The sequence below is a fragment of the Saccopteryx bilineata genome, chromosome 11 (assembly GCF_036850765.1).
Source record: "Saccopteryx bilineata isolate mSacBil1 chromosome 11, mSacBil1_pri_phased_curated, whole genome shotgun sequence".
Classification (NCBI taxonomy): Eukaryota; Metazoa; Chordata; class Mammalia; order Chiroptera; family Emballonuridae; genus Saccopteryx; species Saccopteryx bilineata.
The window spans coordinates 60,562,634-60,623,581 of record NC_089500.1 but is presented as its reverse complement, the minus strand read 5'-3'; the positions used below and the strand labels follow the sequence as shown (position 1 = coordinate 60,623,581).

Sequence of the window (60,948 nt, the reverse complement as noted above, 5' to 3'; positions counted from 1 at the left end):
AGGACACACATTAAAAATAATCTACAGCAACATCTGACAGCTCATTATTTCTGCCACACTAAATACTAATAAAGACTTTTTAAATTTTTATTAAGTGAGAGGCAGAGAGGCAGGCAGACTTCCCCTCATGTGCCCTGACCAGGATACATCTGGCAAGCCCACTATAGGGCAATGCTCTGCCCATCTGGGGCCACTGTTCCATTACTCAGCAACCAAGCTATTTTAGCACCTGAGGTGAGGCCATGGAGCCATCTTCAACACCTGGTGTAAACTTGCTCCAACCTAGCTGCAGGAGGGGAAGAGAAAGAGCAAGAGAAAGAGAGAGAAAGGGGAGAGGTGGAGAAGCAGAAGGTTGCTTCTTCTGTGTGCCCTGACAAGGAATCGAACCTGGGACTTCCACATGCCAGGCCAATGCTCTACCACTGAGCCAACCAGCCAGGACCAATAAAGACTTAAAAGTGATTATTAGCAGAAGATTTATGGCTGAGTTTTGTCTCTATATAAAAGTTTTGTTTGTTATTTTGGAAGATGAAAGAGACACCAGGAAGTATTACACACATTAAAAGTAACTCTTGTGACTGGTTTATTTCAGGAGGTGAGGAACCAAAATGGCCTAATGCATGTGGGGTTGCTCCTTAGCCACCCAAGACATTCCTGCTCTTGCGTCCCTCCCTCCCCACGTGGGGCACTTGCACGTCTCCTCCCTCAGGGCATCCCGCTGCACAGCCAGTGCCACGTGCCATCAAGCCCCCTTCCTCTCACCTGGGTACCTCTCCTGAGCAGAACGAAGGACAGCCTACATGTGCAGGAGTATATAGGGCATCAGTGAACAGAAGCATCTTCAAAATTTGTCATTGAGAAGGGACCTACGGGTGAACGCGAGCCGAGCCGTTCTAAGTGCAACCCTATCCAATCGTGAATTTCTGCCTGCAGCGCAACCCAGGAGAAGTCTGCTCTTCGGTGTCACCCAGCACCTGGAGCATCTGCTTGCCTGTGTAGATGAGAAACTGTCCGGTCACCTGGGCAGCATGGGACAAAAACCGTAGCAGGCTTCTGCAAAACAAGAGAAAAGGACCCATGGAGTTCTGAGACAGTGAAGAGCAGATGGAATGGGAGTTTTTTTACAGCCCCCACCCGTCCCCCAAACACGTGCTCAGAGTAGGCGGAGCTCACACTTCCCACCCCTTCTGTGTTAACTGACATGCAGATGCTGACTTGGGCTGTCTGAGCACTTCTGGTGAGCTCCCAGGTGACACTGATGACACTGACCGTGCCACTTGCCAATGGCCACTTTCCAATGTGGCCTGTTGTTCAGTAACTAGAAAGACCCAAGTGGGCAGACTGTGATCCTCAGAGTACACACTATGTCCTGGCCTTTGGCCACCTGCTTATTCTGGTAGCCTTGGGTCTGTGGGGCTTGTTACTGAAATCAGTCAAGTCAGGTGTGAGTGAAAAAGGCTGAAGGAGAAGCTTATAAAAGTCACAATCGTGGTTCTATGGCCCAGTTTGCTTAGGGTGGCTGGGACATCCCAACCTGACCCTGTTGTGGCATCTAAGTCCTAAGGCTGAGCCTGGCATTCATGTTATTTCAAACTGAGCAGTAGCTCTAACTCAAGTTCTTATTCTCTACCAAGTTCAAAGCTAGAGGTTTCACTCCAGCTTTACAGCCTACCGCTTCACAAGGACAGCCAAACCCGGGGCTCAGCGCACTAGTCGGACAGCACCAGCTTCTGGTGTACCGTATGGGACGTCTGGCAGGTGATGCCCTCGGTTTGGGGGCCTGTGTGACTTCTGTGGCCGTCTGTGGGGTTATCGGATCTATCAGATGGTAAGAAGGAGTGACAAGGAGGCTGAATATTGGGTGAGGTGAGGTCTACTTTCTTTACTGCCCTAAGTTGTAACTCTCCTGTCTCACTCTAAAAGTCAAGCAATCACACGATTTTCTCCCATCTCAGCAAAAGAGGAAGCTCTCCTGGGAGTCAAGATTTCAATAGCAGGGCAGTAACAGTTGTCTAGGAGTTGGCCACTGATGGTTCTGAATGGGAACCAGAGGCCACGCAGAAGCCATCAGAGCTGACCTCGTGCCAGGCCCTGGAGACCTGCTAGAGTCTCATTTCCCCAGTGTCTGCCCCTGCGCTCTAGGAAGAGCAGAGCGGCCCTTGCAGGACCGTGGGGATCAGGGCCTGCGACCAGCAGGCAGCCGCCAGGGCTGTGCAGAGCGCACTGCGGTCAGCACTGACACCTTTTCTAGACCAGCTTCCAAGACCTGCACTCTCAGTGTCCCCCTCTGCCTGTCCTGCCACAGAGGACTAGTGCTGCAGAGTCAAGACAAGTTTACTACAGGGACAGATGTGGGTGTATTCAGGGCTTGGGCAACCATGAAGAACTTGGAAGTAACCTTGTTATTTTAAAGATGACAAAACAGAGGCTCAGAGAAATTAAGTAACCTGTTAAAGGTCACACAGATGGCTGCTCAGAGGTAAGGCTGAGACAAACTGCAGGTGTCTCTCTCAATCCAAGGCTCAGTGGCAGGGTGCCCATCTTGGTTACACCCCAGGAGTGTACCTGGTGAACACACAGAGCTTGTTCAAATCGGTCGGGGATGGGCCAGGGATCTGTCTTCTCTGGGATCCCCTGGGGTGCGGTCGGGGATGGGCCAGGGATCTGTCTTCTCTGGGATCCCCTGGGGTGCGGTCGGGGATGGACCAGGGATCTGTCTTCTCTGGGATCCCCTGGGGTGCGGTCGGGGATGGGCCAGGGATCTGTCTTCTCTGGGATCCCCTGGGGTGCGGTCGGGGATGGGCCAGGGACCTGTCTTCTCTAGGATCCCCTGGGGTGCGGTCGGGGATGGGCCAGGGACCTGTCTTCTCTGGGATCCCCTGGGGTGTGGTCGGGGATGGGCCAGGGATCTGTCTTCTCTGGGATCCCCTGGGGTGCGGTCGGGGATGGGCCAGGGACCTGTCTTCTCTGGGATCCCCTGGGGTGCGGTCGGGGATGGGCCAGGGACCTGTCTTCTCTGGGATCCCCTGGGGTGCGGTTGGGGATGGGCCAGGGACCTGTCTTCTCTGGGATCCCCTGGGGTGCGGTCGGGGATGGACCAGGGATCTGTCTTCTCTAGGATCCCCTGGGGTGCGGTCGGGGATGGCCAGGGACCTGTCTTCTCTAGGATCCCCTGGGGTGCGGTCGGGGATGGGCCAGGGACCTGTCTTCTCTAGGATCCCCTGGGGTGCGGTCGGGGATGGCCAGGGACCTGCCTTCTCTAGGATCCCCTGGGGTGCGGTCGGGGATGGGCCAGGGACCTGTCTTCTCTAGGATCCCCTGGGGTGCGGTCGGGGATGGGCCAGGGACCTGCCTTCTCTGGGATCCCCTGGGGTGCGGTCGGGGATGGGCCAGGGATCTGTCTTCTCTGGGATCCCCTGGGGTGCGGTCGGGGATGGACCAGGGATCTGTCTTCTCTGGGATCCCCTGGGGTGCGGTCGGGGATGGGCCAGGGACCTGTCTTCTCTGGGATCCCCTGGGGTGCGGTCGGGGATGGGCCAGGGACCTGTCTTCTCTGGGATCCCCTGGGGTGCGGTCGGGGATGGGCCAGGGATCTGTCTTCTCTGGGATCCCCTGGGGTGCGGTCGGGGATGGGCCAGGGATCTGTCTTCTCTAGGATCCCCTGGGGTGCACACACCCAGGCCTTCACACCCCTGGCTTCAAGTTAGCAGAAATACATGCAGCAGAGTCGTATCCAGCTTTGGGCTCTCTGGACAAACCAGGTCAGACTCTCCATGGCTCTGGTTTTAGCTGTCATTGCTTAGAATTAAGGTTTAAAAATGCACAGCTCTAGTTTTTAAAAATACATTTAGTTTTTCTTTACATTTTTAAATTTTTTGTTTCCATTAAGTATTGAATGGTCTTTGGAGAAAAAAGTATATTTTGGATTAAGCCTTTCTGTTTTCTGAGAGTTAGACTTCTGTATGACAATCTGAATTAGAGTGAATGTGAACCGGTCAGACTGGGGTCTCTGAGGGGCTAGGCCCCGGAGGCACAGAGGGGTGGGCTGGGGACGGCTGACTGGGGACACGCTGGGGGGGGGGAGCCACATTCAGTTTCCAGATCCTTCCGTTGACCCTGAAGTCTTTTACCTCAGCAGGGCCTTGAGCCCGGTACACCGGAAGTCGTAGGACACGGAGTACATCTCGTACATGGTGGCTTTCACATTGAGGCAGCCTATGACATCCTTGGGACTCAGCTTGTATAAGTCGAAGGTGACTCTTGCTATTCCTGATTTCTTTGGTTGCTGGCGAGCAACGACGTAGTTAGTGCCCTGGAACAGTAAGGGAGGAAGGGGTGTGAGGAGCGTCCTGCCGGTGACGTGACGTGCAGATCTTGTCATTCTGCTTTTTATTTTTACAGGGACAGAGAAGGGGTCAGAGAGAGGGATAGATAGGGACAGACAGGAACGGAGAGAGATGAGAAGCATCAATCATCAGTTTTTCATTGCCAACACCTTAGTTGTTCATTGATTGCTTTCTCATATGTGCCTTGACCACGGGCTTTCAACAGACCGAGTAACCCCTTGCTCGAGCCAGCGACTTTGGGTCCAAGCTGGTAAGCTTTTTTTTTTTTTTTTGTTCAAGCCAGATGAACCCACGCTCAAGTTGGCAACTTCGGGGTCTCGAACCTGGGTCCTTCTGCATCCCAGTCTGACACTATCCACTGCGCCACCGCCTGGTCAGGCGTCATTCTGTTTTTATGCGGCTTTGACTGTCGGTTTAGAATCTGTTTGTGACGAAGCTGCTAATTATTTGAGGAACATTTTTTTAGCAGAGCAATATGTTTATGCTGCTACCAGGTCCAAACCCATAAGAAAGTGTCCGTCCTTAACCTACTTTGAGGTTAGTGACTTCAGATGACTGTGACTCAGCTTTGGGACCTTGATTTCAGGACCCAGGGGTCAATGAATGGTTGTGCTGTTGACACATGGTATTGAGAGGCACTCACACTCGCCACTGAGGGTGACCATGGTCACTTGATTGATATGGATGCAGAGGTGGATTTAACTGTGGGCGCCCTGGGCCCCGACTTCTGAAGGGCCCCGCAAAACCCCAACTTGACACTTTTTTCTAATGACACCAAGTTTGGTTTCATATATGCATTTTTAACATTAATAGTACATAAGATTTTTTATTTATTTAAAAATATGATTAACATGTATTTTTATTTTCCCTCTTTTTTTTTAAGGGGCCCAATATTTTCTTCTGCGCCTAGGGCCTTAACCGACCTTAATTTGCTTCTGTATGGATGGCCTTATGACTATGACACAGTCTGCTTAAAGAGAAGCAAGCAGCATTATTTCCGTTTTGTAAGAGCTTTCTGGGCAGGAAGCTTCAGAATCACATGGCTACTGTGAGGGGCTGTGTAAGAACTTTCCTAGGGCATTCCCTATTTTCTAGTAACTGCCCTGGACAAGAGAGACTTCCTGGGAACGCCGAAAGCTGCCTGGCTGCAGCGTCTACTCCGTCTGCCTGAAGCATCCTAGACCCTTCTCGTCCCGGGCTGGGTGGAAAAAGTGTTTACAAACAGCACTGAGATATCATCTACCCCACCAAGAGCTTTGCAAAAACAAGAGGACAGAGATGTCCCAGGGTGCAAATGGCAGACTCAGGGCTACTCTCGCAATGGGTTTGCTCTAACATGGGTCTCGCAGTGTTTAGGGTTTAAATGTATACAATCCATAGAGTTGTGAAGTCTTATGATGCTCTTGGTTGGGAGTAGTTGAGGCCCTGAATGTCAAATTCGCGACAGTAATCTACCACACTGGGAGTTAAACCAGAGTCTTTTTTTTTTTTTTTTTTTTTTTTTTTGCATTTTTCTGAAACTGGAAACAGGGAGAGACAGTCAGACAGACTCCTGCATGCGCCCGACCGGGATCCACCCGGCACGCCCACCAGGGGCGACGCTCTGCCCACCAGGGGGCGATGCTCTGCCCATCCTGGGCGTCGCCATGTTGCGACCAGAGCCACTCTAGCGCCTGAGGCAGAGGCCACAGAGCCATCCCCAGCGCCCGGGCCATCTTTGCTCCAATGGAGCCTTGGCTGCGGGAGGGGAAGAGAGAGACAGAGAGGAAGGCGCGGCGGAGGGGTGGAGAAGCAAATGGGCACTTCTCCTGTGTGCCCTGGCTGGGAATCGAACCCGGGTCCTCTGCACGCTAGGCAGATGCTCTACCGCTGAGCCAACCGGCCAGGCTAAACCAGAGTCTTGTTCAAGCACTCAGCCCCTTGCCGGAGCCGTGCTGCTTTCTTCTCACGTAGAACACACACGAGAGAGTCTGGCTGCCGTCCGATGTTTACGGACAAGAGGTCCCACAGCCTCTTGACTTTAGGGGCTGCAAACTCTCCATCATTTAGGAAACATGAAAAAATCTGTAATCCGGCCACAGCTCTTTTTATTTGCCTCATGTTCCGTTCTGCTGTGTGAAAGTTTTTTTTATCTTTCTTTCCCTAAATGTCTTGAGTCTTGGTCTTAATCAAAATCAAGATATGCTCACAAAGCTAATCTACTTGTGACCTCAAACTGGGCATGTGCTCTGTCTGCTGACTCAGGAAGAAGGAAATGACTGTCTTCCCTTTTCCTGAAAGTGCTATAAGAAACTATATACTTCCTCACAGGCTTAAGATATTTAGACTGAAGAAGGGAGACCCCTGGTGGCTATTTCTGGGCTGGATGTTCTTGTTCAAGTCAAATAAAATTTGGTTTCATTGGTAAAAACACTTCCAAGTGGGGTAGGGTCTATAATAATCTGCGAGGTGCAAATTTCCTCCTTGAAAGAAGATGGTTGAAAAGTAGAAGTCAAGAGAAGACTCCGGCTCTGGCTGGTGGCTCAGTGGATAGAGCGTTGGACTGATGTGCAGACATCTGGTTCAATCCCTGGTCAGGGCACACATGAGAAGTAACCATCTGCTTCTCCTTCTCTCCCTCTCCCTCTTCCCCTCCCACTCCCCCCTTTCCAACTCTTTTCCTCCTGTAGCCAGTGGCTCCGTTGATCTGAGTGTCAGCCTCAGGCACTGAGGATAGCTGATCTGATTCTAGACTAGCATCAGCCCCAGATGGGGTTGCTGGGTGGATTCTGATGGCATATTTGGGAGTCTGTCTCTCTGTTTCCCCTCTTCTTATTTAAAAATAAAAAAGGAGAGCCTGACCGGGCTGTGGCGCAGTGGATAGAGTGTCGAATTGGGATGCGGAAGACCCAGGTTCGAGACCCCGAGGTCGCCAGCTTGAGGGAGGGCTCATCTGGTTTGAGCAAAAATGCTCACCAGCTTAAGCCCAAGGTCACTAGCTCGAGCAAGGGGTTATTCGGTCTGCTGAAGGCCCATGGTCAAGGCACATATGAGAAGGCAATCAATGAACAACTAAGGTGTTGCAACGTGCAACGAAAAACCAATGATTGATGCTTCTCATCTCTCCATTCCTGTCTGTCTGTCCCTGTCTATCCCTCTCTCTGACTCTTTCTCTGTCTCTGTAGAAAATAAGTAAATAAGTAAATAAATAAATAAATAAATAAAAGGAAAGAAGACTCCAACCCAAACTGATATGTTACCCAGGCCACTACTAGACTAAGGTGGCTTTATGCATCTCCTTGAACCATCATATTGCAAACTTATTTGTATCCAATACACCCCATTACCACCCTTTACCTTAGCTTGGCATCCTAGCACCCACCCACTCTGGGGGCTTCTGCATGTCACATGTAAACCAATTCCCTCTAGTAACTTAGTGATCCCATGATCTTCCAATTTCCTGGCATGATCAGCTGCTCTAAAGATACTTTATTTATTTATTTATTTGTTTGTTTGTTTGTTTTTAGAGAGAGAGAGAGAGAGGCAGAAAGATAGAGAGAGGGAGAAGAGAGTGAGAAGCATCAACTTGTAGCTGCTTCACTTTAGTTATTCATTGATTACTTTTTATAAGTGCCTTGACTGGGGGTAAGGGGATCTCAAGCTGAGTGACCTTGGGCTCAAGCCTGAGACCTTGGGCTTCAAGCCAGTGATCTCTGAGCTCAAGTCAGTGACCTTGGGATCATGTCAATGAACCCATGCACAAGCCAGTGACCCTGCGCTCAAGCCAGTAATCCCGTGCTCAAGCTAGAGACTTCAGGGTTTCAAACGAGGGACTTCAGTGTCCCGGGTTGACATTTTGTCCACTGTGCCAACACCAGTCAGGCTACTTTATTTTAAATTGCATCTTTTTCTATTTGGTCTGTAGTTTTCCTCTTTCACTTAGAAAAATTATGAAGTATTTGACATGTATAGGAGTGCACATACAATATATGTAGAAATAAAGAATAACAAGATGATAGGTGTATCCATTGTACATAAAACAAATGAACAAACAGAAAATAGCCTTCTCATCTGGATTAAAGTAAGTCTCTGAGTTACAAATATCCAACTTACGTACAACTCGTACCTATGAACGGGGCACCATAAGGGTCATTGGTAATCAACTGCAGTTGGACAACAGTGAAAATGAAATCATAGAGTTACTTGACTCCCATGGCAAAGAACTAACCAATGAAGACCTTTAAAAGTAGAGCAGCAGATGATAGTAATTAGGGAAGAAAACAGGGACCTAGACACTCCAGAACAGAAAAAGTTTTCTACAAAAGAGTTGGCTGATGTTTTTTTATTTTATTGAAGCAGGAATGGTAAAATTAGAGGAGCAAGGTCCTCATACACAGAGGTTCACCAAAGTTTGTCATACAGTTACCGGAGGCCTGAGATGCTACAGGGCCATTTATGATGAGAAAAAGGAAAGCTCTGTAAAAAACTCCCTGATGCTACTTCAAGAAACTGACTCCAGCAGAGAATCAGACCCTGACTCTCTAACACCAGTCCCATCCTCTCCAGAAAGTCCATCATCTTCTGCATCACCCAAGATTGTTTAGGGTTGTATTTGAAAATGTTTAAGTATGTATAAGCACAGAAAGGTAAAAATAAATACAGATATTGATCGACTTACGACCCATGCAACTTATGATCATTCAACTTTACGACCACGATCGCTAGTCATGACTGCTCCGCGTCTGGCAGCGCAAGTGTTGCCCAGCGGGGCGAACGACAGTGCGGACCAGCTTCCAGCAGCACTACCATCTCTGCGTGCACCATTTCAACTGTTATCCCAGACTCGGTACAGCAATTTGTGTTTTGTGTCTTAGATATTTTCCATCAAACCCCTCCCAAGATGTCTACCAAGAGGAAATTGTCTTTGTCTACACCTCAGCCTGCCAACAAGGAAAGAAGGCCATTGATCTCAACACGAAAATGAGCGCGGGCTCATTCGACTTGAGCATGGGTTCACCAGCTTGAGTGCAGGGGCGCTGGCTTGAGCGTGGGATCATAGACATGACCCCATGGTCGCTGGTTTGAGCCCAAGGTCACTGGCTTAAGCAAGGGGCCACTTGCTCTGCTTAACCCCCTGGTCAAGGCACATATGAGAAAGCAATCAATGAACAAGTACAAAGGAGGAAAGAAAGTGAATGTGATCGCACATGTTTATGAAAAAACCAACTCCGGTAACCCCAACTGCTGCCTCAGATGATGACATCAACGATCCGCAGCCATGCACCAGCCAATAAATGTTTCGTACATGTTTATATATTTTGATATGCTTTGCAATTGGGAAAATGTTTCCTAAGGTATTTTTTACACCTGTATTTTGTATTTTTGTATGCACCTGTATTTTGTAATTTTGTATGTTTTGCAAATATTAAACCAGTTGTACTGGTAATGCAGTGTTTTACTTAAACCTGATGAATGTAAAAATAAGAAACAAAATGGTGTAGAGATGATACAAATGGCATAAAATGAACAAAGAAAATTATGATATATAACAATAATGAAAGAAAATTATGATAAAATATGACTTAAAGATTTATTTATTTTTTTACAGAGACAGAGAGAGAGTCAGAAAGAGGGATAGATAGAAACAGACAGACAGGAACGGAGAGATGAGAAGAGAAAGAGGGATAGATAGAAACAGACAGACAAGAACGGAGAGATGAGAAGCATCAATCATTAATTTTTCGTTGCGCATTGCAACACCTTAATTGTTCATTGATTGCTTTCTCATATGTGTCTTGACTGCAGCCTTCAGCAGACCGAGTAACCCCTTGCTGGAGCCAGTGACCTTGGGTCCAAGCTGGTGAGCTTTTGCTCAAACCAGATGAGCCTGCGCTCAAGCTGGCGACTCAAACCTGGGTCCTCGGCATCCCAGTCCGACGCTCTATCCACTGTGCCACCGCCTGGTCAGGCTGACTTAAAGATTTTTATAACATCATTTCACAGTACTGTACAAATAGCCTACTCAACTTACGACCAAATCGTGTCACGACCGGTCTGTTGGAACCAATCGTGGTTGCATGTCGAGCACTAGCTGTACTATGTTAAGATAAACATCTGCCTAAGGTGCATTTAATAGGTAAATGTACCTGTTCCGCTTAACATATAAATTCCACTAAAGAACAAACCTAAGAGAAACTTATTTGGAACCCAGGGACTGCCTGTAGTTTCTTATTGCTGCTGTAACAACTTACCACAAACTTAGTGGCTTAAACAATATAGATTCATGCTCTTACAGCTCTGGAGGCCGGAAGTCCAAAATGTGCTGGCATGGCTTGCTCCTTGTGGAGCTGCAGGGACACGTGGGTTTCCTTGCCTCTTCCAGCTTTCAGAGCTGTCCGCATGCTTTGGCTTGTGGCCCTTCCTCACAATACTCCTTTCTCTTTCTCTCTCTGCTTCTGGGCCTCACTCTGACCCTCCTGAGTCCCTCTCAGAAGGACCCTGTGATTACCCGGCCCACTGGGAATCCAGGATCATCTCCCCATCTCAAGAGCCTTAATTTACCACCTCTGCCAAATCCCTTCTATCATATAAAGTAACACATTCACAGATTCCAGGATTAGGATCAGGACATCTTTGGGGCCATTATTCTGCCTATAACACCTTCCTCAAACAAGAAGCAGTACAGTTCAAGCTGGTCTTTTAAAAGATTTATTTCATTAGCCCCATGATCTACCAACATAATGGCATAATCAGCTCTTTTAAAGATACTTTATCTTAAATTGCATGCATTTTATAATTTGCCTATAGTTTTATTTCTTTCACTCAGAAAAATTATGAAGTATTTGACATGTATAGGAATAGATATACAATATACGTAAAAATAAGGAATAATAAGATGACTCTATATAAAACAAAACATTATCAACCTATGTGTCTCTCTCAATTGTATTCCTTCACTTTCCAAGAAAAAAACATCTAAGTGGTGCATCATTCTCTTACTTTTTAAAATTTTTAGCACACATGTATCTTAAATAGTATATAGCTAATTTTACATATTTTTAAATTATCTATAAATGGTTAAATGCAGAGGTTCTTTTTTTTTAAATCGTGACTCTTTTAAAATTTTTATTTATTTATTTATTTTTTACAGAGACAGAGAGAGTCAGGAGAGGGATAGACAGGACAGACAGGAACGGAAAGATGAGAAGAATCAATCATCAGTTTTTTCATTGTGGCACTTTAGTTGTTCATTGATTGCTTTCTCATATGTGCCTTGACCGCGGGCCTTCAGCAGACCAAGTAACCCCTTGCTCGAGCCAGCGACCTTGGGTCCAAGCTAGTGAGATTTTTTTTTTCCTTTTTTTTTTCTTTGTATTTTTCTGAAGCTGGAAACGGGGAGAGACAGTCAGACAGACTCCCTCCCGCATGCGCCCGACCGGGATCCACCCGGCACGCCCACCAGGGGCGAAGCTCTGCCCACCAGGGGGCGATGCTCTGCCTGGGGCAGAGGCCAAGGAGCCATCCCCAGCGCCCAGGCCATCTTTGCTCCAATGGAGCCTTGGCTGCGGGAGGGGAAGAGAGAGACAGAGAGGAAGGAAGGGGGGGATGGAGAAGCAAATGGGCGCTTCTCCTATGTGCCCTGGCCGGGAATCGAACCCGGGTCCCCCGCATGCCAGGCCGACACTCTACCGCTGAGCCAACTGGCCAGGGCCGCTAGTGAGCTTTTACTCAAACCAGATGAGCCCGTGCTCAAGTTGGCAAACCTCAGGGTCTCGAACCTGGGTCATTATGCATTCCAGTCCAACGCTCTATCGCTCTATCCACTGAACCACCGCCTGATCAGGCGAATGCAGAGGTTCTTAAAGAGTAATTTGGAGACAGTCTGGGGGGATCCTGAGACCCTTTTAGGGGACTGAGAGGTCAAAATTCTTTTTATAATAAACATCAAGATGCAATTTGCCTTTTTGTTCTCATTCTCTCACAAGTAGTGGCATTCACTGCTGTTTATTTGGAAAAACTGCATAACTCAGTGAATCAATATTTTCTAAATGACTAATGCATGATGTTAACAACCATCCCTGCCAAAAAGATCCACTAGGGCAACTCAGACCAATGCCCTCCAATGTAACCGACAGGCACGTTTCATGGGTGTGCCTTCAGATTCTGCCGTGAGCAGCCTTTATGAAACCGCCACTCGAGCTTTGGTGCAGTATCAAAGAAGACTATCCTCAATCATCAGAAAAGCCATTAAAATACTCCTCCTTACCAATACCTGTATCTGTGAGCTCATATTTTCTTCACATACTTCCATCAGAATAATACATTATAACAGATTGAAAACAGAGACAGATATGATAATTTAGCTGTCTTTTATTAGGGAAGGCATTAAAGAGATTTGCAAAAATGTAAAATAATTTTATTCCTCACTCAGTATTTTTGTTTTGAAAAATAGTTATTTTTCATAAAAGTATAATTCCCATTAACTTGTATTAATTAGGTGATTTTTTAAATGAAGTAGTACATTTTGAAAATTTTCTTAATTTTAATTTTGAATATGAGAACTATCTACATGTATAGATTACAGTTTCTAAGCCTTGGTACTGTGATATTTGGTGCCAGATAATGCTTCATTGTGGGGGTTGGTCACGTTCATTGCAAAATATTTAGCAGCATCTCTGTTTTTTACCCACTAGATGCTAGTAGTATACTCTTGCCCCAGTCATTAAAACCAAAAAGGGCCCTGGCCGGTTGGCTCAGTGGTAGAGCGTCGGCCTGGCGTGTAGGAGTCCCGGGTTCGATTCCTGGCCAGGGCACACAGTAGAAGTGCCCATCTGCTTCTCCACCCCTCCTCCTCTCCTTCCTCTCTGTCTCTCTCTTCCCCTCCTGCAGCCAAGGCTCCATCAGAGCAAAGTTGGCCCAGGTGCTGGGGATGGTTCAATGGCCTCTGCCTCAGGTGCTAGAATGGCTCTGGTTGCAACAGAGCAACACGCCAGATGAGCAGAGCATCGCCCCCTGGTGGGCATGCCGGGTGGATCCCGGTCGGGTGCATGCGGGAGTCTGTCTGACTGCCTCCCTGTTTCCAACTTCGGAAAATACAAAACAAAAACCAAAACAAAACAAAAACCCAAAAAAGTTTTCAGACATTGCCAAATGTTCCCCAAGGTACAAAATAATCCTCAGTTGAGAACCCTTGATAAATGACTACCTATAGGTTCTATTGATTTAATCTACAGAACCAAAGATATTTAGGTCCTCATAAGTTTTTTATAGTGGAAAGGGAGATCAAAGAGTTTGAGGCCTTGGCTGGGTGGGTAGCTCAGCTGGTTAGACTGTTGTCCCACTATGCCAAGGTTGCGTGTTCAATCCCCAGTCGGGACACATACCAGAATCAACCAATGAATGCATACCTAAGTAGAACAACAAATCCATCTCTCTCTCTCTCTCTCTCTCTCTCTCTCTCTCTATCTATCTATCTATCTATCTGAAAAAAATAAAATAAAAGAGGGAAAAGTTTCAAAGCCTAACGACTCCAAATCTAATAATGGTGTAACAGAGTATTTTACTATGGCCTTAACCTGTGTTTTCCTAGACACAAATGAGATTGAGCACTCTTCCTGTGTTTCATTGTCCATTCTGCAGATGCCTGTCTCTGTTGTGTGCCCATTTCTTGATTGAATTGTCTGTTGTTTCCACTACTGATTTGTGTGAGCCCTTTAAATTAGCAGAATCCTAATTCTTTGGTTATCTTGGAAACACTTTCTCCTCACTGTGGCTTATTGTTTTACTTCTTTTAGAGTACCTTTTGATAAAAAGATTTTTTTTTTTTTTTTTACAGAGACAGAGAGAGAGTCAGAGAGAGGGATAGACAGGGACAGACAGACAGGAACGGAGAGATGAGAAGCATCAATCATTAGTTTTTCCGTTGCGCGTTGCAACATTTTAATTGTTCATTGATTGCTTTCTCATACGTGCTTTGACTGTGGGCCTTCAGCAGACCGAGTAACCCCTTGCTTGAGCCAGCGACCTTGGGCTTAAGCTGGTGAGCTTTTGCTCAAACCAGTTGAGTCCGCGCTCAAGCTGGCTACCTCAGGGTCTCGAACCTGGGTCTTCTGCATCCCAGTCTGACGCTCTATCCACTGCGCCACCGCCCAGTCAGGTGAAAAGAATTGTTTTTACAATTTTTTTCTATGGATTTGAGAGAGAGAGGAAGGGGGAAAGAAAGGGAGGGAAAGTGGAAAGGAGGGGGAGAGGGGAGAAAGAGAGAGAGAGAGAGAGAAGCGTCAACTCATCGTTCCACTTGGTTGCTCCATTTAGTTGTGCACTCATTGGTTGGCCTGATGGAGGATCGAACCAGGGACCGTGGTGTCCTGGGATGATGCTCTATTTGCTGAGCCAGGGCCCAAAATTCTTAATGAAGTTGAATTTATCATTTAAAAAAATGGGTCGTGTGTTATGTTTTCTTTAAAAAAATAATACCTTGAGGAGGTTAAATAAACATACCGCATCTGCTCATGAAAAAATGCTCCCATGTATAAGACACACCTTGATTTTGGGGCCCAAAATTTAATAAAAAAGTATTATATAAAGTTATTGAACTCAATAACTTTTTTTTGTGTGTGACAGAGACAAAGAGAGACTGAGAGAGGGAGGGACACACAGGAAAGGAGAGAGATGAGAAGCATTAATTCTTCATTGTGGCACTTTAATTGTTCATTGGTTCTTTCTCATATGTGCCCTGACTGGGGGGCTACAGCAGACCGAGTGACCCCTTGCTCAAGCCAGTGACTTTGGGCTCAAGCTGGATGAGCCTGCCCTCAAGCTGCTGGCCTCGGGGATTTGAACCTGGGTCCTCTGTGTCCCAGTCTGACACTCTATCCACTGCACCCCTGCCTGGTCAGGCTCAAGTTTTATTCATCATAAAATTTATTTAACTCTTCATCCATGTGGAAAGGTGAGAAATGCAAATAAAAAAACTACAACCACTGTATACGGCACATCCAGTTTTTAGACCCCAAATGTTTTGATAAAAGTGTGTCTTATACATGGGGAAAGACAATATATTAGATCTTCTCAGTCGTGTCTCTAACTCCCCTCCTGTTTCCCACCTCTCTTTTTGTGTTACATTATGGGCACCCTCACTAGACATATCTTCCAAGTCTTTTATTATTATTATTATCTGAAGTCCTGTCTGTATCACTTACTTTAATTGCTAAATATATATTTTAAAGATTTTATTTATTGGTTTTTAGAGAGATGAGAGAGAGAGAGAGAGAGAGAGAGAGAGAGAAAGGGGAGGGAGGAGAGGGAAGCATCAACTTGTAGCTGCTTCTCATATGTGCCTTGATTGGGCAACCTTGGTGTTTTGAACTGGTGACCTCAGCATTCCAAGTCAATGCTTTATCCACTGCACCATCACAGGTCAGGCAATTACTAGGTTTTTAATTTCTAGAAATTCTATTTATTTTTCTAAATCTATCTAGTTTTGTTTTTGTTTTTGTTTTTTTAAGTGAGAGGAGGGGAGGTAGTGAGACAGACTCCTACATGAGCCCTGGCTGGGATCCACCCAGCATCCCCATCTAGGGTGGATGCTTGAGTACCAAGCTATTTTTAGCACCTGAGGTTGTCCCACTCAGACCAACTGAGCTACCCTCAGTATCCAGGCTGATGCTTGAACCAATCAAGTCACCAGCTGAGCTACCCTCAGTATCCAGGCTGATGCTTGAACCAATCAAGTCACCAGCCGCAGGCCGGGAAGAGGAAGAGAAGGGGGAGAGGGAGGGATACAGAAGCAGATGGTCACTTTTCCTGTGTGCACTGAATGGGAATTGAACCTGGGATGTTCAAATGCCGAGCTGACGCTCTATCCACTGAGCCACTGGCCAGGGCAAATCTACCTAGTTTTTAAAATTTTCTTTGTACCTTATTACTTTAGTTTACTTTATATCTCTTTGAACATTTTAAATATACTTACTTTACACTCTGTATCTGATGATCTGACATCTGAGGTCTTCGTAGACCTGACTTTGTTATTTCTACTTACTATCACATTTAGTTCCTGAGTCCTTATGTTTTGTGTTTTATTGTAAACTCACATTTTTGGGGGATTTTAGGACCAAAAGTTCCTGGAGGCTTAGGTCCATGTTCATTCTACGCCTCTCTGCAGGATCCTGCCAGCTCTGTGGGGCACCTCAACCCTGCTTCACTGTGGCCGGAGAGAGCGGTTCTTTGAGTAAAGAGAGTTTAATGAGTAAACTTCTCCTCCTGATGCTTCTTCCCTGGGTCTCTGTAAAGTAAACTTTGGGTTTTCATGATTTTAGAATCAACAGTCCTCTAACCTCATGATGGCAGCTGTCTCACAGACTCTCAAGAGGGACCTTTTTTTAAAAAAAAATTTATTCGCTTTAGAGAGGAGAGAGAGTGAGAGAGAGAAGGGGGAGGAGCAGGAAGCATCAACTCCCATATGCGCTTTGACCGGGCAAGTGCAGGGTTTCGAACCAGCAACCTCAGCGTTCCAGGTCGACGCTTTATCCCACTGCGCCACCACAGGTCAGGCCTCAAGAGGGACCTTTAATATTCTCTGCTTTATGTGGACATCTCTAATCCAACCCCCACTTTCTGTTACCCCAAGACTTTGTTTCCTGTCCTCCCAGCATCTATCAAAGCCAAACACCTCAGTCATTGCGGCCAGTGGATGCCTCCGGGGGAGGGTCAGCTTCAGCGTTCACTTTCCATTTTGGATTCTGGTTTCCATAAAACATTTGAACTCTGAGAACTTCCCCTTTCTTGAAAGTCAGTTAAGCATATAAAAAGATGCTTTACACTTTTAGTGAGAGGGTTTTCCAAGATATATAATCTATAGTTTTCTCAGAAAGAGAAAATTTTATTTTATCTCTTTACTTTGCTAACTCACTGTGTTTACACGTGCACGCCGACCTAATTTTACTGGTTATGTTAGCTTGCTGGCCTTCTAAGGACAGAGACCGTGAATGGGCGTCAGGTCATATCTACAGGCTTTTTTATTTTTACTTTTTATTCAATGTTTTATAGAGGAGAGGGAGAGAGAGAGAGAGAAGGGGGAGGAGCTGGAAGCATCAACTCCCATATGTGCCTTGACCAGGCAAGCCCAGCGTTTCGAACCGGCTACCTCAGCATTTCCAGGTCGAAGCTTTATCCACTGTGCCACCACAGGTCTTTAACAGGATCTGTAGCTACTCAGTGACAAAAGCCCGTCCCTCTGAATTATTTGCTTTAAATCAGACAGCCCAAGTTCACAAAGATGCTCCATTTCCTAGAAATACTTATAAGAACCCCTTTGGGGAAAAGAAAAGAATCCCTTTGAGGGTAATAGATGCAGTTTTTAGGTGAATATAAAGGATACATTTAAAAAGTGGGCAAGTCAGCGTCCAAGTAGTGGGTTTGCTTACCGGTGTCCACTGCTGTCCTTTTTCCAAGATCATGAAATGTGTGTTATCTCCTAAGGTCTGAAAGAACTCTTCTGTGTCCACCACGGTGCCATCTTCCTCCAGCACCAGAGTGACCAGCCCACTGGTGATAAGTAGGACATCCAGGGTCTAGATTGGCAACACGTCAGGAACACGGAATGAGGCAGGGGATTCTATTCTGAGCATTCACAGCCATAGACTACATTATAGTTTCAGAAAAGCTGGCTGATTTTGATAACATGTTAACGGTCAAGATACATTTTAATTGGTGTCTATGATTCAGTCTTGGCTTGGAAAGGGAGAAGTTAAGATGTTAAGAAACCTATCTTCAGAGATTTCAGTGACATCAGATAAATTATTGCATTTAATATTTATAGTTTTCAAAATTACCTACCTATTTCGACAAATAAAAAGAATAATACTGCACCTACGATATTCACAGAGCCTGAGTCTTACGTGGCACATCTGAGCGTCTCCCTGACCTCGGAGCCTGCACACTGGGTGCTCGTTTCTCACTTCCATGGGTGTTTGTGTCTAGGTTATAGCTTCATTGGATTCTCCCTTATTTGGTGATCTAGGGTACTTAGATTAAGGACTACGCTTCCCTGACTGTAATAATAGAAAACAGATTTCCAAAGTCTCCTGCTTCCCTAGACTCTTCTTCTTTTGTCAAATAAATAAAGCTACATGATCAACTGATGACTGTTTTTAAAGTTTTCGTCTCCGTGTCCAAATCTCTTATGCTACAAAGATACAATTATGTTTTCTTTCATTCTTCCATTCTCCTTTAACCACTTAGTAATAGTCCCCCTTAGGCTTTTCAAGGCCAAGACATGGGCATTCCTGTCCCTGCACTGGCTTAGTGCCCAAGATCCGGTGGGGAGGCCCTGCGTTGGGGTACCTTGCTGAGCAGCTCCTGCAGACTGCCGGCCATCACACCCCGCCGGCTGCTGCGGTCGTGGTTGGAGACGCGGAAGGGGCGAGTGGAATGCATGAGGGGAGTGAGTAGGACTCTCTTAGTCTGTGATCCCAAAGATGTCAGGGGCCTGGAAATGGAGAGGAAAAGTAAAATATATATTTAATATTACTTTCTAAAATGAGTCCTTAAAGAGAGGTTGAAAGTACCCAGAAATCAAATAGTTTTAGTATTGATACTTAAAAGAAAGAAATCCAATGGTTAGAAATTGTTAAAATTATATATTGCCATCTCCCAATATCCAAAGAACAAAAAAAGAATACATAAAATTAAAAACGACAACCATCATTACACCAGAACACTCAAAGTCCTTGCAGTGTGACATCATAATATGGATCTAAAAACTGATTAGGCCCTGGCCGGTTAACTCAGTGGTAGAGCGTTGGCCTAGCGTGCGGGAGTCCTGGGTTCGATTTCCGGCCAGGGCACACAGGAGAAGCACCCATCTGCTTCTACACCCCTGCCCCTCTCCTTCCTCTCTGTTTCTCTCTTCCCCTCCCGCAGCCAAGGCTCCATTGGAGCAAAGTTGGCCCGGGTGCTGAGGATGGCTCCATGGCCTCTGCCTCAGGCGCTAGAATGGCTCTGAATGCGGTAGAGTGACCCCCAGATGGGCAGAGCATCACCCCCTGGTGGGCATGCCGGGTGGATCTCGGTCGGGTGCATGCGGGAGTCTGTCTACTGCCTCCCCATTTCCAACTTCAGAAAAATACAAAAATAAATAAATAAATAAATAAATAAATAAATAAATAAATAAATAAAAACTGATTAAAAGTGAAATTTTTGCTGAAAGTTATTGAAACTCCCCCCAAACAAACCAAAGTCCCCCTCTAAAACAAACAAACCAAAGTCCTTGCAGTAACTAGTTGAGAAAGAATGATAAAGGCATCAAAAGAAATAAGAATTATATTCTGCAAATGTGGGTGTTAGAACTGAAAATATAAGGAAAGAATTTCTAGAGGACATGGAGTAGCTAAGCCAAGTTTAAAAAGTAGGTGCATGTGTGCACAAACACACTCACACACAGACACACGCACACACATTTGTACAATAAGATCAAGCCAGAAATTGATAAGCCAGATACTGATCACTACAGCAATAAACCAATTTTTAAAAATTAATTTAAGATCAGTGAGGAATTACCAAACAGTATAATAATTATGGTTGGGATAACAAGAAGGAACAGAACTTTGGACTGTATGTCACAGGACACTTTGAAGGAAGTTTCACATTTATTAAAAAATTATTTCAGAATTTCTTCATAAAAAAGAACTAACATGAAGTTTAAATTTTTGAGAAAAAAATCCCTAACCTTTAATTATTTAATTTTAGTTACCTAACAACTACAAAAAAGTAATAAAATGGATAAATGAGAAATAGCTGATAAGATGCTTACTACTTCAGAAGTTATTGAAGAAACACATATTTTGCTTTATAAATATTAACTCACTTAATCTTCAGAAAACTCTGATAGTTTTCTCAATTTACAGATGAGGAAAATCAGTGTGGCGAGCTGCCCACAGCCAGTAGAAGTCAGAGCTGGGATTCAGCCCCAGGCACGTGCTCTTTGCCTTATAAAGGTGATCTAGTTACCAGTTACTAACAGAGAATACGAAAAGTTTGCACAGCCTGACCTGTGGTGGCACAGTAGATAGAGCATTGACCTGGAATGTTGAGGTCGCCTGTTTGAAACCCTGGGCTTGCCCTATCAAGGCATATACAAAAAGCAATCAATGAACAACTAAAGCAAAGCAACTATGATCTCACACACTCTCTAAAATAAATAAATAAAATCTTTTTAAAAATTAGATGATTCCGTCACTGTAGGGTGGTGGGCAATGGGGAAGAAGGTCACGTGAGGAACCCAGACCCAGGAACTTGGCTAGAACTGTCCATATCCATGCGTGCCAAAAGAAACTTCCCAGGAGCCCTTTGGAAAAAAAGCGACTATCAGCCAGTAAGATTTCACCACGTCATATTAGCTCGACCACCCTAAACAGGACCCTTTAAATATCTCCCACACGGATCATCCCATGCGACTTCCCTGGCCTCTGTGTTCCTGGGACCAGAGAACATCGTCGGGTGGGATGCGCTGTACTAAATAAAGCTTTTGCTATTCCACACTTTGTGGCTACACCCTTTCTTCTTCCTCAGCGGGGAAAAATACCTTACAGTCACCCTCTTAAATTTAATTTTCTAAATAAAAATTTTAAAAATTAGATGATTTCTTTTTCTTATTTTTTTCTAAAAAAAAAGAAAATTTGCATATTAGTGAACATATGAAGTTTTTGATAGTAATTAAAGAAACGCAAAACTACTCTGGTTGGGGCCCTGACTGATTGGCTCAGTGGTAGAGCATCGGCCCAGTGTATGAATGTCCCAGGTTCAATTCCAGCCAGGGCACACAGGAGAAGCACCCATCTGCTTCTTCATCCTTCCCCCTCTCCTCTCTCTCTCTCTTCCCCTCCTGCAGCCAAGGCTCCATTGGAGCAAAGTTGGCCCAGGTGCTGAGGATGGCTCCATGGCCTCCGCCTCAGGTGCTAGAATGGCTCCAGTTGCAGAGGAGCAATGCCCCAGAGGGGCCGAGCATCGCCCCCTAGTGGGCTTGCCAGGTGGATCCTGGTCGGTCGGGCAGATGCAGGAGTCTGTCTGCCGCCCCCCACTTCTTACTTCAGAAAAATACAAACAAAACAAAACAAAATACCCTGGTGGAATAGCTTGGTTGGTTAGAGTGTTGCCTTGATATGCAAGGGTTGCAGGTTTGATCCTAGGTCAGGGCACATACAGAAAACAGATTAATGTTTCTGTCTGCCTCTCTTTCTCTCTCTCTCTCTCTCTCTCAAAAATCAATAAATAACAATAAAATAAAGATATTGTAAAAATTAAAAAAAGATAAGAAACACAAAACCACCTTTGACATGACACTGTATGCTTAGAAACCAACACGCAAGAAGTTTTTGAAAAACAACTCCATAAGAGGAAATAGATGTGCTTTTGCTGGTAGTGCTAGAAGGTGGTTCAGTCTCTATCAAGACCAGTCTACCAACATGTAAAAAGATTTCACCCAGGACTGTAGACGTTTTTATACTTAAGAATATTATCCATAAGGAAATTATTCAAAAGAATATAAACAGAAATTAGCTCTTCATAAAGTATATGATAATCTAACCATTATGCTGTACACCTGGAACAATACAAAATAACATTGAAAGTAAGCTGTAACTGAAAAATTAAAATAACAAAGATCAGCAATGCTTCAGGTAGATCTTGCTTCAGGCCGGGTGCTGTGGTAACTCATATATGACGTCATTTAAACCCCCGGTCCCCAAGGCACCAGCACCTATAGCTGCACAGTCTCTACACCCAGAGCAGTGCTCCCCTAGTCCAGGTGCTCAAACAGTTGTTGCCAATTTGGACAAATACTTGTACAATGAGATTCCAGAGAATGATACAAAGGATACCTTATAAAAGATGCAAAGTTGGGACCCTACTGCTTCCTGATACAACAGTTTAGATCAGGGGTCCCCAAACTACGGCCCGTGGGCCGCATGCAGTCCCCTGAGGCCATTTATCCGGCCCCCGCCGCACTTCTGGAAGAAGCATCTCTTTCATTGGTGGTCATTGAGAGGAGCACATTGACCATCTCATTAGCCAAAAGCAAACCCATAGTTCCCATTGAAATACTGGTCAGTTTGTTGATTTAAATTTACTTGTTCTTTATTTTAAATATTGTATTTGTTCTCGTTTTGTTTTTTTACTTTAAAATAAGATATGTGCAGTGTGCATAGGGATTTGTTCATAGTTTTTTTTTATAGTCCGGCCCTCCAACGGTCCGAGGGACAGTGAACTGGCCCCCTGTGTAAAAAGTTTGGGGACCCCTGGTTTAGATGAACCCAGTGAAGGCTAAAATTCTAGAGAACACCTGTACTGCTTCTAAATACCTAGCACCTAGGATTTAGTACTTAATTTACACACACACACACAGAGCTATTTATTAATCTATACTTTATCTCCCCCCCCACACACACAGAGCTATATATTAATCTATACTTTATAGATCAGAGTTTCCTACAGACATAGGCTTCTCTGTTGTATCTCCCATAACGCCTGGCTTAGTGTCAGGCATAGAACTTTTACATAGCATGTTGTCTAAATTGAAGCTCTATAAATGGACATAAGTGGAACTTCAATGACTCACCAAGTAATATGAAAACCCGATCATATCATAATGAACCAGCTCTCAAACATTGTCAGGTTAAGCTCACGCGACCAGCAGGGTCAGGAGGGGACGTGTAATAGCGAGTTCTGTCTCACCAACAGACTGGCGTTCTGGAAACAGACCTGGATTATTAGCAGGAATTGGGCCTGAAATATGTTCAGCAAGCATCACGTTAGTGCCTCCTAAGTGCTCACCTTGAGCACTTGCCATGGCCAGCGATGTGCTGCTAGCTCTTTACATGTATTAACTAATTATCATCACAACCTTACGAGGAAAGTATTACCCACTTCTGGATGAGAAAACTGAGGCTCAGAGTGGTTTCTCAAGGATACCCAATTAAGAAAAAAAAAAGGGAGGTGGGGACATCATCTGTCTAAATTGAAATGTCAAGCAGTGAACACTGGCTGTGTACCGTGTGGAAGAGCTGCCTCAGGGCTGCGAGGGCAGCAGTGTTCTCAGTCCCACCCTCAGCCCCTTTTCTTTATACCACCAGTCATTGCTTACATCAGGGGTCCCCAAACTTTTTACACAGGGGGCCAGTTCACCGTCCTTCAGACCGTTGGAGGGCCGGACTACAAAAAAAACTATGAACAAATCCCTATGCACACTGCACATATCTTATTTTAAAGTAAAAAAACAAAACGGGAACAAATACAATATTTAAAATAACAAACAAGTAAATTTAAATCAACAAACTGACCAGTATTTCAATGGGAACTATGCTCCTCCACTGACCACCTATGAAAGAGGTGCCCCTTCCAGAAGTGCGGCGGGGGCCGGATAAATGGCCTCAGGGGGCCACATGTGGCCCGCGGGCCAGGCATAGTTTGGGGACCCCTGGCTTACATCATTGGCAGGGAGGTAACTGCAAGGGGATTGCGCCAGGTCAGCGGTCTCCAGCGCGCGCTCCTCATCAGAATGGTGAGAGTCCCACTGAGTGGACCAGAGCCTGAACCTACCGGGCAGTGGGACTGGTGGCAGCTCTGGACGCATGCCATGATTCCCAGGAGTTCCACCAGCTTCCTCAGTTACACAACACAATAAACAAGATGCCCTTATTCGGCTAAGCTAATGCTACAGAGAATTCACTCACAGTCTCTTCCTGGGCAACCGAGTGGACAGGGCAGTGAAGAGTACCCATATTATGCTCTACATTTAGAGCCTGGCTTTGTTCTCACCAGGGAAGTCCTGATGGGGAGGAGAGAAATAGACAAGTTCCACTCTGTGGCAAACACTGCACACCTTAGCGCGTTCCTAATAACTCTCTCTACAGGACAAGTATTGCAGATGAGGAAAACTGAGGCTCAGGACATTAAGAAATGAATAAGATCAGAGTTAGCAAGTGCTAGCACAAGGGTTCGAATCAACTCCTGCTTTCATATCATGGTGCCTGCCCCACCAGGTGTGAACCCCGCCATAGCAGAGGGGGACCCTGGACCTTCACTGGCAACAGCTTCTCCTCCCCCAGTGTGGGGAGTCATTGCCATTGCCCACAGGCCTTCCACAGTCTGTGCCCGCCAAGACGAGGGTCTGTCTGTACACTGTCCCCCCGCCCCATAGCACCCTGCCCCCTGTTGGTCCACGACTTAGTCACCGAGTAAAAGATAAATTAGGACAAAATCAGAGAAATAGGAAAACAATCTTTATGTCTTGGAGTGCTAGATCCAGGCCCTGGTGGCCAAAAGCACACCTCGTCTGAGCACGAACAGCTCTGACCTAGTTGTTACCGTCCCTTATCTCCATGTTGGATGCAAGCACTCACCTTAGGAAGCACCAATGCCCCAGTGACCTAGCACAGCTGATTATACAAAGTTCTTATTGTCCTTAACTTCTGACAAGACAAGAGCTGGCAGTCATTTCTGGTCCTCCCTCTTCACGTTGACCTCCATATAGTCATCCTTGATAAAAATTAAAATAAAAATAAAAAAAGAGGAGGCATACAGTCTATTGTTCTTCTCCATTACAAGAGAACTGGGTCATTGTTGGAGAAAAGGGTTATGGAGCACATGTAACCAAATTTGAATACATGAAAATTAAATTCTGTCCTTTTCTTTTCTTTTCTTTTTTTGTATTTTTCTGAAGTTGGAAACAAGGAGGCAGTCAGACAGACTCCCGCATGCACCCAACTGGGATCTTCCCGGCACGTCCACCAGGGGGTGATGCTCTGTCCCTCTGGGGCGTTGCTCTGTTGCAACCAGAGCCATTCTAGCGCCTGAGGCAGAGGCCACAGAGCCATCCTCAGCGCCTGGGCCAACTTTGCTCCAATGGAGCCTTGGCTGCGGGAGGGGAAGAGAGTGACAGAGAGGAAGGAGAGGGGGAGGGGTGGAGAAGCAGATGGGCACTTCTCCTGTGTGCCCTGGCTGGGAATCGAACCCGGGACTCCTGCACGCCAGGCCGACACTCTACCACTGAGCCAACTGGCCAGGGCTTCTGTCCTTCTTTTCAAGGAACAGGATGAGTGCTTAGATGGGCACCGTTATATAAAATCAAGACTGTCTCATATCCAACATAAAAAGGAGTCACATGAAATTTTACATACACGAAACCTGTTTAACAAATACTATATGAGTACTTTCTCTGCTGCAGCTAAATGAACAGCCGGATTCACCAGCTAGCTACACGAGCAAAGCATTCCAGGGGAGGGCAAAAGTAGGTTTGTAGTTGTGAGTACTGGAAACACAGAGCTTATTCTTGTATTATAATTTATTAATTATTGTGTTCTTTTCCACAGGAACAACTGTTAACCAACTTTTTCTCAGTCTGTATATTAATCCACTGGCCATTAGCACAATGCCTAAAATGGGTTGCTATTTCCCCCTCAATTTCTTAATATATCAATGTTGAAACAGGAGCATTGAGAAGCCTTCGAATTCTGCTTTCAGATGCCACACACTTCAGTGGCCTCGGATTCCTGGGAAAGAACAGGCAATCCTATGCAGAGGAAGCGGAACAGCTCCCTAAAAGGGAGAAAACAAGGAAACACATTATCCTGTTCAGCTACGCTGCTCGAGGAAATTGATTGTTTCAGAGAAATCAAGACGATAAGGGAAGTCAGACTTCATAGAATTAATCTTGAAAATTGTTAAAGGACAGATCTTTCAGAATGAGGAAAACAAAGCGTCTTTGTAATTTTTCCCCAAGGCAGGGAAGTGAGGAGTCCTCAACTTATGAAAACGTATGAAATAAAGCAACCGACTGACCGTGGCTGTGAACTTGACTCCAGTAAAACAGTCTGACCCCGTAGCCCATGAGATGGTGTCTTTACACGGCCCCCTATGGGCTGATGTTTATTGTGAAAGCGCTGGAGGAACAAGGCCTCTCTCAGCCAGGGAGAAACATTTTGGTGTCAGCAGTAATGAGGTGACTCTATGAGGCTGGGTAAGGTACTGCCAAGAACTATTCAAGGCAAAGCAACGACTGAGGGAACCCCACGTTTCATTGCTAGGTGGAAACAGGGGACCCTCTATGGGGCAATAAAGCACAGACAGGGGCAGGATATCAGTCATCTGGGCACTATCACCAAAGCCAGGAGTGACAGTGAGAATGCTGAGAAGGGAAGTGTTGATGGCAAACATGGAAATACAGAGAAATAAGACAGCTTGGGGAGTATCCCTCAGCCTTGGTGAGGTCTCCATGAGCTGTAGAAATTTACTTGTAAGAGATTCAGTTCCTTGCGTATATCCCTAAGGTTACTGTGGTAAAAATCTGTACTGAAATGGAAGCTAGACAAAACCCAGAGTTCCTTGTTCCAGAAAAGGAAAAATATACTAAACAGCTACAAAAGCAGCTATTTTGCACAAAATGTAATACATCAGCTGTATAAAAACTTCAGAGTTGACAGGAATGTTATCACTGATGGGACACAAAGACAGGGTAGCCTTTGTCTGGAACAACACACACACACACACACACACACACACACACACACACACACACACACGGACATCCTTGAAGTCCAGATTACGCTAAGAGACTTCAGGCTGTTTTTGTGAAGACTAAGGCCTTTAATGATTACAGATGATCAATGAACTAATGACTGGTTTAAAACTGATAATTGCTTATATCAGTAGGTGATCTTAAAAAAGAAATGATTAAGTTACTTCCTTGGCAAAACGCAGTCATTTACTGATAAAAGGCAGACTTTGGCCATATAGTACTAGCTAGTTTAAATTAAGGATTACTGAGAGGAGACAGAAGCCCACAAGACCACGATCACAAATGTGGCAGTCACCTGGCTCACACACATCTTCAGCCTGGAAGTGGTTTAAAGAAGGACCAGGAAGGTAAGTGTATTCCTGTCAAGTTACAGATTGTTTTCTTCCTGGTTAGTTTGGAAGCAAGTAGATTCCAAAGAATTGTAACAGCTCAGTTTGGAAGCAGCTAAAATTCTAAGAACTGCAACAATAGTGTGTCCCAGTGAACAGTCAATTACACCAGAAAGAAATGTGTTTCAGAAGATAAGCTATTTCCTTATGATTTAATTTGCCACTGTTTCATACGCCAGCTGCTTCCACCACACACTGACCTTGTGGAAACCTTACAGATACATTTGGGTATGCTGTAGCAGGGTCAGGTGAAAGGGCAGGGTCAGCCTTAATTCTGCAGGTGCCGCCTCCTCTTCCTGCTCCAGGCAATACCAGCCAGGAGTCTCTGCCCTCTTACTCCTCCCTAAAACTCAGCACACCAGCTCCTCAGTGCCCCGAGGAACATGGAGAGTGGGTGTTTGGAGGTCCATGGGAGAAAGGTTTGGAGGATACACTCCAAACTGTTCACAATTGCTGTGCTTGGGAATGAGAGTGTGTGGTGCTGGAAAGAAGAGAAAAACAGGAAAGAAACCAAGGGTCTTACCTTTCTGCTTAACCCATGTTAGGGGAGATGAACCAAGTCTGTTTCTCACCTTTCCAGGTCCCAGCCCTTGACTTGCGTTTTTGTTCTCGTTTGAAAAGAGAAAGCCAGTGCAGTCCAGACTGGTCACCTTTACATTTCAATGATTTTTTTTAACCTTGAGTAATACACACAACCCCTTTAAGAACCCAAGTTCAGAGCCTATATATAGGTCATACGAGTTTTGTAAAGTGATTCTCCCCCCTCCCCATTCCCAGAGGCAGATTAAGGTCTGTTGAGGTCCCAGGCGCAGAAGAAAATATTGGGCCCCTTAAAAAAGAGAGTGAAAGAGATAGAGAGAGAGAGACAGCGGAAATAAAAATACATATTAACCATATTTTTAAATAAATAAAAAATATTATGTACTATTAATGTTAAAATTGCACATATGAAACTAAACTTGGTGTCATTGGAAAAAAGTATAAAGTTGGGGTTTCGCGGGGGCCCTTCAGAAGTCAGGGCCCAGGGCGCATGCCCAGTGCACCTGCCGTTAAATCTGCCTCTGCCCCCCCCCCATCATCCACCATGTCCCTCCCCCTCCATACACACAAGACACGTCATCTCCAAAATCTGCATTTAAAAGTACTCAAAGGTTTCTCCATCCTCTTTGAAGTATTTTTAAGGCTTCAGAGAAACATGATGTCTCCCTTAACTGTATAAAGTGACTGCCACGCAGAATTTTTAGGATTTATCAACAAGGATTGGTTTGGTATATATCAGGACGTGAGATGAACCCAAGAGAAGAAAAGGAATGGAGAGGGGTAAACAGGTTGCGGTCCACGGGCCGGGTTCCTGCATGGGCCACGTCGTAGCGAGCCGGGGAAGGGCTTCGCCCCAAATCCCCCTTACAACTCCGGGCGGGCTCGGCGAGGGAGGCCCGGCAGCGTCCAGGCGCGCTCGGGTCCGCCGACCCCCCGCGTGGGAGCCGCGGCCGGCTTCTCGCCCCGACGGGTCAGCCTGGGCGCCCCGGGGCCGCCGCGCATCCCCACCAGCGCTTCTCCCCACGCCCCAGCTCCCGCCGCGAACCGCAGGACCCCGACAAGCCCTTTCCTCACGCACGGTGGAAGCTCCCCGGACGGCGCCCTCCTCTGTGTCCGCCGCTAAGGCAAGAGACGCGGCCACCGCCGCACTCACCACTGTCACCTGTTCTGCGGACGCCCCCGCACTCGGCGCGCCACCCCTGTCCCTCGCGGCCAGCGGGAGGAGGGGAAGAAGCGCGCGATGGGCCGGGCCCCGTCTACCCAGCTGGCCCGCGCGTGGGTGCCAGGGGCGTGGGTGAGTGCGGGGACCCGGGCCTCGCGGAGCGTGGGAGTGAGGGGCGTGTGGGGCGAAGGGGGACAGAGGGCGCAGAGAGGAAGGGGGCTGAGGGGCTCACAGGGGTCACCCGGAAAGCGGGGCGCTGGGACGCGGGGTCGCAGGGCTCAAGCGTGGGGCTGAGCCTGGCGAGCGCGGCACTCGCCTCATGAGGGCTCCCGCGTAGTCCCGGGCCATCTCCATGGTTCGGGTCCGGCAGGCGCGGCCTCTGCCCGCCCGCGCTGTCTCTTAAAGCTCCGCCCGCCCCGCCCCGCCCCGCCCCGCCCCGCCCCGCCCCGCAGCCCGGCCAGCGCCCCGCAGGACCTTGGCGATGGGCTCGCCGTTGCGGAAGGTCGCGCCAGCTCCGGGAGCGCCCCGGGCGCACAACCCTTTGGGCCCCCTTGGGGTTGGGGTGAGGCTGAACCGCAGACGCTTCACGGGTCACTGGATGGTCGCGTGGCAGCCCGTGTTTGCCTCGCACGTTCCGGAGGTTGGGCCAGTTGACCCATCATCAGCCCCGGAGGAACGGCCTGGGCTGTGGAAAGACGGGTGTGCTGTCTGAACCCCAGCCGCGGGCGAGGACAGGGAGGCGCGCGTTAGCGACCCCCAGGCAGCGCTGGGGCGGGAGCCCGACGCGCGACTGACTGTCAGTTCCCCGAGACGGTAGCTCCTGGCAGAGGCGAGGGCCTTGCCGCGGACGCTTGAAGTTCCTCGACTTCTTTCGCGTTAAGTTCCCTCCGCTGTATCATGTCCTGTATCATGGACATTCAGGGGCAACCAGGGCGCTCAGAATGGAGGGTAAGGGAACCGTTTGGACTTCATTGACAACCTTTCAGCTGTAGGTCAGGGACTTTTTCTTTCTCCTAAAGAAGGAGAGAAGGAGCCGAGCCAGGGCTGAAAGAGGCTCTGTGCACCTCCCGCTCGCACAGACGTCAGTATGGGAAGGTGCAGTTTTGCCTGTGTTAGACTTCTGAAGAAGGGGGATGGAGGTGGCACATCCCAGGGATTCAACAGAGCTCTTAATCACAAAGCTCCAGCGCTGTAAAAGGTGTAAACTTTCTGGGATAGAGATTTGCTTGTGCACACCCTCCTGCACATAGTCAAGTGATTGTTTCTATGAATTGCCAGCAACTGGGGACTGTGCTGCTGTGAACCACGTTTCCAGAGAGCTGTCCGTTGACCTGAAGCTGGGTTCTCCTGATTCAACTTGCTTTCAGCACATTGACTTGGTCACTTAAATCCTACCCCCTTCTGCCCACCCTCCTCTTCAACTGAACTCACAGAAACAAACAAACACACACTTCTTCCCTGTCGGGGACCCTGGTGCCAACAAGCCTCGTTTGACTTGCAGAAATGTTGAAGCCAAAAGGAATTTCCTTCCAGAATCCTGGACCCCAAGGGGCCTGCTGTGAACTCCCCAGCTGCAGGGCTCATGGAAGGGGTGTTCCTGCCCAGAGCTCCTAGGGCTGGACAGGGCCTTAGGAGGTCATTAGCTGCCCTTCCCACTGACACCTTTGTGGCCTGAATGTTTGTGTTCCTCACCTTCCATTCATATATTGAAATCCTAATGCCCACTTTAATAGTATTAGAAGGCAGGCCCTTGGAGGGGTGCTTAAGTTGCTCAGGGCAAAGAGGCTCCAGAGAGATCCTTAGCCCCGCCTGTCACATGAGGACACAGTGAGAAGACAGCCAGCTAAGAACCAGGAAAAGTGTCCTCACCAGAACCCAACCCTGCTGGCATCCTGACCCGGGCTTTCAGCCTCAGGAACCCTGGGACATAAATTTCTGTTGTCTGTTAGCACAGCTGGATCATAAGACCCACCCTCAACTTGATAGATGAGAAAATGAATCCAGTCAAGTCAATTCACTTTTTAATTTATTCATTTTAGAGAGGAGAGGGAGAGACAGAGAGAGAGAGAGAGAGAGAGAGAGAGAGATAGAGAGACAGAAGAGACAGAAGAGGGGGAGGAGCTGGAAGCATCAACTCCCATATGTGCCTTGACCAGGCAAGCCCAGGGTTTCGAACCGGTGACCTCAGCATTTCCAGGTCAACGCTTTATCCACTGCGCCACCACAGGTCAGGCTCAACTCACTTTTTTAAAAAACCTTTTATTGTGAAAAATTTCAAATATAAAGACATTACATGAGCACCCTTACACCCAGTGCCTGTGTCCAACCCCTGTTACCATTTTGACATATGTGTTTGTCATTTATGTGTATTTTTATTTGAACCCCTTCATATAAAGTCCTTCAGCTTGCATCTTTGTAGAAACAAGATCATTCTCATACCTACTACAGAGACATTATCACTCCTAACAAGATAAAAACGATCTAGTCGCTCCTAATAGTCTATAGTCAAGCTCCCCAACCGTTCTGCCTTATTGACACCCTATGTAGAAGGCAATATACCCATGCCTGAGGTTCAAGAGATCAGATCTGTTCTGGAGCAGCGAAGGTCAAGATCACAGTGATTCTCATGTACCAATAACCAATCAGGGCAAATGGGTGCTATTCATTCACTTATTCCTAGGACCTAGAAAGGCCTCTGCTGTCAGAAGGCATTAAGGCTTGTTAATGACTAAATGAATGAAGTGCTATGTTAGCAGTAATGTAGGAATGCAAATTGCAAAGGGAACAAAGTAATGATTCCTGTCCATAGGTGTCCAGGAAGGGACAAGGATGAGGGAGGTGAGTGGTGTGTAGGGGTGGCTGTGACTATTCCACACTGCTTTCAGGAAGACCAAAGGCACAGACAGGAATGGCGTGTCTGGTGCTGCCGGCTGGAGTTGGGGGAGGGGGGCGGGTCTAGAGGAGCGTGGTGGGAACCAGTTAGGCATCCGTGTTGGACCGACTCTGCATAGCCTTGAGGACCCAGCGGCTGTTGCTCCCAGTGGGGAACCAGCCAGGGTGGCAGGGTGACCTGTTCAGAAATAGATCTGAGAAAGACATTCTGGAGATGGCGCAGAGAGGCCAAACTGGACCAGGGAAGCCTGTAGGTGATCCAAGTAAAAAAGCCACGAGTCAGACCTGGGCACTGATAGTAGGCAGAGAGGAGGATGGAGCCAGGGAAGATTTCATAGGACCTGGTGACAAACAAGCAGGGGAGCAGCTGGAGACAACCCCAATATTTTTAGCTCAAGTAACCAGAGAGCTAGCATGCCCTTGGGTGAAATGAGAAATACAGACGGGGAAACAAGTTTGTAGTTGAGACTGAGATTATGTCAAAATCCCTGGTCTGTGGACCACACTCAGCAAAGATGTGAGCAGAATCCCTGGGTCTGTGAATCACAGTAGGCAGATGTGGAGCAGGCCTCATGCACCTGTGGACCATACTCAGATATGTGGGAAGAGACCCTAGCTGGAAGTTAAGGCCAGCCAGCTACCTGCCTGCTCCTAAGTGCGAATCTGTATCATATAAGTGGGTGGTTCACTGCAGAGAGGTGTCTGGAGGGGGAGAAGAGATCAGGGCGTATTGTGTTTCAAAGGGCTCAGCACTAAAGCCCAACAGACGGCCACAAAGAAATTGGGTTAAGAGGCAGTGCATGCCCAGCTGTGCTGGGAGGGTGCCTTTCCGGCACGTTTCCATCTTCTGGCTCTCACACAAACTCCTTTCTCGTTTCACATCCTTAGTACATCTTAATCCAGCAACTACTATGTTCCAGTGCAACCAAGATTAGAAACCCAGCATCTTGTGCTCAATCCAGCCACTGATTGTTGACACAGTCACTACAGAGTCTGCGTGCCTGTGCCCCTGACATTGCGCCCGAGAGAGGACTTCCAGCATCTAACCTTCCAGCTCCCTGCAGCTGTCTATGAGATTGATGCTGCAGTTGGTCTGGCTCCTTCTGCAAAGCAGGGAGTCCTCTCAGAATCCTGGCAGGTGAATGGCAGAGTGCATGTCTGGAGCACAGAGACTGGGTTCCTAGCCTGGCTTTATACTTTATTCCAGCAGGGTGACCTCGCCCAAGCCTCAGATCTTCATCTGTAAAAAGGCACAAGGCTCTCTGTCTCCTAGGGTGAGAGCAGGCTGGCCTAGCCTGGCGCCAGGGCCAGAGTGAAGGTGACTACCGTATAGGTGACGGATAGCTGGACTCTAGCTCCTAGCCAGAGGGAGCACCTGATACGAAAACTGCTTCTCATGTTGGGGGCTACATTACAGAGAACACAGATGCTTAAGCTCAAAGGAACTTTCGTAACTATCTAATCCTATTTCTGTATTTTATGAACAAAGTGGATGAAACAAGAAATACTAAGTCTGAACCTGGGCCTTACTACTTTCAGATTCTTTGACTGTGGGCAAATTTTCATTCCATTAATTTTCTTGTTTTGTTTTTAATGAGCCTCAATTTCTTTCTTTCTCTCTTTTATTTTTATTTTTATATTTGACAGAGACAGAGAGAGACAGATAGGAACAGATAGATAGGAAGGGAGAGAGATAAGAAGCATTAATTCTTTGTTGTAGCTCTTTAGTCTCCTTAGTTGTTCATTGATTGCTTTTTCATATGACCTTTGTCCAGGGGGCTCCAGACGAGCCAGTGACCCCGTGCTCAAGCCAGTAACCTTGGGCTCAAGCCAGTGACCTTGGGCTTCAAGCCAGTGACTTTTGGGCTCAAGCTAGCAACCATGGGGTTATGTCTATGATCTCACGCTCAAGCCAGTGACCCTGCGCCCAAGCTGATGAGCCCACGTTCAAGCTGGCAGCCTTGGGGTTTCAAACCTGAGTCTTCTGCATCCCAGTCCAATGCTCTATCCACTGCACCACCACCTGGTTAGGCTTTTTTATTTATTTATTTTATTAAGTGAGAGGTGTGGAGGCAGAGACAGACTCCCGCATGTGCCCTGACCAGATTCCATCTGGCAAACCCACTAGGAGGCGATTCTCTGCCCGTCTGGGCCACTGCTCTTTGCTTGGCAACTGAGCTACTTTAGTGCTTGAGGAGAGGCCATCCTCAGCTCCAGGGGCCAACTTGCTCGAACTATTTGAGCCATGGCTATGGGAGAGGGAGAGAGCAAGAAGGGGAAGGGAGAGGGGTAGAGTAACAGATGGTTGCTTCTCCTGTGTGCCCCGACCAGGAATTGAATCTGGGACTTTCACACGCTGGGCCAAGGCTTTATCACTGAGCCAACCAGCCAGGGAAATTTTTTTATTTCTAATAATTCCTGATGATCAGTATTCCTTAGCAACTCTCAATGGGTTTCAATGAGGGTTAAATGAGATAATGCTTTTGAAATATATTGTAAGCTGTCAAGTACTAACAAATGTTATGTCTTATTATGATGACAGTGTTAAGATGTTATGTCTTAACACTGATGAGGGAACGGAGCTCTGGAAGGGCACCAGCTCAGCTACTGTTCACCTCATAACCAGGGCATCTTCTGCGGAATTGTAAATAAGGCAAAGGATTTCTTTCAGTGTTCCACTATTTCCCACAGCCCAAGTTACCAGGGCCCTCCTATTTTCATATTGCTTTCCAGAAAAGCTAACTTTTAAAAAAATTCCATACATTTATTCATACTAAGGTATAAAGGATTGCTATTCCACTCAGCAAACATTTACTGAGCATCATGCTAATTATTTCCCAACCCACCCCCAATGCATTCTCTGTCCAGACCTGAGGTTGCACTAGAGCAGGGGTCCCCAAACTTTTTACACAGGGGGCCAGTTCACTGTCCCTCAGACCGTTGGAGGGCCGGACTATAAAAAAAACTATGAACAAATTCCTATGCACACTGCACATATCTTATTTTAAAGTAAAAAAACAAAACGGGAACAAATACAATATTTAAAATAAAGAACAAGTAAATTTAAATCAACAAACTGACCAATATTTCAATGGGAACTATGCTCCTCTCACTGACCACCAATGAAAGAGGTGCTCCTTCCGGAAGTGCGGTGGGGGCCGGATAAATGGTCTAAGGGGGCCGCATGTGGCCCGCGGGCTGTAGTTTGGGGACCCCTACACTAGAGGCATCTTGCCCTTTGGTTTCTAATTGGTTTCATTAAAGAGAGCCACTGGTAGACTTTTATATTTATTTATTTATTTTTACTGGTGGACTCTTTTTTTTTTGTATTTTTCTGAAGCTGGAAACCGGGAGGCAGTCAGACAGACTCCCACATGCGCCCTACCTGGATCCACCTGGCACGCCCACCAGGGGGCGATGCTCTGCCCATCCGGGGCGTCGCTCTGTTACAACCAGAGCCATTCTAGCACCTGAGGCAGAGGCCATAGAGCCATCCTCAGCGCCCGAGCCATCTTTGCTCCAATGGAGCCCTGGCTGCAGGAGGGGAAGAGAGAGACAGAGAGGAAGGCGCGGCGGAGGGGTGGAGAAGCAGATGGGTGCCTCTCCTGTGTGCCCTGACCGGGAATTGAACCAGGGACTCCTGCACGCCAGGCCGACGCTCTACCACTGAGCCAACAGTCCAGGGCCACTGGTGGACTTTTTAAAAAATGAAAAACAATTGTACTGCAGAATAACATTCATATGATACAGTGCACAGTTCTTTAGTGTACAACTCATAACATTTTTATGTTTGTAAGCAGCTTAGATCAGGATAAAGAATATTTGCAACAACCAAGTAGGTTCCCTCTCGCCCCTTCCCGGCAGTGCTCCCCACCCTCCAACCCCCTCCAGCAACAACACTATTTTGACCTCTACACAGATTAGCTTTACACGCTCTTGAACTTCAGATAAATTGAATCATATGAGATGTTCTCTTTTATGTCTGGCTTTATTTGCTTGGCACTGTGTCTGTGAAATTCATCCATGTCATTGTGTAAATTAATAGTTCTACTGCTGATGGCTATTAAGAAAAAGACAAGGCTGCTATGAGCACTTTTCTATATATTTTGGTACACGTTTGTGCTGCTTTCTCTTGATTAAAACCCAGGCGTGGGGTTGCTGGTTCCTGGCGTGGGTATAGGTTCAGCTTGTACATATTATTGGCAGGAAACTGGATATGGAAGACCAGCAGGATCACGGCATTGCCCACCCATCCTTCCTTCTTTTGATTCTGGCTACAGCTCTGGAGGCTGCACCCCTGACCCCCGGCCCCGTTGAACCCAGGGCGGTAATAGCTTCCTTCTGTTGCTTTTGCTTCCAGGACTGCACCACCCCTGTGACCTTCGTCACTCTGCCCACCGCTGTCCATAGTCCCTTCTTTAAATTCTTCCAGCTAAACCTTTTCAGTTTCACTGCATGCCACCTGACTGTCTCACATTTGCCATGTTTCAGTTCTGTCACTGGAACTGGACACGCCCTTCCCTCTAATGCTCACCCTTCACCCTGAGGGAGCTTGGACACGTCCCCAGGCAACTCCAGGGCAGGGTGCCACGTGAGAGAGGAGAAAAGCCTCCATCTCCCTCTCTGGGAGAGCAGGGAGGGTTTCAAAGAGGAGCTGAGTTTTCTTTTAGAAACAAATGAAGTCTGACCAGGCGGTGGTGCAGTGGATAAAGCGTTGGACTGGGATGCCGAGGACCCAGGTTCGAGACCCCGAGGTCGCCAGCTTGAGCGCGGGCTCATCTGGCTTAAGCAAAATAAAAAATGCTCACCAGCTTAGACCCAAGGTCGCTGGCTCCAGCAAGGGGTTACTCAGTCTGCTGAAGGCTCACGGTCAAGGCACATATGAGAAAGCAATCAATGAACAACTAAGGTGTCGCAACGAAAAACTGATGATTGATGCTTCTCATCTCTCTCCATTCCTGTCTGTCTGTCCCTATCTATCCCTCTCTCTGACTCTCTCTCTCTGTCCCTGTAAAGAAAAAAATTAAAAATAAATAAATAAATAAATAAATAAATAAAAGAAACAAGTGAAGAGCCAGCCAGGAAGAAACACATGTATATAACATCATGAAGGCACGAGGGACACAATCCCTCAGCACACAGTGGGGCTGTGGCGTGAATAGAGGGCAGAGAGTCAGAGGTACGTGTGGGACAGGAACACATTTCAATAGGGGGACTGGAGGGATGTGGGGGGAGGGGCACGTTTGAATAGAGGGGAACTTTGCAAATCTCAGGAATGTGGTTCTGAGACTTCATTTCTCAGGAGCAGGTGTGAAAAGTGTGATTTAAGGCTTATACACAGGTCTGGCCTGGGCACCTACATTTCCACCGGTGAAGCTCGGGTTCTAGGGCCTTTGAAAGCAAGTCACAAGCACACAGAACTACGCTTGGTCATGTGCCAGGTAACAGAATTTGAGGTGAGTTTTCATAAAACTGGGGAGCATTGCTTGTGATCCCCTAAGCTGTCTATTTTCACACGAGTTGACTAATGAGAGCAGGGAGCACAATTAATAAGGAGGAGCTGGGGATCTGGAGGGTGTGACATTAGCCACGTCACACTTGACAGTCCCAGGGACTGGGGAGCCCCGTGGTTTGAAAGGCATCTTCAGGAAGTCAGCACACTGGCACCCAGGCTTCCGTTAGCATTGTGAGCCCAGTGGTCTCACCCTCACACACACGAAACCAGAGACCAGAAGAACGCAGGGTGCATGCACCATAGTGTGTGCGTAGTGCTGGGCTTCAGCCAGCCCTGCCACCTGCTGGGCGGGGGGAGACCCTGGACAAGTCACCCAGTCTGCCTGAGGCTTAGCTGTGGCACACTCAGAACAGAGTGGATGACAAGCCACCTCCGTTAACACGGTGGATCTTTTATTTATTTATTTATTTATTTATTTATTTATTTATTTATTTCAGAGAGACAGAGAGAGAGTCAGAGAGAGGGATAGATAGGGACAGACAGGAACGGAGAGAGATGAGAAGCATCAATCATCAGTTTTTCATTGCGTGTTGCAACACCTTAGTTGTTCATTGATTGCTTTCTCATATGTACCTTGACCGTGGGCCTTCAGCAGACCGAGTAACCCCTTGCTGGAGCCAGCGACCTTGGGTTCAAGCTGGTGGGCTTTTGCTCAAGCCAGATGAGCCCGCGCTCAAGCTGGTGACCTCGGGGTCTCGAACCTGGGTCCTCGGCATCCCAGTCCAACGCTCTGTCCACTGCGCCACCGCCTGGTCAGGCAGCACGGTAGATCTTAAGGCAAAGCCGTGGCATTGCAAGCAATGCGGTGAGAGACCTGGGGGAGGGAGGGGGCAGGAAACTTGTGCAAGCAGCCCTCCATCTATACAACTGGTTCTCCAACTAGATTAAAAGCAAAAGTGCCTTTAATGCTGGAATGGATGTTAAGATTTTCAAAATTCCCTGTAGTCTGCATTAAAGACTCGGAATGGAGCTCTTACATGCCCATGCTACTCAAGGAAGCACTCAATGCAGTGGTTCTTAACCTTTTGGGGTAAAAGTTGCCCTAAATATCTGATGAAAGCTACGACATTTTCTCCAGAAAGGCTCATGTACTCACCCCTCTTCGAGGGGTCCATGTGCCGCAGCCTGGGAGCCAGACCAGGCCTCGGTGAGCAGACTGTTGTGGACTGTGAGCAACCTGGGGTCATTGGCCTCCGGTCCCTGCCCAACTCTCGTTTTGGGTTTGACTGGGCATGGATGTTTCTTTTCCTTCCAAATGTAGGAACAAAGGTGCTGTTCTTTTCTACTGACTTCAATTTGAATCTTTCTCTTCAAAGTAAATGCCCAAAGGAGCCTGTATTTTGGGGCTAATTCCAGGGCGAATGGTCCTTGGCCTTTCCCAACTCGGCAGAAGGGCACAGCGGAGCTCTGCTTCCTGCAGCCAGCTGTGCCCGTGTTGACAACAGCACGGCTACAGAAACCAGTAACAGACGCCTCCTACAAAAGGGGAAAGTTAAATATTATATACATGCTGTGAAATACTATGTAGCAGTTAGAAAGTCTGAGTTGAGTTAGAGGGACATGTACTAAGACAGAAAAAGCTACATATTATTGAGTGAAGAAGCCAGTTTCAGAGCATTGCACATAATGTGATACCAAGTTATGTAAACAAAGGACAGAAAGAAACGTTTGTTTCTTTACAAATGTTTTTGTGCTCCTCTTTCAATAAGGCTTCGATGGAATTTTAACTCTGCAAATGATACACCAGTACCCTGTCATTATGAATTATTCCTCTCTTAAAACATTATAGAATAAGGCAAAATCTTCTCAGTCCACTGGCACCAATTCTGGCCAGTTCCTCTGCCCAGTCTAAATCTTCCTATGCCCTTTTTCTATGCTATTATATACACACATGATACCAACGTTTCTTCCTGTGGTTTGTTTACATAACTTGGTACCACATTATATGCAATGCTCTGAAACTGGCTTCTTCACTCAATAATATGTAGCTTTTTCTGTCTTAGTACATGTCCCTCTAATTCAACTCAGACTTTCTAACTGCTACATAGTATTTCACAGCATGTATATAATATTTAACTTTCCCCTTTTGCTGAAATGGAACTGTTTCCAATTGTTCACCCTATAAAGAGTGTTGTAAATGGATCCTATGTTCATGTATGTTTCTCTGGGGTATAAAACATAACCTCAAGAATTGAACTTGTTGGTTCTTAAGGTATGTACATTAAAAACAATTTTTTTTTAAGTGAGAGGAAGGGAGATAGACTCCCACAAGCGCCCCGACCAGGATCCACCCAGCAACTCCTGTCTGAGGCTGATGCTCAGACCAGCGGAGGTATCCTCAGTGCTGGGGGCCAACATTCGAACCAATTGAGCCACTGGCTGTGGAAGGGGAAGAGGGGGAGAAGGGGGAGAGGAAGGGAAAGAAAAGCAGATGGTTGCTTCTCTTGTGCGCCCTGACCGGGAATTGAACCTGAGTCGTCCATACACCAGGCCGATGTGTGATTCACAAAGCCAACCAGCCAGGGCCTAAAATTTTTAATACATAGCCCTTTGCTTCTTATTTCTGTCATGTATGCAGGTTTAATGGTACCTACCAGGCCCCTGTCCTGTCAGTTACTATACCGATCATGAAGCTAGCTGACAGATCTCTCTGAATGTCCTTCTTTCTCTCTTCTATTAAATGGTCATCATCACAATAATTTCATAGCTGTCATTTATGTTTTCCTTCAAAACTTATTGAAAACTTAGCTTTTCCAAAGACTATAAAAACAGTTTTCAAAAAATGGACAAGCAAGTGTCTCGTGAGAAATGTGTTTGAGAAAATGTTCAAGCTTGCTAATGAGCAAAGGAATAGAAATCGAAACAGTACCCAGAAGCCACCTTGAGCCTAGCCTTCAATAAAGGAATTTTTTTAAACATTAAAAACATCAACACTGACATTTCAGGAGGGCTTATAGCACAGCAATAATGGAGCTTGTGTTTCAAGCTCTCTTAATTTATGAATTAGTAAGCACATTTATTAAATGATGTGTCTGGATTCAATGGCCAAGAAAAAGGGTAGCTTTCATAAAAAGAAATTGTATTTATGCAGCCTTAATCTTTGCTACTTTGTTATTTTATAACACCCAGGATTGACCCCTAGAGATAAGTAGTTCCTACCTTTTTACTTCATAATTAAGGCAAATTTGTAACTGTGGAGTTCCAAGAATCATGTGAATAGATGATAATTGCTTAAAGAAGAGAAAAAATCAGAAACCCACTAATAAAAGTTATCTACAGAGTGCATTTACTGTTGACATAAATGTAATTTTTTTTTCACTTTTTAAGAAGTGTATTCTTCCTTGGCTGGATAACTTGGTTGGTTAGAGCATTGTCCCAAAACACAGAAGTTGCTCGTGTGATCCCTGGTCAGGGCACACACAGGACAGATTGATGTTCTTGTCTCTCTCTCTCTCTCTCCCTCTCTCTCTCTCCTTTCTTCTTTGTAAAATCAATCAATAAAAAAATATTTGAAGCCCTGGCCGGTTGGCTCAGTGGTAGAGTGTCGGCCTGGCGTGCAGGAGTCCTGGGTTCGATTCCCGGCCAGGGCACACAGGAGAAAGCGCCCATATGCTTCTCCACCCCTCCCCCTCTCCTTCCTCTCTGTCTCTCTCTTCCCCTCCGGCAGCCAAGGCTCCATTGGAGCAGAGTTGGCCCGGGCACTGAGGATGGCTCTGTGGTTTCTGCCTCAGGCGCTAGAGTGGCCCTGGTTGCAACAGAGCAATGCCCCAGATGGGCAGAGCAATGCCCCCTGGTGGGCATGCCAGATGGATCCCGGTCAGGAGCATGCAGGAGTCTGTCTGACTGCCTCCCCGTTTCCAACTTCAGAAAAATACAAAAAAAAAAAAAAAAAATTGAAAAGAAGTGTATCCTAATTATTACTGTCTCCATGAGTCTCTCTACTTTTTTCCTATTAAATTTGCAATTTCAGACAAATTTAATGTAATTTGTTGTATGAATCCAATGAGCTAGTAAGTAAATACTGCCAAAAATAGAAAGAAGAAAAAAAAGAAGAAAGCTTACCACTTTTCGTCTGAGCAAACTTAAAATTCAGCCATACAATACTTCTTTTTACCTACATTAGTGGAGAGGAGAGAATTAAATAAGGTCTATAAAAAATTCTTAGGAAAAAAAATTCTTAGGTGTTTTTTCTTCTTTTCTTCCAAATCAATTTATTAATTCTTAGTCTTATTATCCTGACACCTGGCATCATTAATACCTTAACAAACCACTTAAAATTAGCCACATATCTAAGATAGTACATATACAAAAGATATACAAATTAAAAACATTTAAAAAGTAATTGACACTTCTCAAAGAGGACACACAGATTGTCAATAGACATGAAAAAATGCTGAATGTCACTACTCATCAGAAAAGTACAAATAAAATCCACAACGAGATATCAACTCACATTTGTCAGAATGGCTACTGTCAATAAAACAGCAATCAAGCGTTGATGGGAGTGTGGAGAAGAGGGACCCTCGTGCACTGTTGGTGGGAATGCAGATTGGTGCAGCCATTGTAGAAAACAGCATAGAGTATTCTCAAAAAATGAAAAATGAAACTGCCTTATGACCCAACAATTTCACTTCTTGGAATATATCTGAAGAAACCTGAAACACTAACTTGAAAAAGTATATGCACTCCTATGTTCACTGCAACACTACTTAACAATAGCTAACTTCTCTGGAAATAGCCCAAGCGCCCATCAGTAGATGGGTGGATAAAAAAATTGTGGTCCATTTACACACTGGAACACTATGTGGTCATAAAAAAGAAAGAAATCTTACCACTTGTAAGATTTTGTGACAACATAGACCTGGAGATTATTATGCAAAGTGAAATAAGCCAGTCAGAGAGCCAGCGGTGAGGTGGAGGTCTGTGGAGGTGGCGGGGAGTACCGGGTAGTGGCTGCAGCCGCAACTTCTCTGAGCTGAGAGTTTCCAGCCGTCCGGACTCCCTCCTCCCCCTTCCCGCCCCCTTTTTTGTTTCCCGTTCCCCTTCCCCTCCTTCCGCGTCCCGGCAACCGGACCCTGAGGAGGCAGCTGCAGTGGCAGCTGAGTTCTCGGTGAAGGGTTTTCATTTCTCCTGTGCCCATCCCTCCCCACCCCATCCATTAGTATCACTCTTTTGAAGATTCTTCGTTGTCAAGCCGCCAAAGTGGAGAGTGCGATTGCAGAAGGGGGTGCTTCTCGTTTTTGGTGCTCCTTCGGGGCGGAGGAGAAAGTAGGGGTGCCCCTCAGCACTATCCCAAGACTGCTGGCAACAGCGAGCTCCTGGGGAAAACCCCAGGGCAAAACGCTCAGAAGTGGATTCCTGCACGAAGCACTAGATGAGATGACAACTCCACAGCAAACAACTCCGCAGCAAACAACTCCGCAAATGGAAAAGAACGACGTGATGCAATCTTCAGGAAAGTAAGAGGCATACTAAATAAGCTTACTCCTGAAAAGTTTGACAAGCTATGCCTTGAGCTCCTCAATGTGGGTGTAGAGTCTAAACTCATCCTTAAAGGGGTCACACTGCAGATTGTGGACAAAGCCCCAGAAGAGCCAAAGTATAGTTCACTGTATGCTCGGCTATGTCTGCGATTAGCAGAAGATGCACCAAACTTTGATGGCCCAGCAGCAGAGGGTCAACCAGGACAGAAGCAAAGCACAACATTCTGACGCCTCCTAATTTCCAAATTACAAGATGAATTTGAAAACCGAACCAGAAATGTTGATGTCTATGATAAGCGTGAGAATCCCCTCCTCCCCAAGGAGGAGGAACAGAGAGCCATTGCTAAGATCAAGATGTTGGGGAACATCAGATTCACTGGAGAACTTGGAAACTTGATCTTATTCACGAATCTGTCCTTCATAAGGGCATCAAAACACTTTTGGAAAAGAAGAAGAGAGTCCAACTCAAAGATATGGGAGAGGATTTGGAGTGCCTCTGTCAGATAATGAGGACAGTGGGACCTAGATTATTAGATCATGAACGAGCCAAGTCCTTAATGGATCAGTACTTTGCCTGAATGTGTTCCTTGATGTTAAGTAAGGAATTGCCAGCAAGGATTCGTTTCCTGCTGCAGGATACTGTACTGTAGAGCCGCGAGATCACCATTGGGTCACTCACAAGGCTTTTCTTGACAATGGACCAAAGACGATCAATCAAATCCATCAAGATGCAGTAAAAGATTTAGGAGTGTTTATTCCAGCACCTATGGCTCAAGGGATGAGAAGTGGCTTCTTTCTGGAGGAACTGTTCATGCCACCTAGGATGAAAATGGACAGGGACCCACTTGGAGGACTTGCTGATATGTTTGGACAAATGCCAGGTAGCGGAATTGGTACTGGTCCAGGAGTTATCCAGGATAGATTTTCACCCACTGTGGGGCATCACCATTCAAATAAACTCTTTAATGGCCATGGGGGACACATCATGCCTCCCACACAATCACAGTTTGGAGAGATGGGAGGCAAGTTTATGAAAAGCCAGGGGCTAAGCCAGCTCTACCATAACCAGAGTCAGGGACTCTTATCCCAGCTGCAAGGACAGTCGAGGATATGCCACCTCAGTTTTCTAAGAAAGGACAGCTTAATGCAGATGAGATTAGCCGGAGGCCTGCTCAGTCATTCCTAATGAATAAAAATCAAGTGCCAAAGCTTCAGCCCCAGATAACTATGATTCTTCCTAGTGCACAACCACCACGCACTCAAACACCACCCCTGGGACAGACACCTCAGCTTGGCCTCAAAACTAATCCACCACTTATTCAAGAAAAGCCTGCCAAGACCAGTAAAAAGCCACCGCCCTCAAAGGAAGAACTTCTTAAACTAACTGAAACTGTTGTGACTGAATCTGTTTGTTTTTTTGTATTTTTCTGAAGTTGGAAACGGGGAGGCAGTCAGACAGACTCCCGCATGCGCCCAACCAGGATCCACCCGGCATGCCCACCAGGGGGCGATGCTCTGCCCATCTGGGGCATTGCTCTGTCGCAACATGAGTCATTCTAGCGCCTGAGGCAGAGGCCATGGAGCCATCCTCAGTGCCTGGGCCAACCTTGCTCCAATGGAGCCTTGGCTGTGGGAGGGGAAGAGAGAGACAGAGAGGAAGGAGAAGGGGAGGGGTGGAGAAGCAGATGGGCGCTTCTCCTGTGTGCCCTGGCCGGGAATCGAACCCAGGACTCCTGCACGCCAGGCCACTCTACCACTGAGCCAACCGGCCAAGGCCGTGACTGAATATCTGAATAGTGCAAATGCAAATGAAGCTGTCAATGGTGTAAGAGAAATGAGGGCTCCTAAACACTTCCTTCCAGAGATGTTAAGCAAAGTGATCATCCTGTCACTAGACAGAAGTGATGAAGATAAAGAAAAAGCAAGTTCTTTGATCAGTTTACTGAAACAGGAAGGGATAGCCACAAGTGACAATTTCATGCAGGCTTTCCTGAATGTATTGGACCAGTGCCCCAAACTGGAGGTTGACATCCCCTTGGTGAAATCATACTTAGCACAGTTTGCAGCTCGTGCCATCATTACAGAGCTGGTGAGCATTTCAGAACTGGCTCAACCCCTGGAAAGTGGCACCCATTTGATTTTATTCTTACTTTGTCTTCAGCAACTAGCTAAATGACAAGATTGAGAGTGGTTAACAGAACTTTTTCAACAAAGCAAGGTCAATATGCAGAAAATGCTCCCAGAAATAGATCAAAATAAGGATCGTATGTTGGAGATTTTGGAAGGAAAGGGACTGAGTTTCTTATTCCCACTCCTCAAATTGGAAAAGGAACTGTTGAAGCAAATAAAGTTGGATCCATCCCCTCAAACCATGTATAAGTGGATTAAAGATAACATCTCTCCCAAACTTCATGTAGATAAAGGATTTGTGAACATCTTTTTTTTTTTTTTTTTTTTTTTTTTTTTTTTTTTCTGAAGCTGGAAACGGGGAGAGACAGTCAGACAGACTCCCGCATGCGCCCGACCGGGATCCACCCGGCATGCTCACCAGGGGCGATGCTCTGCCCACCAGGGGGCGATGCTCTGCCCCTCTGGGGCATCGCTCTGCCGCGACCAGAGCCACTCTAGCGCCTGGGGCAGAGGCCAAGGAGCCATCCCCAGCGCCCGGGCCATCTTTGCTCCAATGGAGCCTTGGCTGCGGGAGGGGAAGAGAGAGACAGAGAGGAAGGAGGGGGTGGGGGTGGAGAAGCAAATGGGCGCTTCTCCTATGTGCCCTGGCCAGGAATCGCACCCGGGTCCCCCGCACGCCAGGCCGACGCTCTACCGCTGAGCCAACCGGCCAGGGCCGTGAACATCTTAATGACTAGCTTCCTACAGTATATTTCTAGTGAAGTAAACCCACCCAGTGATGAAACAGATTCTTCTTCTGCTCCTTCCAAAGAACCATTGGAGCAGGAAAAACAACTGCTTCTTTCCTTCAAGCCGGTAATGCAGAAGGTCCTTCACGATCACGTTGATCTATAAGTCAGGGCCCTCTATGCCCTTCAGGGGCACTGTTACCACAGCAACTTCCCAAAAGGCATGTTACTCCGCTTTTTTTGTTCACTTCTATGACATGGAAATTATTGAAGAAGAATCTTTCTTGGCTTGCAAAGAAGATATAACCCAAGAGTTTCCAGGGAAAGGCAAGGCTTTGTTCCAGGTGAATCAGTGGCTAACCTGGCTAGAAACTGCTGAAGAAGAAGAATCAGAGGAAGAAGCTGACTAAAGAACCAGCCAAAGCCTTAAATTGTGCAAAACATACTGTTGCTATGATGTAACTGCATTTGACCTAACCACTGCGAAAATTCATTCCGCTGTAATGTTTTCACAATATTTAAAGCAGAAGCACATCAGTTAGGATTTCCTTCTGCATAAGGATTTTTTTGTAGTGTAATGACTTAATCATAGTCTACCATCAAATATTTTAGGAGTATCTTTATTTTTTATTTTTTTTATTATTTTTTTTTCCTGAGACAGAGAGAGGGATAGACAGGGACAGACAGACAGGAACGGAGAGAGATGAGAAGCATCAATCATTAGTTTTTTGTTGAGCATTGCGACACCTTAGTTGTTCATTGATTGCTTTCTCATATGTGCCTTGACCATGGACCTTCAGCAGACCGAGTAACCCCTTGCTTGAGCCAGTGACCTTGGGTCCAAGCTGGTGAGCTTTGCTCAAACCAGATGAGCCCGCGCTCAAGCTGGTGACCTTGGGGTCCTGAACCTGGGTCCTCTGCATCCCAGTCTGACGCTCTATCCACTGCGCCACCGCCTGGTCAGGCTTAGGAGTATCTTTAATGTTTAGATAGTATATATATTAGCAGCATGCAATACTTACAATCCTAAGTTCTCAAGCAGAAGGCAGTCTATTGCAAGGATCTTCTTTGCTGCCAGTTATCATAGGCTGTTTTAAGTTAGAAAACTGAATTAGCGGCCCTGGCCAGTTGGCTCAGCAGTAGAGCGCCGGCCTAGCGTGAGGAGGACCCAGGTTCGATTCCCGACCAGGGCACACAGGAGAAGTGCCCATTTGCTTCTCCACCCCTCCGCCGCGCCTTCCTCTCTGTCTCTCTCTTCCCCTCCCCCAGCCAAGGCTCCATTGGAGCAAAGATGGCCCGGGCGCTGGGGATGGCTCTGTGGCCTCTGCCCCAGGCACTAGAGTGGCTCTGGTTGCAACATGACGACGCCCAGGATGGGCAGAGCATCGCCCCCTGGTGGGCAGAGCGTCGCCCCATGGTGGGCGTGCTGGGTGGATCCCGGTCGGACGCATGCGGGAGTCTGTCTGACTGTCTCTCCCTGTTTCCAGCTTATTAAAAAAAAAAAAAAAAGAAAAAAAGAAAACTGAATTAGCAACACTGAATACTGTAGAGATACTCTTTGCTCAGTAATACTTGAGTTGTTGCAATATTTGATTATCCATTTGGTTGTTACAGAAAAATTCTTAACTGTAATTGATGGTTGTTGCCGTAATAGTATATTGCCTGTATTTCTACCTCTAGTAATGGGCTTTATGTGCTAGATTTTAATATCCTTGAGCCTGAGCAAGTGCACAAGTCTTTTTAAAAAGAAACATGGTTTACTTGCAAAAAACCGATCAGTTTTGAGAGATCGTTAATGCCCTAGAAGTGGTTTTTGTGGATGTGAAACAAATGGTGAGCATTTGAATTGCTCCCTCTTATTATAGTATTGAAATTAAGTCTACTTAATTTATCAAGTCATATTCATGCCCTGATTTTATATACTTGTATCTATCAATAAACATTGTGATACTTGGGGAAAAAAAAAGAAAAAAGAAATAAGCCAGTCAGAGAAAACAAGTACCATATGATCTCACTTATATATGGAATCTAATGAACAAAATAAACTGATGAACATAACAGAAACAGAGGCAGGAACACATGGAACAGACTGATAGCTGTCGGGGTGGGGGAGAACTGGATGAAAGAAGATGAAGGGATTATCCACAAGACATATGTACAGCACACATAGACACAGACAACAGAGGGAGAGGGGCATAGGGGTCAGGGGAGGCGGCCAAGGGGAGAAATGGGTCTGGAAGGAGACTTTGCTCGAGGCAGTGGGCACGTGATGCAGTGTGCAGCTGATGTTTTATTGAATTGTACACTTGAAACATATGGTTTTGCAAACCAATGTCTCCTAATAAAATTTTAAAAATGTGGCCCTGGCCGGTTGGCTCAGCGGTAGAGCATCGGCCTGGTGTGCGGGGGACCCGGGTTGGATTCCCGGCCAGGGCACATAGGAGAAGCGCCCATTTGCTTCTCCACCCCCGCCCCTCCCTCCTCTCTGTCTCTCTCTTCCCCTCCCGCAGCCAAGGCTCCATTGGAGCAAAGATGGCCCGGGCGCTGGGGATGGCTCCTTGGCCTCTGCCCCAGGCGCGAGAGTGGCTCTGATCGCGGCAGAGCTACGCCCCGGAGGGGCAGAGCATTGCCCCCTGGTGGGCAGAGCGTCGCCCCTGGTGGGCGTGCTGGGTGGATCCCGGTCGGGCGCATGCGGGAGTCTGTCTGACTGTCTCTCCCCGTTTCCAGCTTCAGAAAAATACAAAAAAAAAAAAAAATTAAAAATGTAATAGATACCCTAATTTGTACTTGACCATAACTTTTGCATTCAGAAATAATTGTAAGGTTCAAACCCAAGATACAAACTGTACGCCATAGACACTGAGTAATTTAAATCTTAGAAAATGAAGGCTGTCTATCACTGTTACTCATGGAGAGTCTCTGGTGGTTTGAGGAGGAAGACACCATGACACTCGGGTTTTTTTTTGTGTGTGTGTGTGTGTTTTTTTTTTTAAGAGAGAGACAGAGAGAGACAGGGACAGACAAGAAGGAAGGAAGAGAGATGAGAAGCATCAATTCTTTGTTGTGTCACTTAAGTTGTTCATTGATTGCTTTCTCATATGTGCCTTGATGGGGGGGGGCTACAGCAGAGTGAGTGACCCCTTGCTCAAGCCAGTGACCTTTAAGCTCAAGCCAGTGACCATGGGGTCATACCTATGATCCCACACTCAAGCTAGCAACCCTGAACTCAAGCCGATGAGCCTGTGCTCAAGCTGGTGACCTTGGGGTTTTGAACCTGGGTCCTCTGTGCCCCAATCTGACGCTCTATCCACTGCACCACTGCTTTATTAGGCGACACTTGGAATTTTTTTTTTTCCGAGACAGAGAGAGAGAGAGAGAGAGTCAGAAAGAAGGATAGACAGGAACAGACAGACAGGAATAGTGAGAGATGAGAAGCATCAATCATCAGTTTTTCATTGCACGTTGCGACACCATAGTTGTTCATTGATTGCTCTCTCATATGTGCCTTGACCGTGGGCCTTCAGCAGACCGAGCGACCCCCTGCTTGGGCCAGCGATCCTGGGTCCAAGCTGATGAGCTTTGCTCAAACCAGATGAGCCCGCACTCAAGCTGGCGACCTCGGGGTCTTGAACCTGGGTCCTCCGCATCCCAGTCCGACGCTCCATCCACTGTGCCACCGCCTGGTCAGGCAACACTTAGAATTTTTGTACTTTTCTCTGATTGGCTGTTATGTGCGCTGTGGTGCTGTGAGGTAGTCTGGTGAAGGTTCAGGAGACAAGGCTTCAGACTTCCCAGGGTAAGTACAACCTTTTTTTTTTTTAAGTGAGAAGAAGGGAGATAGTGAGACAGACTCCTGCATGCGCCTCTGCCAGGATCCACCCAGCAACCCTGTCTGGGGCCAGTGTTCAAGTACTGAGTTATTTTTAGCACTTGAGGCTGACTAGAGGCACAGTTGGAACCAACTGAGCTATCCTCAGCTCCAGGGCAGATGCTTGAACCAATCCAACCGCTGGCTGCAGGAGAGGAAGTGGGAGAGGGACGGGGAGAGAAGCAGATAGTTGCTTCTCTGTGTGCCCTGACGAGGGATCAAACCTGGACGTCCATGTGCCTAGCGAATGCTCTATCCACTGTGCCAACAGGCCAGGGCCCAGTCCAGTCTTTTGTACCCAGGATTCTGGCCAGCTCTGTCCCATGACTGGGTAGAGTGTTAGATGAATGGCCTCTCTGGCAATAACTGACATCAGACACCTAAGGTATGGGTCAGCCTCTGTCAAACTTCATTCTCCCAAAATATTGCTAAACTTTCAACCCTGCATTTTGCAGGCTGTTGGTGCAGAAAGTACTGGATGAGAAGTTGATTTACTGCTGGTGCAGCCAAGTCAAAAGCTGGGACTTTCAGAACGAGGCGTTCCATTCTTAGAACCTGCTTCTTGGCATAGCGTCATCTGTAATGTTACTATTACTTCACAAACTATTCCTTCTTGGGGATGAATTTCTTCAAACAGCACAGCAGGGCCCACATGCTGAAGTTTTCCTCTCAACATAGACATGGATGAAAGGAACCTATGATGTAGTTCACAGTCAGCTGCTGGTCTCATCTGTAGTTTATGTTCGTCTCCTGTTTCAGGTAACCTGTCCACCGGGGCGGCCCTCACACTGTTGGTGATGTCTGGCTGCTTCTTCATGCGACCCCTAAAGCCTTACATTAATCTCCACTTCCCTAAGGCATACCTGAATGTCCTCATGCTAGTCAGGGACTTCATTAACGCACACTGGCTTTTCATCGTCCAATACAAGTGACAAGCCGTAGTGTGTGGTGGCTCAGACTGCCGTCCATCGGCTAATCAAGAGGTACCAGTGGTTTTCTTGGTTCAGGTAAAGTAACAGCAGAATTAAACGCCAAGACATCTTCTCATTCTGTTTCAGATTCTCCTGGCCCCTTCTGCGTCTCTCCTTCCTCCACCGAACGGTGAACGCAGGCTGTTCACTGTTTGCATCCCAGGCAGGGATGATGACATGCTCATCATTCAAAGGAAGATCCTTGAGAGGTGCAATCTCTGCATCCTGGGCCTGGGCGTTGGCGCCGCTCCCACTGGTTCCCGGCCTTCTCTACCGCCATCTCGGCCTGTCGGGGCTGCCGGCCAGGCGACGCCTTCTCGGGATTCATTCCTCTTGCTGTTCCCGGGGTGCATTCTGCCGCAGAGGCGCCACATCACTGCCCGCGAGGACGCGGTGGCATCCGCCCGCGGCGCCGAGCAGCGCACGCGGGGTTCCGCCGAGTCACCGCGTCCTCTAGGGGCGCCCGTGGCCGAGGCCGTGGCCGCCGCCGGGGCCCGCGCGGTATGTCCGAGAACCAGGCGGCGGCGAACCGCGCGGGCCCCGTGGACGCGGAGGGAGCCGTGGCTGGCAGCGCAGGAGCTGCTTCAGGATCCCTAGTGAGTGAGGACTTTGCACCTGCGACACCCACCCACGCGCGCTCACGCTCTCTCTCTCTGAGCCTGGGTCAGAACTCCCTGTCGGCTACAGGAGCCTCGTCAGCCTCTTGAGTTGCTCAGAAAATTGCTAACAGTGTTTGCCTGAGTGAATGGCACCAGGAGGAGACCTAGATGGAGAGGAAATTGGATTCTAATTCAATAGTCTTTTGTACCTTCTGAAGTTCGCGCTTTTTAACTTAAACTACATGCATGTATTACCCATTCAAAGTATTAATTGAACAGTTTCTTTAAAGAAAAAAAAATAGCTCATAAAGCTTAGTTGCTTCTATAAATAAACAGAAATAATTTTGGAGAATTATTTTTTCTAAAAAATTTATTTGATTTTTTTTGTTGAGAGGAGAGAGAGGAAAGTGGAGGAGGGGAGCAGGAAGCGTCACCTCGATGGTAGTTTCTCCCAGGTGCCTTGACCGCTGAAGGGGGGGCAGCTGTTTCAAACTATAACCCTCAGCATTCCAGGCAAAGGCTTTATCACTGTGCCACCACAGTCTGGTGAGAATAATTAAAAGGAAAATAAAACTAGGCCCTGGCCGGTTGGCTCAGTGGTAGAGCGTCGGCCTGGCATGCAGAAGTCCCGGGTTCTATTCCCGGCCAGGGCACACAGGAGAAGTGCCCATCTGCTTCTCCACCCCTCCCCCTCTCCTTCCTCTCTGTCTCTCTCTTCCCTTCCCGGAGCCGGGGCTCCATTGGAGCAAAGTTGGCCCTGGGCGCTGAGGATGGCTCTGTGGCCTCTGCCTCAGGCGCTAGAATGGCTCTGGTCGCAACAGAGCAACGCCCCAGATGGGCAGAGCATCGCCCCCTGGTGGGCGTGCCGGGTGGATCCCAGTCGGGCGCATGCGGGAGTCTGTCTGACTGCCTCCCCGTTTCCAACTTCAGAAAAATACAAAAAAATAATAATAATAAAAAGGAAAATAAAACTGATTAACGGGCCAACCCAGTCCAATGAGGGAAAGAAAAGAAGTTTTATAAAAGAGGCAGGAACCTTGGCCCCATCTCACTTCATCTACAAAGATTAATTCAAGATGGACCGTAGACCTCAGCATAGGAGTCGGAACCATAAAGCTTCTGGAAGAAAAGTCTTTGCAACTTTGGGGTAGACGAGGATTCCTTAGACATGACACAAAAAGCATTAATTACAAAACCAAATTTGATAAATTGGACTTGATTAAATTTAAAAATGTTCCAGTTATCAAACAATAATCTCAAGAAATTGATAGTCAAGTTACAAACTGGGAGAAATATTTGGAGAAAATAAATCTGACAAAGAACTATTAACCAGAATGTTCAGAGAACTCCTGAAAATTAACAATAAAAAGATAAACAACCCAAATAAAAAATGGACAAGAAGCTTGAACAGTCACTTCAAAAAAGAGGATAGCCTGACCAGGCAGTGGCGCAGTGGCTAGAGCATTGAACTGGGATGCAGAGGACCCAGGTTTGAAACTCTGAAGTTGCCGGCTTGAGCACGGCTCACCAGCTTGAGCGTGGGGGTCACTGGCTTGAGCATGGGATCATAGGCATGACCCTATGGTCGCTGGCTTGAGCCCTCAGGTCACTGGCTTTGAGCCCCCAGGTCGCTGGCTTGAGCCCACAGGTCACTGGCTTTGAGCCCACAGGTCGCTGGCTTTGAGCAAGGGGTCGCTCGCTCTGCTGGAGCCTCCCCTCCCCTGCCCCGTCAAAACACATATGAGAAAGCAATCAATGAACAACTAAGGTGCTGCAATGAAGAACTGATGCTTCTTATCTCTCTTTCTTCCTGCCTGTCTCTACCTTTCTCTGTCTTTCTCTCTGTCTCTGTCACACAAAAAAAATAAAAAGGATATACATATGGCCAGTAAACATATGAAAGGTGCTCAACATTATTGGTCATTACTGGTCAAGGCAATTTAACATTTGAAAATCAATTGACAATTCTTTTTTTTTTTTAATTTTATTTTTTTACAGAGACAGAGAGAGAGTCAGAGTGAGGGATAGACAAGGACAGACAGACAGGAAAGGAGAGATGAGAAGCATCAATCATTAGTTGTGCATTGCGACACCTTAGTTGTTCATTGATTGCTTTCTCATATGTGCCTTGGCCGTGGGCCTTCAACAGATGGAGTAAGCCCTTGCTTGAGCCAGTGACCTTGGGTCCAAGCTGGTGAGCTTTGTTCAAACCAGATGAGCCCGCGCTCAAGCTGGAGACCTTGGGGTCTCGAACCTGGGTCTTCCGCATCCCAGTCTGACGCTCTATCCACTGTGCCACCGCCTGGTCAGGCAATTGACAATTCTTCATAACAACAGACTAAAGAAGGAAAACCATACTGTCATCTCAGTAGATGCAGAGAAAGCATTTGTTGCAATTCAACACCCATTCATAATAAAAACTCTCAGCAAACCAGAAATAGAAGGGAACTTCCTCAACCTGATCAAGGGCACCTAATTTAAAAAAAAAGAAAAAACTACACTGAACTTCATCAAAATAAAAAATTTTAGTGTGTTGACCGGTGGTAGCACAGTATATAGAGTGTTGACATGGGACACTGAGGTCCCAGGTTCTAAACCCCAAGGTCACTGGCTTGAGGGCAGGCTCATCTGGCTTGAGCATAGGCTTACCAGCTTGAGCGTAGGGTTGCCATCTCCATAGACATGACCCCATGGTCGCTGACTTGAGCCCAAAGGTTGCTGATTTGAACAAGGAGTCACTGGCTCAGCTGGAGCCCACCCCCCTTCAAGGCACATATGAGAAGTAATCAATGAACAACTAAAGTGCTGCAACTTCGAGCTGATGCTTTTCATCTCTCTCCCTGTCTCCTCTCTCTTGCTTAAAATAATTTAATATGTCAAAGGATACTAACACACTGAAAAGACATTTCACGAAATAAGAGAAAATATTTGTAAATCATATATCTGATAAAGGTGTGGTATCCAGAATATATATAAAGAATTTTGACAACTCAGTAATAAAAATAACCTGACTAAAAAATGGCAAAAGTTATGAATAGACATTTTCCTAAAAAAGAGGTTGAAATGACCAGACACTCAACATAATTAGTGATTAGGGAGATGCACATCAAACCACAGTGAAGTACTCCTTTACACCAACTAGGATGGCTATACTATGAAAAACAAACAGACAAAGAATGAAAAATAACATGTGGATGAGAATGTAGAGAAATTTACATTCTTTATCCACCAGCAACCTTTAGCCATTGCTGGTGGAATGTAAAATGGTATAATTGCTATGGAAAACCATTTGGCAGTTCCTCAAAAGCTAAATAAATGCAGAATAACCATAGCCTCTGCAATTTCATGCCTAGGTATACACTCAAAAGCATTGGAAACATATGTTCACACAAATCTGTACATGAATATTCGTTGCAGCAGTATTTATTATAGCAAAAAGTAGAAATAACCCAAATAACCATTAGCTGGAATGGATAAACAGAATATTATATATCTATACCTTGAAATATTATTTAGCCATAAAAAGGAATGAAGTACTGATATATGTTGCAATATGAATCAACTTTGAAAACATTATGCTAAGTGAAAGAAGCCAGAAATATCCAGAATAGGCAAATCCATAGAGTCAGGAAATAAATTAGTGGTTGCCAGGTCTGGGAAGAAGGGAGATCTGGGGTGACTGCTAATGGTTATGGAATTTCCTCGTGGGATGATAAAAATGTTCTGGGTTAGATAGTGGGTGATGGTTGCACAACCTAGTGAATATACTAAAAACCACTGAGTTGTAGATGTTTAAACTGTGACTTTTTTGTATATGAATTATATCTCAATTAAAAAAAAAACCGCTGCACCTGATATTATACTTACAGTGAAAGATTGAATACTTCCTCCCTAAGATTGAGAACGAGGCAGGATGTCCACTCCCTCCTCTCCTGTTCCACATCATCCTGCAGGTTCTAGCCAGAGCATTAGGCAAGAAAAAGAAATGAGGCCCACAGTTGGGAAGGAAAGAAGTCAGAATTTCCCTATTTGCAATGACATGATTGTCTACATAGAAAACTCAAAGAATATACAAAAAGAATTATTAGAACTAAAGAGTGAGTTCAGGAAGGTCACAAAATTTAAGTTCAACATACAGATATCAATGATATTTCTATATCCCAGCAATGAAGAATTGAAATTGAAATTTAAAGAAGAATTAAAATACCATCAACATGTAATATACTCACTGTCAAGAGAATAAAATGCAACTTATAAATTGAGAGAAAATATCTGAAAATCATATATCTGACAAAGGATTAATATCTAGAATATATAAGAACGTCTATAAGTCAACAACAATAAAACAAACAATCCAATTCAAAAAAGTGGGTGAAGGACTTGAATGAATATTTCTCCAATGAAGATACACAATGGCCAATAAACACATGAAAACGTCTTCAATATCACTAATTATTAAGGAAATGCAAATCAAAACTGCAATGAGATACCACTTCACACACATTAGGATGGAAAATTAAAAACAAACAAACAAAAACCCCAAACCAATAAGTGTTTTCCCTGGCCAGGTAGCTCAGTTGGTTAGAGCATCATCCCAATACACCTAGTCAGGGCACATACAAGAATCAATCAAATGCCCTGGCCAGTTCGCTCAGCGGTAGAGCGTCGGCCTGGCATGTGGGGGACCCGGGTTTGATTCCCGGCCAGGGCACATAGGAGAAGCGCCCATTTGCTTCTCCACCCCCCCCCCCTTCTTCCTCTCTGTCTCTCTCTTCCCCTCCCACAGCCGAGGCTCCATTGGAGCAAAGATGGCCCGGGTGCTGGGGATGGCTCCTTGGCCTCTGCCCCAGGCACTAGAGTGGCTCTGGTCGTGGCAGAGCGACGCCCCGGAGGGGCAGAGCATCGCCCCCTGGTGGGCAGAGCGTCGCCCCTGGTGGGCGTGCTGGGTGGATCCCGGTCGGGCGCATGCGGGAGTCTGTCTGACTGTCTCTTCCCGTTTCCAGCTTCAGAAAAATACAAAAAAAAAAAAAAAAAAAAAAAAAAGAATCAATCAATGAATGCATAAATAAGTGGAACAACAAATTGATGTTTCTCTCTCTCTCTCTCTCTCTCTCTCTCTCCTACCTATAACATGAATGAACCTTGAAGACATTATGCTAAGTGAAATAAGCCAGTCACAAAAGAACAAATATTTGTATGATTCTACTTATGTGAGGGACCTAGCAAGGTCAAAGTCATAAAGACAGGAAATAGAGACAGGTTACCCAGGACTGAGGGGAGGGAGGAATGGGGAGTCATTTTGTTTTTTTTAGAGAGAGAGAGAATCAGAGAGAGGGATAGACAGGGACAGACAGACAGAAATGGAGAGATGAGAAGCATCAATCATTAGTTTTTTGTTGCGCGTTGCAATACCTTAGTTGTTCATTGATTGCTTTCTCATATGTACCTTGACCGCGGGCCTTCAGCAGACCGAGTAACCCTTTGCTTGAGCCAGCGACCTTGGGCTCAAGCTGGTGAGCTTTTGCTCAAACCAGATGAGCCGCACTCAAGCTGGAGACCTTGGGGTCTCGAACCCGGGTCTTCTGCATCCCAGACCAACACTCTATCCACTGCGCCACCACCTGGTCAGGCGGGAGTCATTGTTTAATGGATATAGAATTTCTGTTTGGGTTGATGAAAACGTTCTGGAAATGGAGAAATGGTAATGATAGCACAACACTGTAAATGTAATTAATGCCACTAGACCATACACTTAAAAGTATTTAAAATGGTAAAATTTTGTTATATATATTTTACCATAATAAAAAATAAAAAGCAGCCTGATCAGGTGGTGGTGCAGTGGATGGAGCATTGGATGGAGCATTGGGCTGGGAGGCGGAGGACCCACGTTTGAAAGCCCCAGGTTGCCAGCTTGAGTGCGGGCTCATCCGGCTTGAGCACAGGCTCACCAGCTTGAGTGCGGGGTGGCTGGCTTGAACATGGGATCACAGACATGATGCCATAGTCGCTGGCTTGAGCCCGAAGGTTGCTGGCTTGAGCCCAAGGTCGCTGCTTGAGCAAGGGGTAACTCGTTCTGCTGTAGCCCCCCTGGTCAAGGCACATATGAGAAAGCAATCAATGAACAAGCAATCAACGAACAACTAGGGTGCTGCAAAGAAGAACTGATGCTTCTCATCTCTCTTCCTTCCTGTCTGTCTGTACTTATCTGTCCCTTTATCTGACTCTCTGTCAAAAAGAAAAAAAGCAACAACAAAAATACTTGTGTGGAAATCTAACAAAATATGTGCAAGATCTATATTTCGAAACCACAAAATAGTGATAATAAAAGAAATCAAGTAAAATACACATAAATGAAGATGGACACCTTGTTTGTGGATTTAAGACAGTTCAAAATTGTTTCTACTTTCTTCCCAAACTAATCTATGGATTCAATGTAATCCCAATCAAAATTCTAGCAGGAATTTTTTCTTTTAGAAATTAACAAGATAATTCTAAATTTTATATGGAAAGTCAAAGGAGCCAAAAGAATTTTGAAAAGTGACAAAGTTGAAGGACTCACTCTACCTGTCCTCAAGACTTATAAATCTACAGTGATCAAAACAGTGTAGTGCTAGTGAAAGAACAGGCCCAGGTCAAAATGGAACAGAATAAAGAGTTCAGAAATCCATAAATATATGGTCAATTGTTTCTCAACAAAGTATAAAGATAAATTAACTCATAATCTTTCAACAAATAGTGCTGAAACATTGGATGGCCATATGAAAAAAATGAGCTTTTCTTCATATTGAGCATATACAAAATTTATTCAAAGTAAATTAGAGTCCTAAATGTATAATCTAGAACTATTATATTTCTAGAAGATAAAATAGAAAAGTATTTTGACCTTGGGTTAGATATAGATTTCTTAGCTACAACACCAAAATCATGATTCATTAAAAATTTTGGTAAATTGAACTACATAAAATTTAAAAATATTTGCTCTTCAAAAAGCATTGTCAGGACTATAAAAAAGAAGCATAGATTTGGAGAACATATTTGGAAGTCACATATATGATAAAGAAATTGTATTCAGAATAAATAAGGAACTCTCAAATTCAATGATAAGAGAACCACCCGATATAAAATGGGCAAAAGATTTGAACAGATACTTCGCTCAAAAGATAATTCATGTACAAATAAACACATTAAAAGATGGTGAAGGCCCTGGCCTGTTTGCTCAGTGGAAAGAGTGTCTCCTGGCATATGGATTTCCCTGGTTTGATCCCAGGTCCGGACACAAATGAGAAGCGATCATCTGCTTCTCTTCCCCTCCTTCTCATGCTTCTCTCTCTCTTTCCTCTTTGAAGCCAGTGGCTCGATTGGTTCAAGCATCAGTCTGGGGTGCTGAAGATAGCTCGGTTGATTTGAGCATCGGCCCCAGACAGGGGTTGCCAGTGGATCCCGGTCAGAGTGCAGGAGGAAGTCTGTTTCTCTATCTCCCCTCCTCTATGTGGAAAAAAAAAGTTAAAAAACCTCCCACTAAAACTACATAACTATGATGAACAAAATTAAAGAAGACAAATAAATAAAGAGAAAATAAGATGGACAACATACTTAGTCATTAGAGAAATACAAGATTACCAGCAGCCATCCATTTGTTTCACTCTTCTCACATAACGACTTTAAATGATTTGTTGATGGAAACGTCGAGAGGTTACAACTGGCTGGTAAGACCCCAGGAATTACAGCAGATGAGTCTTCACTTCTTTAAAGTTTTTTGTTGTTGTTGTTGTTGTTTTTGTTTCACTAATATGAGCTCTAAACTGGTCAAGCACTAATAGGGCAGCAAGTGACGCCAGCACTTCACACAGAGCTCCAGCAGCTGCAGTGCAGCCCTCCACTGCTGCAGTGCGCCTCTCACATTGCTCTCGAGGATGCAGATGAATGCGCCCACACAATATCACTCGCCTTCCCTCCTGCACTGCATGCAACTGTGGAAACCGAAACCCGTACATCACTCAGCAGATGCCAGTGTTCTGCATGCCAACATGGCAGGTATGATTACGCTCCTGCTGGCGCTCATTCTACATATGTTTACCGGCACAGTGCCCCGCAGCAGCTAAAACAAATAAATAAACAAACAAACATTTGCTCCATAAGATGCATGGGCATTTCCCCCTCTACTTTTTCGGGAAAAAAATTACATCTTATGGAACGAAAAATACAGTAAGTGCTGCAAGATTGCAGAGCAACTGCCAACCCAGCATTCCCACCTCTAGGTACTTACCCAAGTAAAACAGAAACTTATGTTCACAGAAGTTTATACAGGCCCCACTCTGTATGTAAATGTTTATAATGGCCCCAGACTAGAAACAACCCACATGTGCCTCAACAGGGAATGGATAAACCATGGACTACTACTCAACAGTAAAAAAGCACAAGTGAAATTGATGCATGTGAAATATGGTGAATCTGGGATACATTATGCTGAGTCAAAGAAGCCAGATTCAAAAGACAATAAACTACAATTCCATTTATGTGATATTTTGGAAAAGGCAAAATAAAAGAAGAGATCTTTGGTTAAGGGGCTGGATTGGGTAGAAGGTGATCACAAGGAGAACACAGGGGATATGGAGGGGGATGGGCTTGCTGAAACTCTTGATTGTAGTGGTAGTTACACAATAGTATGCATTTGTCAAAATTTGCAGATATACATATTAAAGAGGCAACCCAAAGTCAGCAGAAGAAAAGAAATAGTAAAAATTAGAGCAGAACTAGCCCTGGCCGGTTGGCTCAGCGGTAGAGCATCGGCCTAGCGTGCGGAGGACCGGGGTTCGATTCCCGGCCAGGGCACACAGGAGAAGCGCCCATTTGCTTCTCCACCCCTCCGCCGCGCTTTCCCTCTCTGTCTCTCTCTTCCCCTCCCGCAGCCAAGGCTCCATTGGAGCAAAGATGGCCCGGGCGCTGGGGATGGCTCTGTGGCCTCTGCCCCAGGCACTAGAGTGGCTCTGGTCGCAACATGGCGACGCCCAGGATGGGCAGAGCATCGCCCCCTGGTGGGCAGAGCGTCGCCCCATGGTGGGCGTGCCGGGTGGATCCCGGTCAGGCGCATGCGGGAGTCTGTCTGACTGTCTCTCCCTGTTTCCAGCTTCAGAAATATAAAAAAATAAAAATAAAAAAATAAAAATTAGAGCAGAACTAAATAAAATAGAAAACAAAAATATTATAGAAAAAAATTAATGCAACAAAGAGCTGGTTCTTTGAAAAGAATAAAATAAAAGTGACAAATTCCTAGCTAGATTCACTAAGGAAAAAAGAAAAATGGTTCATATAAAGAAAATCTGAAATGAAAGAGGAGAAATTACCACAGACATCATAGATACACAAAGGATTATACTAGAATACTATGAAAGTTTATATGGCACCAAATTCAACAATCTAAAAGAAATGGATAAGTTCCTGGAATGATACAATCTTCCTAGACTGAGTCACGAAGAAGTGGAAAACTTACACAGACCCATAAACAGGGAGGAAATAAAAACAACTATCAGAAACCTCTCCTAAAATAAGATGGCCACACTAGTGAATTCAACCAAACATTCAAAGATTTGGCACCTGTCCTTCTCAAAGTCTTCCAAGAAATAGAAGAAAAATCGATATTCCCTAACACATTTTATGAGGCCAACATAACCCTGATACCAAACTCTGGCAAGGACAACACAAAAAAAGAAAACTACAGACCAATATCTATAATGAATACAGATGCGAAAAATTTAAACATAATACTAGCAAATTGA

General features: G+C 46.1%; 2 protein-coding genes and 1 pseudogene across 3 annotated transcripts; 1 reads left to right on the top strand and 2 right to left on the bottom strand.

The window, feature by feature from the left end:
- Positions 1-566: 566 nt before the first annotated feature.
- Positions 567-29,370, bottom strand: CIDEA (cell death inducing DFFA like effector a). Of its 2 annotated transcripts, none has more exons than XM_066247313.1 (5): positions 29,303-29,370; positions 18,669-18,813; positions 17,750-17,896; positions 4,131-4,312; positions 567-1,053 (listed from the first exon to the last, which is right to left on the bottom strand). In XM_066247313.1, the coding sequence occupies exons 1-5, from the start codon at positions 29,338-29,340 to the stop codon at positions 906-908; spliced, it is 660 nt and encodes a 219-aa protein (XP_066103410.1). In that variant the 5' UTR covers positions 29,341-29,370; the 3' UTR covers positions 567-905. The 2 variants fall into 2 exon arrangements, with proteins under 2 accessions (XP_066103410.1, XP_066103411.1); XM_066247314.1 differs by lacking the exon at positions 29,303-29,370 and adding an exon at positions 28,903-29,168.
- Positions 29,371-42,459: 13,089 nt separating this feature from the next.
- LOC136315063 (eukaryotic translation initiation factor 4 gamma 2-like) lies at positions 42,460-45,313 on the top strand (the record flags this gene model as incomplete). The annotated part of the gene is given in 2 exon segments (XM_066246251.1): positions 42,460-44,268; positions 44,651-45,313. Coding segments are annotated over 2 exon segments (945 nt in total), but the record flags the coding sequence as incomplete, so codon positions are not given.
- Positions 45,314-48,636: 3,323 nt separating this feature from the next.
- LOC136315062 (cyclin-A2 pseudogene) lies at positions 48,637-50,996 on the bottom strand (annotated as a pseudogene).
- Positions 50,997-60,948: the final 9,952 nt, after the last annotated feature.

Excerpts from the sequence above, each read along its gene's own strand:
- CIDEA (XM_066247313.1), bottom strand. The coding sequence starts at position 29,340 with ATGGAGATGGCCCGGGACTACGCGGGAGCCCTCATGAG. Across the intron at positions 4,313-17,749 it reads AAGGACAGCAGTGGACACCG|GGCACTAACTACGTCGTTGC; the intron begins GTAAGCAAACCC and ends TTACTGTTCCAG. Across the intron at positions 1,054-4,130 it reads GGGCTCAAGGCCCTGCTGAG|AAGCCTGCTACGGTTTTTGT; the intron begins GTAAAAGACTTC and ends CTTGTTTTGCAG.